Source organism: Pelophylax lessonae (genome assembly GCF_965119305.1).
Source record: "Pelophylax lessonae genome assembly, chromosome: 5".
Lineage (NCBI taxonomy): Eukaryota > Metazoa > Chordata > Amphibia > Anura > Ranidae > Pelophylax > Pelophylax lessonae.
The window spans coordinates 170,469,672-170,541,760 of record NC_138772.1 but is presented as its reverse complement, the minus strand read 5'-3'; the positions used below and the strand labels follow the sequence as shown (position 1 = coordinate 170,541,760).

At 44.7% G+C, this 72,089-nt stretch overlaps 2 protein-coding genes across 2 annotated transcripts; one reads left to right on the top strand and one right to left on the bottom strand.

Annotated features, from left to right (window-relative positions):
• Positions 1 to 16,544: 16,544 nt before the first annotated feature.
• On the bottom strand, positions 16,545 to 50,579 carry EAF1 (ELL associated factor 1). Its single transcript, XM_082259488.1, has 6 exons — positions 50,351 to 50,579; positions 44,865 to 44,959; positions 37,387 to 37,523; positions 33,162 to 33,328; positions 25,863 to 26,081; positions 16,545 to 17,070 (listed from the first exon to the last, which is right to left on the bottom strand). Exons 1-6 carry the CDS (start codon positions 50,454 to 50,456, stop codon positions 17,024 to 17,026), a joined length of 771 nt encoding a protein of 256 aa, XP_082115614.1. The 5' UTR covers positions 50,457 to 50,579; the 3' UTR covers positions 16,545 to 17,023.
• A 5,743-nt stretch (positions 50,580 to 56,322) lies between these two features.
• Positions 56,323 to 68,515, top strand: METTL6 (methyltransferase 6, tRNA N3-cytidine). Its single transcript, XM_082258826.1, has 5 exons — positions 56,323 to 56,638; positions 63,003 to 63,137; positions 65,677 to 65,847; positions 65,929 to 66,070; positions 68,364 to 68,515. The coding sequence occupies exons 1-5, from the start codon at positions 56,339 to 56,341 to the stop codon at positions 68,510 to 68,512; spliced, it is 897 nt and encodes a 298-aa protein (XP_082114952.1). The 5' UTR covers positions 56,323 to 56,338; the 3' UTR covers positions 68,513 to 68,515.
• Positions 68,516 to 72,089: the final 3,574 nt, after the last annotated feature.

Sequence of the window (72,089 nt, the reverse complement as noted above, 5' to 3'; positions counted from 1 at the left end):
TAAAGGAAACAGTGTTCTAGTTACTCTACTGCGATATGATCCAATGCCAGTGCCCTCTCTTAACAGGTTTGCTTACCTAACAAGGACAAGTACTGAATATTTCATTTCACTGTGCCCTTCCAGAAGTAAGCATACCTGCCGAGTAGCACTGCCGCTTCCAATAACATGGATGATTGGAAGCACACATATCCACTGGCAGCAACCCCCCTAAATTCAGGCACAGAGACGGTAACATACAGTATATTTATTGCCTGTAGCAGCCACAGATCTCTGCAGGTTATGCACAGTAATAATCCTCAGCAGACTTTACATAGAGCAGGCGGAACAGTCTTAACCCCAGCAGCTAACTCCAAGGCTGACCATCAAAAAAGCACAAAGAAAACAGGTAAGACCTATCCAGAAATAAGGGGGGAGAAGGGCACCATCATTTATGAGTACCAGCAGGTTACTAAGGCACTTATTTTGCCGCAGGACCTATTGCTTTATTGCTAAGGGCCTAGTTTTCACTGACCATGATGGGCCATGTAACTTAGGATCTTCAGGGACTCAATCCCCCTTTCTTAGAGTCCACTGTCCTGGACCTGTAAAGCATCCTACGGGAAACACCTTGATCAGTTATTTTTATTATGCCTACATTTTCCATAAAGAAACAATGTCCGCATTAGCAGCGCTCTTATAGAAGCAATACATCTCCTGTGCCTTTAAGAGTCCTTTACAACTCCTAATGGGTGTCAGTGATGATAAGCATTTAAAAACATGAATTCCAAACGAAATCCATTGGACCCGTCACCACACCAAGTGAGACCTCTCCCTTAGGTAATCAACACTCACCAGAGCTCAGATAAGCAAACCTTTAATTAATCATCCATAGGATCGTGAAATCTCCTCTCTGCCAACATACCTCTCCTCACCACGTTGGCTCCAGAGCTCAGATAAGGCAAGCCTTTGATCAGCCATAAGATCGTGAAGACTCCTCTCCAACACCACATCTCTCCTCACTACATTGGCTACCATATGAATATAAATGGAATCATAGCATAATCCAGTAACCATTTATTAGCAAAAAAACCAAAACCCCCCAGGTTAAATGCACTTACACAAAGGGACAAGTGGTTTTGACCCGAGCTGGTCACTTTCGAGTTAGTTTTTTACCTTGATCAGTTATAACTGCGCAGGGGTCCAGTGCTAAATAGTCACATTACAGGCAATCCCTGTGTTTTGTCCTTTTCCATTGCAGCAGGATCCAGGCATCAATCATCTGAGCCTCACAGCTATAGGAATGGATCTAGATAACACCAGTCTCTTAAAACTATTCATAAACATACAGTCCCACCCATGATTTGGTTGGTTCTTGAGCAGGGCCGGCGATACCTATAAGAAGGTAGGCGCCGGCCTAGTGCGCACATCATTTTGGGACGCCGAAGGTGCCTCCTCCTCCTCATTGGCCGTCTGTGTGGATTAGAGACAGCCTGAAAAGCTCCGTGTCTTCCCTGTCCAGGCGGACAGATGGTGGATGCCAGCATCCCAGCACTGTACGCAGCTGTCTCCTCCCTGCTCAAGCCGTGGGGAATGTACACAGCAGTCGCTGCATGGGAGACAGAGCAGCTGTCAGTGTTCCTTCCCCTGCCTCGGCCCCCCTCTTGCCCTGTCAGCAGCAGGGAACAAGAGAAGGCGGCCAACTCTGTGTAGCCCAGGCCGCAGATGCTTGTTCCTGATTGGGCAAGAAGAGGATCAATCACAAGAGGGGAGAAGAGCACCATGGGACATATAGTCCCAGCGATATATAGGAGAGAATTGCAGCCCCCTGCATGCTGGCTAAACTGAGAGGGAGAAGGGCAAGCCTGAAGCCAGGAAAGGAGAAAGGATCAGAGTTACTAATCTGGGGAGAGACCACAAAGCGGCCAGAGAGAAAAGAACACGAGACCAGAAGCAGGAGATGGAGCTCTTTCCTTTTGCCTGCTGGGTGAGACATCTCAGCCTGAGCAAGGAGGTAACCCTTCCTGCCAGCAAGCTCGGGACACCTCCAGGCACATCTATACAGGCATCGCTGGGTCATCAGATTGCCAGTCGGCCATCCTTCAAGAGCCTGTTCCAGGACATCCCATTCCTTTGAGCTTTGGTATCTTCAGGATTAGTGAGCGGGCGAAAGCCCACCCTGTGTACACCCTACAAAGACACTGCATGCAGACACCTTTACCCCATCTCTGTGCATGAGATCTTGCAAAGAAAACACTTTGCAAAGGTCATTCTTTATTGCTGGTCACTATTGCACAGCAATTCCCCAGAGCCCTTGTTAACTTCTTAGCACTGGCATCTCTTGGCCCTTTAAGAAGTTTATGACACCAGGAGGCGGAAGGCGGGACGCGGGGTGGAGTCAGGGGCAGAGCCAAGAGGGGCAGCAAAATTAGGTTTTTCCTAGGGTGTCAAAAATCCTTGCACCTGCCATGTTCTCGAGTAATAGTTAGCTTTGATGCCACTAAGGCATTAGACTCGGTGGAATAGAACTATTTATGGGAATGCCTTGGTAACTAATGTATGGGTTTGGCCCTACGTATATTAAATGGCTTCAGCTGTTATACAGAGCTCCCAAAGCTTGAATCCAGGTTTACGGTAGGGTCTTCAATCCCTTTTCCATACCAAGGGGTACAAGGCAGGGATGCCCATTACCCCCATTGTTATATGCACTGGCTGTGGAGCATTTGGCAATTGTCATTAGAAGACACCAGACATTAGAGGGCTGCGTTCAGGTCGGTTAGTGGAAACTAGTGATCGACCGATATCGGTTTTTCGTTACCGATATTTTGGCGAATGCATATCGGTATCGGCCGATATGTTTGTACATTTAAAAATTTTTATTTTATTTTTTTTTTTTATTGACAGTTAGTCTTGTGGAGGGATCTGGGGGTCTAAAAGACCCCAAACCCCTCCTCTGCACTTAAAAGCATTCAAAACGCCAAGTTTGGCTGTTTTGAATGCTGTCATTTTTTTTAATCTGGTGCCAGTACCCGGAAGTGATGTCACTCATGACATTACTACCGGGTTTTTGCATGGAGATCCAATCAGAGCCGAATGTGGCTTTTATCGGGTCTTCGATGGCCGTGCAGGCTGGTTGCCCGGGTTTCCCGGTGGGAAGGAGACTGGGGCGAGCCACGGAAGGCGGCGGGAGGGGGGGATGTTCCCTCCCACTCCTTGTAATGACAGCCGAGCGGCCTCTGCCTGCATCGACTCTGGCCTGTTCCTTGACCATTCTCCTCTCTCCCGTCTGTACCTGATCTGTTTGCTCTGTGTATGACCCGGCTTGTCTGACTCTGCTTATCTTCCAGTCCCCCGTGGAGCTACCAAGTTGCTGCATCGGTCCATCTAGACATCTGCCTACTTCTGGTGCTCTAATCAGCCAGCAGTTCTGCAGCCTGCACGTCCACTGAACTGGCACTCGTGCAACTCTGCACTCTTGCGCCACCTGTTTACTCTATCAGGAGCACTGAGTCAGAGGTGTAAGAGAGGCCTTCCTCTGCATAATCAGGCTCAACCCAACAGGTACCTGACAGTACAAGACAGCCATGTCTGAGCCGGAGCGAAGAACCTCTCCCCTGGATGAATGGTGCCAACACCTGACCGGCCTCCAACAGGCTGTCAAGAACCTGCAGGAAGGTTATGATCGGCTAGAGGAACGCGTCCAGACGTTATCAACACCATCCACAGCTCCTAGTGCTCCTTCCTAATCTCCTGCTGGGAACTTTGCTGCACCTACAGTTGTGATGATACCACCGGAACCCAGAGTGCCTACCCCTGAAATATTCTCTGGTGACCGCTGCAAGTTCAGGGCTCTCTGCATGGCTTGTGAACTTTTCTTTGCCTTACAGCCCAGCACCTTCTCCTTGGAAACCACTAAAGTTAGGTTTGTCATTCCTCTGCTGCAGAATGAGCCGCAATCATGGGCTCATCGTCTTCTGGAACAGAAGGCCTCCTCCCTAGACACTTTGTCCACCCTCTTCAGTGACATGGCCCAGATCTACGAAGATCCTCAGCGAACTGCCACTGCAGAAGCAGCACTCCAGCAAGGCCGCAGAGTGGTCGAGGATTATGTTTCCGATTTCAGACGCTGGAGTACGGACACCAATTGGAATGATGTGTCGCTTCACTACCAGTTCTGCATAGGTCTTTCAAAAGCCTTAAAGGACGAGCTAGCCCGAGTTGGGGTCCCACACTCGCTGAACGATCTCAGAAAATTATCCATCTAGATTGAACGGAGATTGAAAGAGCGCAGATCTGAAAGATCTGTCGGACCTTATCGCCCTGTATGGATGTTGCCACGAGTTGCCAATTCACCGGGCCCAGCCTCTTTTGAACCCTCAGCGCCTGCTCACGACTCTTCTGAACCCATGCAGCTTGGCCTACTCCATCCTTCGCTTACCAACGGGGAACGACAACGCAGACGACAGAATAATCTGTGCCTATACTGCGGGGAACCAGGCCACTATGTGAGAACTTGCCCAGCCAAACCCCGTAAGTGCCTGTCTATCTCTTCTTCCAAGTCTCCAGCTCTGCCAAGTGGTTCTTCTCATCTGGCTCTCTCAGTTCTGTTACAGCTTCCAGGAGGAACTATTCAAGTACCGGTTAAAATTGACTCTGGGGCCTGCAGCTGCTTTGTTGACCTATCCTTTGCCACTGTACACCGGATACCTTTACTGTCTAAGGCCCAGAGGCTTTCAGTTTATCTTGCTGATGGGTCTGCCATCAAGTCTGGATTAGTCTCTCAAGAGACCATTCCGTTACCCATCACCACCACTACCAATCACCAGGAACGTTTACGTTTAGATGTCATTGCCTCACCTTTGTACCCCATTATTCTAGGCATGTCTTTGCTGCAGGCACATAACCCACTCTTAGATTGGGTGGGTTATGTGCCTGCATGGGAGATTCAGTTCAAATCATCCTACTGCAAACAACATTGCATACTGAAACAACCATGTTCCCCATCATCCCTGTTATGTATGGATTCTGACCCTGAAGCTTGCAAATCTGTTCCTGCTACATATCAGGATTTTTTGGATGTCTTCAGTAAGAAAGGGGCAGAAACTCTCCCTTCTCATAGGTCCTACGATTGCCCAATTGAGCTTCTCCCGGGGGCGGAGGTGCCTTTTGGACGAATCTTCCCCATATCTGAACTTGAACTCATAGCTCTTAAGGATTACATTGATGACAGTCTGAAGAAAGGGTTAATTCGTTCATCAACCTCGCCGGGTGGAGCAGGCATCTTTTTTGTGGAAAAAAAAAGATGATTCTCTTTGACCCTGTGTCGACTACAGTGAGCTCAAACAGGTCACAGTCAAGAACAGGCACCCCCTGACCCTTGGTACCCAAACTTTTTCAAAGGCTTAGGTCAGCAATGATCTTTACAAAACTGGATCTCAGAGGGGCATACAATCTAGTCCGTATACAAGCTGGGGATGAATGGAAGACGGCATTCCGTACCCGATTTGGGCATTTTGAATACCTGGTGATGCCTTTTGGCTTGTGTAATGCCCCTGCCACATTCCAGCACTTTGTCTAAAACATTTTTAGAGACTTTTTGGATCTTTTCGTCATCGTCTATCTGGGCGATATTTTATTTTTTTCCTCTTCGTTAGAGGTTCACCAGGAACAAGTAAAGAAGGTGCTGGCTCGTCTTCGAAAACATTGTCTATCTGCCAAACGGGAAAAGTGTGAGTTTGAGCATCAAAGCATCCAGTTCCTGAGATTAATAATCTCTACAGAGGGCATACAGATGGATCCCCAAAAAGTTACGGCCATTCTGGATTGGCCGGCTCCCACAGATAAAAAAGGAATGCAATGTTTCGTAGGATTTGCAAACTTCTATCGGAAGTTCATTAAGGGATTTTCAGCCATCATTTCTCCTATCACACAGCTAACCAAGCATAGCAACCAGTTTTCCTGGACTCCCCAAGCACAGTTTGCTTTCGAAACCCTCAAACAACTGTTTACTTCTGCATCCATTCTAAGACATCCCGATCCAACCTTACTATATGTGTTGGAAGTTGACACATCAGAATAGGAAGTAGGAACAGTACTCTATCAACGCCAGGGGGCCAAAGCCCTTCTGCATCCAGTTGCATTCTTTTCTCGTAAACTTTCACCGGCAGAGAATTATGATGTAGGGGACCGTGAACTTCTTGCAATTAAAGCTGCACTAGAAAAGTGGAGATATCTCTAGGAAAGGGCAGCTCATTTTTACAGACCATAAGAACCTTGAATACTTGAGAACAGCAAGACGTATGAGGCCACGTCAAGCCCGGTGGGCATTGTTCTTTTCAAGGTTTTCCTTCCACATAACATCCAGGCCCGGGTCAAAGAATACCAAACCTGACGCTCTCTCTCTCTCCCATGTTTGGTGAGCCTGAGGAAACAGAGCTCCCTGACACCATTCTTTCCTCTGGAAACTTCCTCTTGAAGAAGACATTATCTCTCAAATTAAACAGGCCTCGGTAGAAGTTTACTCGCCCCCCAAAGACATCCTTGCAAATAAGGGATGGACTTTTATGGCACCAAGATAACATCTTTGTTCCAGAAGAAGTATGTGTCCCTGTTCTGAGTTTATGCCACGACCAGGCATTAGCAGGTCATTTTGGAGCCAGTAAGACAACTGAGCTGGTACTACGCACATTCTGGTGGCCCCATCTGGATAAGGTAAGGACTGCAGGAAATATGTGGAGGCATGCACCACAAGTACCTGAAACAAATGTAACAGGACCAAAGCATGGGGTCTGCTTAAACCACTGCCAATCCCGGACAGACCATGGAGAATGATCTTAATGGATTTCATTGTGGAACTTCCTCTGTCAGAAGGTTATACAGCTATCTATGTAGTGGTCGATCGGCTGTCCAAAATGGCACATTTCCTGCCCATGAAAGGCACACCATCTGCTCTGGAAACAGCACAGATTTTCATCAAGGAAATAGTGAGGCTCCATGGAGTTCCAAGTAACATTGTATTTGATTGGGGGGTGCAATTCACCTTTAAGATTTTGCAAAGCTCTCTCGGAAACTCTGGGGATTGAATTGTCCTTTTCCACAGCCTATCACCCCCAAACTAATGGTCATACGGAAAGGACCAACGAGACTCTAGAGCAGGGGTCTCCAAACTGTGGCCCGAGGGCCAGATGTGGCCCTTTGCTAGTCTTTATCTGGCCCTCGGGGCACTATTCCTCCCACTGATATGAGGCACTATTCTTATAATTCTTCCACCGATACCAATGATGGGATACTATTCCCCCTATTAATGGGGGCACTGCACCTTTCTTCTATTGACCTTCAAACCTGAGGCCATATTTATTCTCATTGATGCCAAGCCTGGGACATTTACTGCTCCTGCGGGCCACAATCCGGCCCTCCTAAAGTCTGAAGGATAATAAACTGGCCCTTTGTTTAAAATCTTTGGAGACCCCTGCTCTAGAGCAATATTTATATTGCTTTTCCTCCTTCTCCCAAGATGACTGAGTATCATTATTTCCACTAGTTGAATGTGCTTACAACTCCAACCACTCTGCTACCAAACAATCTCTATTCTTTGGAAACTATGGCTTTCATCCGTCATTTCTACCCAATACAATCCCTGAATACTCTGTTCCAGCTGTGATAGAAACAGTAACTTTCTTGGAATCCAACAACAAGCTGTTACAGGAAGCAATACCCAAAGAGCAGGAGTACAACAAAAGAGCGTTTGACAAGAAAAGACGTGGGGAATTAATTCTGGAACCTGACGATCAGGTATGGTTGTCCATGACCAACTTAAGATTAGCTTGTCCTTCAAGGAAACTGGGATCTAAATTTGTGGGGCCATTCCCGGTGGAAGGATCAATAGTGTAGCTTATGAATTGGAATTACCAGCCTCCTTTAAAATCCACCCAGTTTTTCATGTGACCCTACTAAAACCTGCCACTCCCGACCCCTTTCCTGAATGCAATACAGGCCCACCCGAGCCGATGATAGTGGGCGGGGAAGAAGAATATGAAGTTGAGGCGATTATTGACTGCAGAAAAAGGAGAAATCAAATCCAGGACCTAATCAAATGGAAAGGATATGGGGAACCCGAAGACAACATCCACGCCAGAAGACTCATCCAAACATTTTAACAGGCCCCCCCAGAAAAGATGGTCCAATTGGGCATCCGGAGGCTGCTTATTGGGGGGGAATGTCAGGAAGGTTCTGCCAAAAGACAAGCTAATAACTGCAGGCAAGTCCCTGTTCCTCAAACCTCCCAGATCGGTCCATCTGCTACTGGGACATCTGCCTACTTCTGGCGCTCTACTCAGCAAGAAGTTCTGCAGCCTGCATGTCCACTGGCACTCGTGTGACTCTGCACTCTTGCGCCAACTGTTTACTCTATTAGTGGCTCTGAGTCAGAGGTGGAGGAGAGGCCTTCCTCTGCATAATAAGGCTCTACCCACTAGGTACGTGACAAGGACAATCGTAGGTGAAATTTAAATTCCCCCTACAAGCTAGCAGCACTCACTGATACAAGATTGCTCTAACTGCTATATATAGCTGATGAAAAAAGGTATTTATCAGTTTATATTTACTAAACTAAATGCATTTCCATGTTCTGTGTACTGTAGGAGACCAGATAAAGTGATCTGCAGGATGCAGGATCTGGGTTTAGTAACACTTTAACCTGAAACCCCTCTACACGACACTCAAATCTAAAGCCTAGACATGACCCTGCCTTCTTCTTAGGGTCTTGGGGTGCATTAACATAGAAAAATTATACTGTTGCCCAAGCTTCTTTATATTCTCTGGCATGCCCACTTTTATCTACCGCTCCGCACGTTTAGGTCCATGAAATCTATACTTAACTCTTTGATTTGGAATAACTCCCAGCACAAACGATCTTGGCAGGACCTAAAAAATCCCATGAACTTAGGAAGTACAGATCTTCTGGACCTTAATTTGTATTATCTAGCTGCTCAACTATCCCATTTTTTCTAAATCAACAAGGGAGATAAGGAGCGTTACATTCCCTAATGTTTTCAACCACTTACTAACTAGTTATGCACTCCTTTCAAATACATCTTAAATATGGGAGTGACCCCAATCATGTGGTCGGTTCGAGGGGAAATCTTGTACTATGACTGTAAATTTGGGAATTAGCTCCACGTAAAACGAATGCCCCACCTATGCACACCTTCGGGGCAATCCTCGCCTGCCCGAACTGCTAACGGTGCCTGACTCCAGGGTCATGGGTTGCTAGAGGGGTCATTTATCTTTCTCATGTTTTATCCAGTAGAGGTATTAAATCATTTCAAGACCTCAAGACTCAAGAATTTGAGTCCTTATACATGTTCGATGTCTGCACAGGTTCAGACTCCAAAAAGCTAACGTCAACCTTTTACAACTACCTTCTTCGTCTGGAGGCTACTAACCTAGCTTACAATTTAAAAACCCGATGGGTGGCAGATGTGGGGGAGCTGGAGGATGATGAATGGGATGATGTGTTTGAATCATTTAAGTTAGTCTCCCCAAAACCCTCTGACCGCCTTACCCACTTTCTCATTCTCTTGATCAAATGGGCTCCCCATTAACACTCTGCCCCAATCAGTGCCTCTTGGTACTACTCCCTGATGAGGACAGTGATAAATACTTACATATTTTATTGCATGTCATATTTTGTATACATGCCAATATTTATGTTCACATGTGGCAATCATCCTTGTTTTTGTTGATCTTTGTAATTATGTTTACTGTGATGTTTCAGCTCTTGCCTCGCTTTTAAATAAATAGTTGATTTGGCTAAAAACACCAATCTCTTAGGCCCCTTTCACACGGGCGATCCGACCAAGTCAGCCTCTCAGTTTTTTAGGCAGACCTGATCGGACCCTCCAGTCTCTTCTATGGAGCGGCGGATGTCAGCGGGCACATGTAAACTTACACCCGCCGCCATCCAAACCAATCCTGTCTGCCAAAAAACAGACGGATGGGGGACCTATTAGACATAGACAGTCTGTTTCCATCTGATTGCCCCATAGATTAGAGTGGGCTGTCTTCAGAGCTGACACGGACCTGTCATCCGCAGAGAGTTCCCCTGATGAGCAAGTAGATCCCGCTTCAGGGAGACGCCCGTGGGAAACGGGCCTTAAACTCCACTGGAACCATTTGATACAGGGAGACGCCCGTGGGAAACGGGCCTTAAACTCCACTGGAACCATTTGATAATCTGGCAATATTGTTCAGACACATGCACATCAGTGACCATTACATTCAGATGATTGCAAAAAATTGGATTTTTACTTACCCTAAAATCTATTTCTCTGATGTTCATTGACGGACACAGCTCCTGATCTTCTTAACCACTGGGTTATACTGCCACCTACAGGAGTAGGACACTAAGCAGAAAAAAAGTCTGGCTATGCCTATGGGCAGTCCCAAGGGGGTACACTCCCTCTTTCTGCTCAGTTTTGTTACAAGCAGGGTCAGAAGAATTACCACTACACAGAGGGGTGGGTGCTGTGTCCATCAATGAACATCAGAGAAATGGATTTTACGGTAAGTCGAAAATCCCATTTTCTCTTTCGTTCATTGACGGACACAGTTCCTAATCTTAACCATTGGGAAGTCCCAAAGCAGTGTTAAACATGAGGGGTGGGAACAGCGAAAAATAAATTACCAAGGCTAAACTATAGCCAACCAGGTAAACAGGAGCTTAACCAAAACAACTGGAGCCCACCTGAAAAAACAATACACCCTCAAAGAGGACCAGGTCCTCTAAACAGCAGCCCGCAAAATCTTGAGACCAAAAGAAGCATCCACAGATGCCAACATATCCACTTTATACTGTAGAACTTAGTGAAAATGTGCACCGATGACCAGGTGGCCGCCTTGCCACATCACTACATCACTGACTCCTGATGACTGAAGGCCCAGGAGGCACTGAGCGCCCGAGTGGAGTGTGCCTTGACAAGAAAAGGAGGAACCTGACCCTTAATAGAATAGGCTTGAATCACTGTCTGATCCATCTGGAAATGGTCGCAGAGGAAGCAGACCCTTTCCGAGGCCCAACTGTGAGCACAAACAGTGAGTCTGACTTCCTAAAAGACTCCGTAGCTGCCAGGTACACCATAATTGCCCGGACCACATCCAAGGCATGCAAAACAATTTCCTTCGGATGTTTTGGCCTGGGACACAGGGAAGGCAACGCAATGTCTTCATTCAAATGGTTCAACACCTGCTGACTAAGGTAAACCACCTGCCAGTTTTCCACCCCAGGAATGTGTACGACGGAGAGGACTGGAACAAAACGTTCTTCCAACCTTAGAATGCCGGCTACCTCCAGAGTCGCCAGGACACTTCTTGTGCCCCCCTGGTGATTGACATAAGCCACGGCCATGGCATTGTCTGATTAAATGCGCACTAGACATCGTTGAAGAAGTTTCTGGAGTTTGTCCAGAGGAAGGAGCACTCTGGCTAAGGTTGAGTCCAGAGTCAGACTCAGATAGTCCAGCTTTTGTAGACAGAACCAGAGCAAACTTCTGAAAATTCAGAATCCCTCAGAGTTCGTATGGTGATCTCCAGGTTTTCCACCAGAGCAGTAGGAGATTCCGCTCGCAGCAGGAGGTCATCCAAGTAGCCCAGTACCATGATCCCCCATTGGCGTAACAATGCTAGCACCGGGGCCTAACACTTTTGTGAAGACCTGAGGAGCCAAGGGTAACGCCACGAACTGATAATGCTCCTCTCCCACGGCAAAGCGGAGGGAGCACTGGTGACCGACACATAATGGAATGTGAAGGTACGCATCCTTGATGTAAATAGAGACAAGAAAATCCCCCCTGATGCAGGGATGCCACCACTGTGCAAATGGACTCCATTCTGAACTTCTGGACCTGTAGAAAGCAGTTCAGCGCCTTGAGGTCCAGAATTGGTGCACCTTGACTTCCTTCCTGGGAACTGTAAACAGGTCTGAGTAAAACCCCTAAAAACGTTCCAATGTCGGAACCAGGACAATCACCCCTTGAAGTAACAGGTCTTGTATTGCCCCAAAAAGACCCTGTAAGAGGTCTGAGGACAGGTACAAGTTGGAAGGAAAGAACCTTTCTGGAGGGCAAGAACGAAACTTGATCTTGTAGCCAGACCGTATGACTTTGTGGACCCACTTGTCTTGTACCAGGGAAGTCCACAGGTCCAGGAACCAGCGAAGACATCCCCCAACTCCCGATATGGGGGTGAGGGCACACCTTCATGCCTTTGTCGCAGCTTCAGCTGCGTCCTCCATTTTTAAGCTCTCATGCAGATACAATCAGTGCATCTACCAACGCCTTTTTTTTTGTGCGCGGCTACAGCAGTGGAGGAATCATCCTCACTCATGTCCGGGGCGGTGGAATCAGATTCAGGATCTGAGGAGACAGATGAGATTAAAACAAAAAGCGGAGCGCCTCTAAGCATAATCAGTTTAATAAGCCAAAGTAAAACAGGTGCAAAAAAACTACTGCAATTAGAACAAATAGGAATAAGCTCATCTGAATGGTGGTCTGCTGAAACAGGGAAGTCTGCATCCAGGTAATGTGACTCCACAATGGTAGTGCAGGAGAGGAAGCGTGGTAAGCCGTTGCTCCATCTGGCTGGATGGCCGGCGGCTACCGAGTACTACTCCGCTCTTCAGACGCTTGCATGCAGACACCCCTGTGTGACCTCACACATCAGGCAGCCAATCGCACAACGCGTTTCAGAGCATGCACAAGAGCCTTACCGGGTGTGCGCGCTCTTTTTTCAAATGCAGTAACAAGGTTTTTTGCACCTGTTTTACTTTGGCTTAATAAACTGATTACACTTAGAGGCGCTCCGCTTTTTGTTTTTATCTTTGAATTACAGAGTTGACTACTCTCTGCAGCAGAGCTAGCCCTGGGTGTCATCCTCTCCCTCCATCTCCTCCATCTTATCTATACCAACCAGTGACTATGCATGAACTGTAACCCCTGTGACGCTATCTAGGTATGTGTTATGCGCCAACGTTTACTTTGTTTGAGGAGACAGATGAGGCAGAAGAAGGCGGGAGACGCTTTTTCCCACAAAAGAGGTGCAAAAAAATACTAAGGGATACCCCCACCGCTCCGGCAGCACCACCCAGTCGTCAGTATTAGAGCACCTAATCGATCCTCAGCAGAGAGGGAGGAGGACTCCACCAGACTCACCACCCAGCAGAAACAGGCACATGCAGCCACCAGGATAATCTGCACTCCCCGTGCGGTGATCAGGAAGTTAAAAAGATCCAGGAGTCAGCACCAGGGGATGAAGAGGGACTCCCACCGCCGAAATCGCCTCCTAGAGGGCTCCACTGTGATGGCCGCCGCTATTTTCAATAGCAAACCTCTGCAAAATGGCCACCGTTCATTGAGCACACAGGCTACAGGAAAATGGTGGCCCCGCATGGCACCAAGATGCTCCCAGGTACCCAGGAGGGATCCCTAGGTCTCAGAAAATGGCACAGGCAGTTAGAGGGGACCCTGAGCCCCCCCACAGCTAATTGCCCAGTCGCCGGCGGAGCACCTCCCGCCCCCATCGCCAGCACAGCACCCTGCCCCCACCCCAGGAGGTGGACAAGGCCACCCCACAGCCCCAGCGTAAGTAAAAGAGGGGGGGGGCGGCAGATGAGGGGCGAGATAGCCCACAGGGACCACCAGACCGATAAGAGGGTGCCTAATGGGAAGGAGGGGAACCTGAGGAGGGGAGAAGAGAGACAGTTACCTACCATACCAGGAACCAGGCGGGTACCGCTCCAGACAGAACCTCCTCTTCATCTAAATGGGGGGGGGACTGTCGGCCAGGAGGTGACCTCGCGAGGAATTCAACAAGCGTGTCGCGCTCACTGGCCAGACTGGGGTGACCTCTGGATCTATATTATCCAGCCCCTCGTCCAGTCTGGCATTTGATTGTAGGTCTCACAGGAAAAAAAACAGGAATATAGGAAAAAAAAAAAAATCTATCGATGCTATTCAATGCTGGCAAGCAAGTCAAGCAGTGGTGACCAATGTTTATTGAGCATTTCTGATTGATTGAATGAATATCTGCTTGTGTGTCAGATAATGCATCATAAAACCTATTGATTAAATAATGGTTTTCAATAGATCATATTTTCATTAAAATTTTTACACCTTCAACATATATTTAAACTTTTCACATTGAAAAAAAGCGTAAAATAAAAAAAAAAAGAAAAAGATGTATTTCATTTGTAAAATAACTATAAGGCTCGGTCCACATCTGTGCGATGCGGGAACGCTGCGAATATGCAGCGTGATCCCGCATCGCATCCGCACATCTGCCAGTTCACACTGCCATATGCGATACGCAGGGGGTGTCAATTAAATGTTAACGACACCCCCAGTTTGATCGCATATCGCAGTGCGATCTGCAAGTTCGCACAGAATGGGATCGCACAAGTGTGAACCACTGTGCGATCCGATTCTGAGGCGGCTCAAAAAATGCCTCATGTGCGAGTTTGCTGCGGATGCGCTGCGAATTCAGCCATACAAAGTGTATGGCTGAACTCGCATCCGCACAGGAGATCGCAGGTAATGAAGGATGCACTCCGAATTACATGCGATCAGCGCATCCGCACAAATGTGAACCGGCACTTATGCTTTGTACCATTGCTGACAGCAGAAGTGTAAACAGAAAATTTGCGGTAGGTGTAGGTAATTGGTATTGACGAGTACAAAAAAATAACAACCCTAATATAACTTTTTTATTTCTTTACACATTACATTATTTTTCATTACATTTCTTTAAATTTGATTGAAGCAAAAAGTATTATGTCTTAGTTTATTGCCATCTTGTTTTATAGCCTAATGTTCAGGGGTTGTATCTTTAAAATAAAAAAGTTATTCAGAATATAGAGAATCGTGATCTTTATTCTAAGCAAAAAAATTGTGATTCTCATTTTATCCTTAATCGTGCAGCTCTAATGGGATACAGTCATGTGTCCATATTGAAATGATTCGAATGAAGGTCCTGTTGCTGCCACGGATCCAAAATATGTGTGATGTCAAAGCTGTCTGTGGAAATCATAATGTTCTGTAACACCACATAAGGGTTAAAGGCATCTCCAAAGCAAGTAATTTAACGGTTGGTGTTTTTCCTATGTTGTCCACCCTTTTTTGACAATAATTTGCCTATTAGCCTTACAATTTGAAGGAATTTAGTATCAAGATTGCCCCCGATGGACTTCAATAGGGTTCGCTGCTGAACTTTACTTATTTCAGGCAGGATTCAATGAACCCCCAGCTAATTAATCCCTGACAGATTCGCTCATCCCTAAAAGGATTACAGTACTTTTAGCACAGTTATCCTTATAATGTAGTGCTCACCTACCCCAGCAACTCCTACAAGTCACTTACCTGTCAACTTCACTATGGGATTATGGTGTGGGGTTGTTTTTCAGGGGTTGGGCTTGGCTCCTTAGTTCCAGTGAAGGGAACTCTTAAGACATCAGCATACCAAGACATTTTGGACAATTCCATGCTCCCAACTTTGTAGGAACAGTTTGGGGATGGCCCCTTTCTGTTCCAACATGACTGCGCATCAGTGCAAAAAGCAAGGTCCATAAAGACATGGATGAGCGAGTTTGGGGTGGAGGAACTTGACTGGCCTGCGCAGAGTCCTGACCTCAAGCCGACAGAATACCTTTGAGATGAATTACAGCGGAGACTGTGAACCAGGTCTTCTTGTCCACATCAGTGCCTGACCTCACAAATGGTCAGAATGGAAGAATGGTCAAACATTCTCATAGACGCACTCCTATACCTTGAACAGCCTTCCTAGAAGAGCAAAAAATGGAGATGTGGGGCATAGGTTGGGACTTTACAGGGTACCGTAATAGAACTTACCCAACAATGAGCTAACAAAAGTCTTTCTAGCCTTCCTAGAAGAGTTGAAACTGTTATAGATGCAAAGGGTGGGCCAACTCAATAATGAACCCTACGGACTAACTTTGGGATGCCGAGAAAGTTCATGTGCATGTAAAGGCAGGCGTCTCAATACTTTTGGCAATATAGTGTATCTTTGCTGAGGGGCCTTTGGAAACTGCAAAGTGTCTTCCTCGATACTTCCCTTGCTGGACTGCAAATGTACAGTAGATTCCAAATTTATTCCTATGGAAAGGGCATTGACTACAGGCCATTGTGGATGGTGAACAGTTTGGTTAAAGATTTAGAGGGTTTTTTCTGGGGGAAACTACATCTTAACAAGAACTGTAGTTAAAGTACAGTTATCCTTTCAGGACTGAAAGAACCCAGGGTGATAGATTCAGATTACTTTATTAATCCCGAAGGGAAATTATTCAACAACCCTAGTACAGCAATGAGGACCGGTGCTCCTTCAGGGCCACTAGATGTTTACCACCTACCCAATGTCCATCTCTGCGATAGAATATAACTATACATGAATCCACATTCCAGCTCCAGTGTAGTTCTCAGAATATTTGCAATGGCTAACCATTTTGTATATGTTGTTTTGAATAGACATTAGGTATCAAAAACACACAGGAAGAGACTATAGAGTACTTGAAAACGCTTTATCCCTTTCCAATACATAAATACAGAGTTAAAATAATATATGTATATATAATATATACACAGGAACAATTTTTAAACCATTAATATACACCTACAAGCTAGTGCAGAGAAAACAGACTTACATTTTCCCAAATATTATGAAGACCGCGGTGGCTATTAAAATGAAATAGCAGTTCAGACTAACAGTTAACAATGTCTGCTACATGACTACAGTACAAGAGCTCTCCAACATGGTGGAAAGAGGTTCTCGACTGCTAAAACTCCACACACATACACACAATAGCTTTTTGAACAGGTCTAATTCATAAAGAAAAGTGTCCATTCTTGTACTAGCAGAATTGAAATATTGTTTTTCTCAAGAGCCAGCATCTAAAAATCTGATGTAGTACTTCAGCGAGTGTGAATGAGGACATTTCTCTGCAGATGATGAGATGAAATATATACACATGATTAAAGGGTCTTCTTTAGTCATCGCTGTCACTTCCCGATTCACTTAGCTGAAGGTCATTTCCTAATGCAGTTGAAGAAAAGAGAGACATCAAATGACAAATGCTTTTATCATGGCCTGAATGCATACAGAGTACCTTCTGTGTCATTTGAGCAGAGAGCTTCTGGGTTCGAGAAACAGATGCTTCTTGAGTTTCCCCCATTCGCCATTCTGTCATCTTTTAATGTAGGCTCTCTGGTCAGGGGAGCCCATATCCTACTGGAGGGGACATGTAGATCACATCATTGGTAGTCAAAGAGTTAAAGTGGAGTTCCTGCCTATTTTGCGACTTTAGTGATACCTGGAGTGCTCGCTATGCTGATCAACAATTGGGCATTTTCAATTTTTTCAGGGGGTCCCTTACCTTATTTTCAGTGCATTTTTGATTGTACTTCCCCCTTCTCTCCCCTCTGTGGCCTGTTGTTGTGACATATAAGTTTGGGTAGAAATCTTATCGCAATTTTTCCACCGCTGCACAAAAAACACGCTGTCCTTTTGCAGAAGCGCCTGGGTACTATCACATCTTAAAGTTCTTTATTATAACAAGCATGTCATACTTACCTGTTCTGTGCAGTGGTTTTTCACAAAGCAGCCCAAATCCTCCTCTTCTCAGGGATGCCCTGGGCTCCCCCCACCCTGCTGAGTGCCCCCATAGCAAGCCACTTTTTATGGGGGCACTCGTGCATGCTTGATCCGAGCCCGGCTCTGTGTGTCCATAAGAAACACAGAACAGGGCTCGGCTCCACCCCCGCTCCCTTATCACTGGCTGTGATTGAAAGCAGCGAGAGTCAATGGCTCCTGCTGCTGTCTGAGCCAATGAGGAGGCAGAGAGCTAGGACAGCAGCCACTCTCGTGCACATCGATGGATCGAGATCGGGCTCAGGTAAGTATTCGGGGGGGGGGGGGCTGCAGGGGAAGCAGCATAATGAAGGTAATTTTACCTTACTGCACCCCCCACCCCAAAGCTCCTTGCCCCCATGTTGATGAGGACAAGGGCCTCTTCCTGACAACCCTAGGCGGTGGTTGTGGGGGTCTGCAGGCAGGGGGCTTATCGGAATCTGGAAGCCCCCTTTAACAGGGGGGCCCCCAGATCCCGGACCCCCTCCCTATGTGAATGGGTATGGGGTACATTATACATTGTACCCCATACAAGGCAGTGTATGTAAATAATGACAGGAGACGTTTTGAAAAGTTTATTAAAAATCTTCATCCAGTCTTCTTCCCTCCGCTCTTCTTCCTCCGACGATGTCTCCGGTGATTATGCCGTCTCCGGTCTATGCAGCTTGTTATATAGCCATTAGGGGCGTGGCCTCCCGTTGATGTCATCCGGAGACCCCGTCCCTTATGATGACATAAGGGGGTGTGGTCTCCAGGTGACGTCACCGGGAGGCCATGCCCCCAATCGCTATATAAAAAGCTGCATAGATCGGAGACGGCATAATCACCGGAGACATCGTCAGAGGAGGACCGGAGGAAGAAGAGCGGAGGGGAGAAGACCGGATGAAGATTTTTAATAAACTTCTCAAAACGTCTCCTGTCATTATTTACATACACTGCCTTTTATGGGGTGAATGGGTATAGGGTACAATGTACCCCATACCCATTCACATAGGGAGGGGGTCCAGGATCTGGGGGGCTCCCCTTGTTAAAGAGGGCTTACAGATTCCGATAAGCCCCCTGCCCGCAGACCCCCACAACCACCGCCCAGGGTTGTTGGGAAGAGGACCTTGTCCTCATCAACATGGGGGCAAGGTGCTTTGGGGTGGGGGGGTGCAGAGCTCCCCCTGCCCCAAAGCACCCACCCCACCCATGTTAAAGGGGGTGTGGCCTGGTATGGTCCGGGGGGGTTGGGGCCGCTCGCTCGTCCCCTCCCTTTTCCTGGCCTGCCGGGTTGTATGCTGTAAGTTTTTTCGGCGTGGTGCTCCCCTCAAAATCCATACCAGACCCGATGGGCCTGGTTTGGAACCTGGGGGGGACCCCCGCCCCGTTTTTTTTCCCCATTTTGGCGTGGAGTTCCCCCTCAAGATTCTCAGAGCGCAAGTCGCACCACAAGTCGGATCATCCTGATCCGACTTGTGATGCGACTTCCATTCAAATCAAGGGGTTCCCATAAGGAACCATTGATTTTTCACATTAAAAAAAAAAAAAAAAAATGTATAGCGTGGCTTAACGCGGTATAAGCAACGTTATTCAGCCTTTAGCAGCGTCAGACGTTTTTACAGCTGGTCCTCAGAAAGCGCAGGCCACTTGGAGCTCCTAAGAGAACAACATGGAGGGGCGTTTTTAAGCTGCAAAACAAAAGTCTGGTGCTCCTAACAGCAGCTGAAAAAACGCCCTGTGCATGGGGCCCAATTGTGCCAAATAGACACATTCTCCTGAGCCCTGCAGATCATTGCTGTAACACTAAGGCTCCGTTCACATCTAGGCGTTTTGGGGCGTTTTTGGGGCGTTTTTCTGCTCTAGGATCAGCTCTCAAAACGCCCAACAAGACAAATCCTATTCATTTCAATGGCCCCTGTTCACATCTGAGCGTTTTGACGCTGTTTACAAAACGCCCAACGCTCAAAAAAGTACATGAGCTTCTTTTTGGGCAGATTACAGGCGTTTTCCATTGATCTCTATTCAATCTAAAAACGCCTGTACAAAAATCGCGGTAAAAATCGCGGTAAAAAACGCCGCAAAAATCGCGGTAAAAAACGCGCGAAAAACGCTACGCTCAGGTGTGAATGTAGCCAAAGGCTACCTGATTTTCAGGAAAAGTACTCTTATTGCTGAAAAGTGGTTTGCTCCTCAAGTAGCTATAATTATTACAGCTGCACTGTACAACATTAAACTATGTGATACTATATATTATATATATATATATATATATATATATATATATATATATATTGTAAAGTTTGGGGGTTCTAGCTCCACCGGATTGAGTGCACAACCGTTTAAAACATAAACAAAAAGGCTTTATTTCAGCAAACTTAAACAGGCTTCCAGCAGTGCATAAATCAAACACAAAATAAAGTCCGCTTTTCTTCAGCACAAAGGAATAAAGCAAGAAAAAAGGCACATACGGTTTTGTGGATGGGTCTTCACCCCAAGGTTTGAAACAGTCCTTAATAGACCTCTCAGCAGCTTCCAGCAAACTTGCAGCTCCTTCAGACAGGTGCAACCACCAAACTACTCCTCCCCCACACTCACCTATTGCTGCTTCCTGTCTCTTAAGGACTGCTTCTCATGGGTCTTAACCCTGTATGTGCTGGAATCCCTTATGGTCAGGGGTGGGGGCTCTTTCCCACCCGAATATCACTACAGAGCCCCCCAAATTCCGGGTCCCAAATATCGCTCTATTCAACACAGAGAGCACTGCGATTCAGTCCTCCTGATTTTAGCTATTTCCAGGAATTTCTCACCCGTCTTGGGTGACCCCCTGAACATTTCCCAACTTCCCTTAAAGAGACCACAACCCAAACACAGGAGATATATAGCGATTGTCCAGGACCCAACCTTGGCGTCCTGTACATATCCCCCCCCTCTGCCTCAACGCGGAGGTGTTGGAGGCACCACACGACAGCATACAGTGGACTCGGGAGAGGGCATCGGCATTCTGATGCTGTCTCCCGGGTCTGTGTTCTACCACAAAATTGAACTCCTGGAGAGAAAGGAACCACCTTGTCACCCTGGCATTGGTGTACTTGTTCTGTCTCATCCAGGTCAATGGGGCATGGTCTGACACCAGGCGAAACCTCCTACCTAGGAGAAAATACCGTAGGGAGTCCAAAGCCCACTTGATGGCAAGACACTCCCGCTCCACCACAGCGTAGTTTCTCTCTGCTGTCGTTAGCTTCCTACTCAGAAAAACCACGGGGTGTTCTTCCCCATTGACCACTTGAGAGAGGACCGCTCCTAATCCTTCACTTGAAGCATCTGTCTGCACTACAAAATCCTTGGAGAAATCGGGAGCTACGAGCACCGGATGTTGGCATAATGCCGCCTTAAGCTTCTGAAAAGCTTCTTCGGCATTCGCGCTCCACTTTATCATCACTGACTTTCTACCTTTGGTCAAGTCAGTCAATGGTGCAGCAATGGTGGCAAAGTTGGGGACAAACCTCCGGTAGTAGCCAACTATGCCCAAAAATGCTCTGACCTGCTTTTTGGTTAGGGGACGGGGCCAGCCCTGTATGGCTTCTACCTTATTCATTTGGGGTTTAACCAGCCCTCTACCCACAATGTACCCTAGGTACTTGGCTTCCTCCATCCCGATTGCACATTTCTCTGGATTGATGGTGAACCCTGCTCTTCTCAAGGAGTCTACGACTGCCTGAACCCGGGGAAGATGGGACTCCCAATCAGTGCTGAAGACGACTATGTCATCCAGGTAGACGGAAGCATATCTTTGATGTGGACGTAAAGTTTTATCCATGGCCCGTTGGAATGTGGCAGGGGCAGAGTGCAGACCAAATGGCATCCTTTTGTACTGGAAGTGGCCTTCCGGGGTGGAGAAGGCTGTTTTCTCCCTGGCCTCCTTGGTTAGGGGAATCTGCCAGTACCCTTTTGTGAGGTCAAGCGTGGTGATATACCTGGCTGGACCCAACCTCTCAATTAACTCGTCTATCCGGGGCATAGGATATGCATCGAACTTGGAGATTTCATTAAGCTTTCTGAAGTCATTGCAGAAGCGAAGAGTGCCGTTGGGTTTAGGCACCAACACAATTGGACTCGACCACTCGCTCTGCGACTCTTCAATGACATCAAGCTCAAGCATTCTTTTTACCTCCTCAGACACTGCCACCCTATGAGCTTCTGGGATACGATACGGCTTTAACCGGATTTTTTCATTGGGCTCGGTTACAATGTCATGCTCGATGACATTGGTGAGACCAGGTAACCCTGAAAACATGTCCCTATTTCTTTGCAGAAATTCTTTTGCCTGTTGGGTCTGGGGCCTAGACAGGGTAGCAGCAACCTGCACTAGGTCAATCCCTGCAGGGTCCCCTGACTGGACACCTATCACTGCAGACACCTGTTCTCTATCTCTCCAGGGTTTCAACAAATTTATGTGGTAGATCTGGTATGGCTTTCTTCTCCCAGGCTGGTGTACCTTGTAGTTCACTTCCCCCATTTTTTCCACTATCTCAAACGGACCTTGCCACTTGGCCAAGAACTTGCTCTCCACCGTTGGTATTAGGACGGCCACCCGGTCTCCTATTTGAAATTGTCTGATTTTAGCCGACCGGTTGTACACCCTTCTTTGGGCATCTTGAGCCTTCTGCAGATGCTCCCTCACCAACGGCATTACCTTAGCCACTCTCTCTCGCATTTGGGAGATATGCTCTACCACAGTTTTGTGTGGGGAAGACTCACTTTCCCATGTCTCCTTTACTAGATCTAGCAACCCCCGGGGCCTTCGCCCATACACTAACTCAAACGGTGAGAAACCCGTTGATGCTTGTGGAACCTCCCGGATGGCAAACAACAGGGCAGGGAGTAACATATCCCAATCCTTCCCATCTTTCTGGACCACTCTTTTTAACATGCATTTTAAAGTTTTATTGAACCTCTCGACTAGGCCATCAGTCTGCGGGTGATAGACGGACGTCCGCAACTGCTTAATCTGGAACAGTTTGCACAAGTCCGCCATCACTTTGGACATAAAAGGGGTGCCCTGGTCCGTCAATATTTCTTTGGGGAACCCCGTTCGGGAAAACATTTGAAACAGTTCCCTGGCAATAGCCTTAGAGGAAGTTTTCCTTAAAGGGACTGCTTCTGGATATCTAGTGGCATAGTCTAGGATGACTAGTATATATTGGTACCCCCTTGCTGACTTCACCAGGGGTCCTACGAGATCCATTGCAATTCGTTCAAATGGTACCTCGATAATTGGCAAGGGTACCAGGGGGTTTCTGTAATGGGACACCGGGGCAGTTAACTGGCAAGTCGGACAGGACGCACAATACTTTTTAACCTCGGCCTTTACCCCTGGCCAGTAAAACCGGTCAGTTACCCTGGCCTCTGTTTTTTCTGCCCCCAGGTGTCCTCCCAGTGCATCATTGTGGGCTAGATCGAGAAGCATCCGCCTATAAGGCTGGGGAACCAGCAACTGCTCGACAGTTTCCCCTCGGCTTTCAGCCACTCGATAAACCAAGTTATCTTTCAATGCAAAATGAGGAAACCTCTGGTCTGCACCTGGTATTTGTGGGATCCCATCAATAACAGAAACCTGCTCTCTAGCATTGACCAAGGTAAGATCCTGCAATTGAGCGGTGCCAAACGCACCCCTGGATACGTCCAGGTCTGGATGCACTGGCCTTGAGGAGGTTTCCCCTTCACTCTCCTCAACCTGGGACTGTGGTGGGGAGAGTTCCTCATCATCCTCTCCCAGCATAACCTGTAACGGGGAGACTCCCCCCCCCCTCAGAGGTCAGCTCGGTCTTGCGACCTGAAACAGAAACAATATCGTCCACTTTAACATTTTCTGCAATGTCATTGTTAGTGACAGGTACCTCCCCATCAGGGGGTTGTGTTGTGGGGATTTCAGGCCCGGACCCCTCAGACTCTGTTCCTTCGAGGCCGAGGGTCCCCAGTCCCCTTGGTTGTCCAGGCTGTTCACACTGTACCTGGTTCCATAGTTCAAAAAACAGTGGGCAGTCCCGCCCCACTATGACATCATGTATCAAATTTCTTACCACCCCGACTTCTTGTGTCACAGAGGTACCACCATAGGCAACAGTCACTGGCACCAGGGGGTACTCTCTGGTGTCCCCATGGATACATACTACCCGTAGAGTCTTACTTACTGGGCCGAGTCTTCCGATCACCCTGGTATGTACCAGCGTTACCATGCTACCAGAGTCCAGCAGAGCCTTGGCAGGAAGGTGGTTCACCCATAGTTCACATTCAAACTGTCCGGTCGCTATATCAAGATGGGTGGCACATGCTCTTTGCACATAAAAAGAGCTTCTCCGAACAGTCCCACACTCCATAGGCTCCTCCTGAAGTGGGCATTGTGCCCGGGTATGCCCCCAGGACCGACATCGCCAGCACTGTATGTCTCCCAGCCTTGGGACAGGAACCAACCTCCGTGGTTCTGCTGAAGAAGATACCGGTTTGTGGGTGACAACGTCTGGCGGAGCTTCTCTCCTAGGTGCTGTGGCTGGCCTGGTTGCCCTATGTGTGGGTTCCCGATGCTTGGCAGGCCCGAGCAGGTCTTCCACCACAGTGTATCTTTCGACCAACTCTACCAGCTGGTCAGCGGTTGCAGGGTCACCATGGCTTACCCAGCGCTGTAGGTCATCTGGTAGGGACCGCAGGTACCAGTCCATCACTACCCGTTCCACCATTTGCGGGCCTGTCAGCTTCTCTGGTTGCAGCCATTTTTTCACCAGCTGTACCAGTTCGTGCATCTGGGACCTGGGTGGCCGATTAGGTTTGTACCTCCAGCGGTGCACCCTCTGAGCCCGGACAGCTGTGGTCACCCCCAGGCGGGCCAAGATCTCTGCCTTCAGACGCTCATAGTCGCTGATGTGCTCAGTTGGAAGGTCAAAGTAGGCTTTTTGCGGGTCACCAGTAAGGAAAGGGGAGATAATGCCAGCCCATTGGTCACGGGGCCACCCCTCTCTCTCCGCTATCCTCTCAAAAGTTGTGAGAAAAGCCTCCACATCATCACTGGGAGTCAGTTTTTGCAAGTAATGACTGGCTCTCACAGATACTGGGTTGCCATCGGCAATGACTGCTTGCTCTCGTCCCTGAGCCAAACGCTGTACTGCCTCCTGCAAGGCAGCCACCTGTGCTTGAGTGGACTCCTGCTGGGCAGTAAACTGAGCAGCTAGCAACCGTGTGCTTTCCTGTTGTGCCTTTACAGCCTGTGCCAGGGCTTGCTGCTGCTGAGCCATTGCTTCCTCATGGCGACGGTTTGCCTCTACTGAGGCTTGCTGCTGGGTCACAGTGGCTTGCACCAGTGCTTTAATAACTTCCTCCATGCCTGCTGTTTGCAGTGTCTGAGCTGTTTTCACCCAAGACATGCCATAGGTATACTGTCTCTTTAAATGTCAGTTTTTGGTTTTAAACGGCTTTTGCGGCTGCAAAATGCACTCTGCCCGCATCCGAGACACCAGTTGTAAAGTTTGGGGGTTCTAGCTCCACCGGATTGAGTGCACAACCGTTTAAAACATAAACAAAAAGGCTTTATTTCAGCAAACTTAAACAAGCTTCCAGCAGTGCATAAATCAAACACAAAATAAAGTCCGCTTTTCTTCAGCACAAAGGAATAAAGCAAGAAAAAAGGCACATACGGTTTTGTGGATGGGTCTTCACCCCAAGGTTTGAAACAGTCCTTAATAGACCTCTCAGCAGCTTCCAGCAAACTTGCAGCTCCTTCAGACAGGTGCAACCACCAAACTACTCCTCCCCCACACTCACCTATTGCTGCTTCCTGTCTCTTAAGGACTGCTTCTCATGGGTCTTAACCCTGTATGTGCTGGAATCCCTTATGGTCAGGGGTGGGGGCTCTTTCCCACCCGAATATCACTACAGAGCCCCCCAAATTCCGGGTCCCAAATATCGCTCTATTCAACACAGAGAGCACTGCGATTCAGTCCTCCTGATTTTAGCTATTTCCAGGAATTTCTCACCCGTCTTGGGTGACCCCCTGAACATTTCCCAACTTCCCTTAAAGAGACCACAAACCAAACACAGGAGATATATAGCGATTGTCCAGGACCCAACCTTGGCGTCCTGTACAATATATATATATATATATATATATATATATATATATATATATATATATATATAAGGCCTGAAAAGCAGAAGGCTTTACTTACGGAGAGTGTTCATAAGCTGGTTAGATCCCTGGGCTCTGTTTGTACCATTGGAGGCAGATGTTCGATTGCCATACTGCTGAGAAGGGGATGTGTGTGTGTCATCTTCTGCTCCACTGCTGGAACTATCATCATCACTCCCTGAGGAGCTTCCTGTATCAGAGGAACTGGATCCACTGCTGCTGCTCATCTGTTCAATCATATCGACCTCGGCTCTCAGTTCTATGACAAGCAAACAAACATTTCATATAAGCTATTACTCTGGAGATAACAGTTTCCTAGTCTTTCTATATTATAACTATTAATTACTTATTAGGAAGAATGAACATAGATGACTTTCATATGAGACAGGAAGTGTTGATCGCATGCTCTAATGCTGTAAAAACATTGTCCAGAACAGAGAAGAATTATACAGAGAGAGGGCTGGAGCTCAAAGATAGCACAGTGCTGTATTCACACACAATATAATACTGGAAGTGGCTATATCTCATACTAATAAATCCTCGGGGGCGCACTATCGGACACACTAAGATAGCAGTTGTGCCCAGAGCTTATGAAGTCAGTGAAGGTTTTATCAGACACTCCCTGGAAAGACAAGTAATCAGTTTCTTCTTTTGTAGTAAGCAACTGGCTACATTTTTTTGAGACGCACCAGGATCACTTTAACCACCTCCTTCCCAGGCCTATTCTGACACTTCGCTCCTTACATGTAAAAATCGACTTTTTTTTTGCTAGAAAATTACTTAGAATTAGAACCCCTAAACATTGTATATTTTTGTTTAGCAGAGACCCTATAGAATAAAATGGTGTGTGTTGCAATTTTTTTTTTTTTTTTTGGAAAAAAAAAAACAAACATTCATGAATAAAAAAACAAAAAAAAAAAAACAGAAAATTAGCCCAATTTTTTTGTATAATGTGAAAGATGATGTTACATAGAGTAAATAGATACCTAACATGTCACGCTTTAAAATTGCATCTGCCCATGGAATGGCAGCAACTTCTTAAAATTCTCCATAGGCAATGCTTTAAACACATTTACAGGTTAGCAGTTTAGCGTGGCACAGGAGGTCTTGGTGCTAGAATTATTGCTTTTGCTCTGACGTTCGCGCCTCACATGTGTGGTGCGATCACTGTTTACATATGCGTGCGGGAGTAACGTATGTGTTCGCATTTGCGCGTAAGCACGGTGGGACAGTGGTGCTTTAAATTTTTATTTTATACAAAAATTCTTTATTTTTTTTTGTACAATTTTTATTGCTATCACAAGGGAAGAACAACATCCCTTGTGATAGCATGGGCAATGACAGGTCCTCTTTATGGAGAGATTTAGGGTCTATTAGACCCCAAATCTCTCCTCTGGCCCCCCATGCATCCAATTGGACCAAGATCAGTCCGATCGGCTGCTTCTCTGGCCGCTGGTTGTCACGCAAACAAAGGGGTGGAACCGGAGTGGCAAATACTCGTCGCAGAGAGAGGGGAACGACGTCAGTTCCTTTCTCTATGTCCCAGACAGTACGGGTACGTCCTTGGGTGGGAAGTGGTTAAAGAGGAACTTTAGCCCAGAGTGAATCTGGTCCCAACATCTTTGGTTATTCCACGCATATGCCGCAGGTCCTAAAACTTGGCAGAGACCTACGGCACATCTGTCCACACGCTGGGATTTCCATTTGTACCCAAACTGGCGATATATGGTACCTTGATATCTGCTGCGTCTATGCATATGTGTAGGTATCAGACACATGTGTAGATGTGCTACAGGTCTCTGGCAAGTCCGAAGATCCTGCAGCGCATGTGCATGCATGGAATCCCACAGCATGCACGTGACCATTAGTAAAGCTGCCCCCTAGGCTGTGCGATGTAAACATTCTAAGAAGCAGAAGGGGGGGGTCCAATGTCATTCTCGCCTAGGAGAGAAACCAGGGAGTATCACTAAAAAAGCTGCATACACACGGGCGCGGTAAAATACTCCCATCTATGCTAGATATTTTCTGCAGAAAACATCCACTGTAAAAAAAAAAATGCTCACTTTGTGCAATTACACGTGCTTATATGTATGGAGTTTCGAAGTGTATGCATGCAACTTTATTCTACTGAATATTCATTTATTCTGGCCACTAAAATGAATTTATGCATGTAGGTTCCTCTCTGACATCAGGTTTGGGGCCTTTTCGCCCAGAATGCTGCTCTAAAATCAGAATCTAAAAACACTACAATTTGCATGGACGCATTACCTGAAATAGAGCTGCATTCAGAGGCATAAAAAAAAAAAAAAAACCCAAATAAACAATACGATGAAAAATTTCTCTAACGGTTGCATTTTTTCTGCCCAATGTGCATGTGGCCAAAGGTTACAGACCTTTTTCTAAAAGTAATGAAAGAGTATGCAATTGTGGAAGAGGGAGGGACAAGGAGCCAGGAAGAATAATTGGATTTTTGTCTTACAGTAAAATCCTTTTCTCTGAAGTTCATTGACAGACGCAGTCTTCTGATCTTAATATCAGTAGGGTTATACTGGAGTAGGACACTAGGCAGAAAAAAGTTCTGGCTACGCCTATGGACGGTCCCAGGGGGTATACCCTCTCTCTCTCTCTGCTATAGGATGTCAGTTTTGTATCAAAGCAGTGTCAGAGAAAATAATACCAACCCAACTCAAAATAGAGAGGTGGGTATTGCGACCTTCAATGAACTTCAGAGAAAAGGATTTTACGGTAAGACAAAAATCCATTTTCTCTATCGTCCATTGACGGACGCAGTCTTCTGATCTTCATATCAGTAGGGACGTCCCAAAGCAGTGCCATAAAATGAGGGGTGGGAACAGTAGAAAAAATTAGTCCACAAGACTAAACCATAGCCAACATAGGACTCATCAGAACAACAAGATCAGACCCACCTGAAAAAAACATAAACACCCTCAAGGGAGACTAAGAAACCACCCTAAACAGCAGCCTGCAAAACTTTGCGGCCAAAAAAAGGCATCTGAAGATGCCAGCACATCCACCTTATAACATTTTTTGAAGGTATGAACAGACGACCAGGTAGCCGCCTTGCAAACCTGAGGCACACATGCCTGATGGAGAAAAGCCCAGGAAGCAATAAGCGCCCGAGTAGAATGCACCTTAACAGGGAAAGGAGGAACCTGACCCTTAATTGAATAAGCCTGCACCACTGTCTGTCTGATCCATCTGCAAATAGTAGCAGCAGACGCAGGCAGCCCATTCTTTGGTCCATCCGAGAGTACAAAGAGCGAATCCAACTTCCGAAAAGACTCAGTAGTCGCCAAGTACTCCTTGATTGCCCGAACCACATCCATAGTATGCAGTGCAAATTCCATAGGATGTTTTAGTTTTAGGACACAAAGAGGGTAACACAATGTCCTCATTTAAGTGAAAACTGGAAACCACCTTCGGAAGGAAGGATGGATCGGGATGAAGTACCACTTTATACCTGTGAACCATCATATAGGGAGAGCAACAGGACAACGCCGCCAGTTCCGACACCCTGCACGCAGAAGTAATAGCCACCAAGAAGCTCACCTTCTGGGTTAAGGTAAGCAGGGGAATATCCAGAATACTTTCAAAAGGAAGTTTCTGGAATACCGACAGCACCAAATTAAGGTTCCAAGGTGGCAAGGGAGGTCGCACCGGAGGTACCAAGTGTCGCACCCCCTTGATGAAGTTTCGCACCAGGGAATGAGTGGCTAATGACGTCTGGAAGAAGATTGCCAAGGCCGAGACCTGACCCTTGATAGTACTCAAGGCCAACTTTTGATAAACTCCCCGTTGAAGGAAAGCCAAGATCCGATCCGAGTAAGAGGCTCACCACGCAATATACAACTTCCACATACGATGATAGATCTTCCCAGAAGTCGCTTTTCTCGCTTTAAGCAGAGTAGGAATTTTTTAAGCAGACAAACCCCTGTCCTTCAGCACCTGGCTTTCAACAGCCAAGCCGTCAAAGCCAGTGACCGTAAAGCAGGATGGCGTCTGCCAGAGGTTCCCATAAGCAGGCCACAAAACCTCTGCACTTTCCTGTTGATCCGAGACGCCAACAGATCTACATCTGGGAGTGCCCCAGCAAAGGCACAACTTGTGGAATACCTCCGGATGGGGAGACCATTCCCCTTCATCGAAGGCCTGTCGACTGACGTAATCCTCCTGCCAATTTTCCACTCCTGGAATGTGAACAGCGGAGAGAGCTGGAACAAAGCAAACAAACAAAGCATTCTGCCCATCGAAGGATGCCTTACACTTTCAAGGCCGCAAGAACAGTTTTGGTGCCCCCTTGGTGATTGACATAAGCCACGGCCGTGGCATTGTCCGATTGGATGCACACTGGACAACCCTGCAGTTGCTCGGTCCAGAGGATTAGGCAAAGCATGATCGCTCTCAGCTCCAGAACATTGATCGGTAACCTGGATTCTTCCAGGGACCCGACAACCTGCGAGAACCCCTCCCCACCCGGACAGACTGGCATCCGTGGTGACAATTGTCCAATATACAGGGAGGAAGGATTTCCCTTGCTTGAGCATCGGGGACTGAAGCCACCATATCAAGGACTCCCTGGTCACCTGGCTTTGCTGGATCTGATTGTCCAGGGAATTTGGATTCTTGTTCCATTTGAGAAGGATTTCCTTCTGGAGGATCCTCGTGTGGAATTGAGCGAAGGGGACGGCCTCGAAGGACAACACCATCAGTCCCAGAACTCTCATACAGGTCCGAAGGGACGACCACTTGCTGGACAGCAACAGCTGAATCGCAGTCTGGAGTTTTTGGAGTTTTCTCAAGTGAAGAAATACCCTGGCTGAGGACGAGTCCAAAGTCAGGCCCAAATAGTCCAGTCTCATGGAAAGGACCAAGGACAACTTCTGAAGATTCAGAATCCACCCGAACTGCTCCAGGAGTTCTCATGGTGTTTGCAAAATTTGTTTCCAGTACCGTGGAAGACTCCACATGTAGAAGCAGATCGTCCAGGTAACCCAGGACCGATATCCCACGCTGCCGCAACAGCGCCAGGAAACGGAGCCAACACATTTGTGAAGACCTGAGGAACAGAGGCGAGACCAAAGGGTAACGCCACAAACTGATAGTGATCCTCTCTAATGGCAAAATGGAGAAACTGTTTGTGTCCTGCACATATCGGGATGTGAAGGTAGGCATCTTTGATGTGTATGGAGGCCAGGAAATCCCCTTGCTGTAGGGAAGCCACCACGGTGCAAACTGATTCCATCTTGCATTTTTGAACTCGCACAAAGCAATTCAGTGACTTCAGGTCCAGGATTGGACCCACCTTGCCTTCCTTCCTGGGAACCATAAACCGGTTTGAATAAAAGACCTGAAAACGTTCCGCACACGGGACCGGAACTTTTACTCCCTTCCAGGTCCTGTACTGTCCCAAAGGGAGCCTGTAAGCGATCCGAGGACAGTCGCACATTGGAAGGGAAAAACCTTACCAGCGGGACAGATCGAAACTCAATCTTGTAACCGGACTGTATGACCTCTTGAACCCATATGTCTTGTATCCGGGATTGCCACAAGTCCGGGAACCAGCAAAGACATCCCCCCACCCCAGATACGGGTGAGGGCGCACCTTCAGGCCAAAGTGGCCTTGTCCTCAGGTCTGTAAAAAACTAGGATTTTTATTTGCCAGACCAGGGTCTCTTGGAACCACCCGAGGGAGTCTTGAAAGGCTTTGCTTTATCGACTGACCCTGAGGGACGAAAAAACTTTGTGTGCTGAAAAGGAGGGGCCCAGTCTACGACGAAGGTTCTTAGTCCTTACCCTTGTTAGCCTGTGGGAGAAAGGTAGTCTTACCCACTGTGAGACCTTTGATAATGTCATCCAGATACAACCAGTGCGTCCACCAGCACCTTTTCTTGCGCGGTTGCTGAAGGTAGGATTGTCATCCTCACTGTCAGAGGAGACGCGAGGTGGTAGACCCGGCAGGGAGACCCTCGTCTGCGGTGGCTGAGTCACACTCAGAATCTGAGACATCAGATGAGGCAGGGGTAGGCAAAGGGCGTTTTTTAGCACCTCGCCCTTTAAAGGCCACCTCCAACCGGGACAGAAACTATTCCAGGACCGCCGAAAGTGCATCTATTGACAGCTGGGCTCCGGCGGGCCCTGCGGCCTCCGTGAGGGGGTCAGGTGGGGACACATGTTCTGCAGGATCCATGTTGCACCAGAGTAACCCGTCAGCAAAAAGTTGAATTTTCTTTTTTTTTTTTTTAAAAGCGTCCCACAGAGCTACAGCGCCCCCAAGAGGTCCGGCAGAGTCCACTTGAGACCCCCAACAGAGAGAGAGAGAGACCCCACAGACTCACCACCCTACACAAAAGATGCACCAGGAGGCCCAGAACGTCTGCACAGTGTCAGCAGCGATCTCGATCCAGAAAGGGTATAGGAAGTCACCCAGAAAAATGCCTCCAGGAACTCACATTCGGTAATTCCTATCAGAAAACCACCGCAAATTGGCACTGGGTGTACCAGGATGGCCGTTGATTCATGCAGAGCACATGGGCTACAAGAAAATGGCAGCCCCGCGCGCCCTGCGGACCCTCATGGGGAACCCCCCAGCCTCCTGGAGGGGCCCGCATCCACCCCAAAACCCGCCAGGGGAAAGGGGGGGGGGAACATTTACTCACCATACCAGGAACATGCTGGCGCCATCTCCTGACAGAACTCCTCTCCGCCGAAGTGGGGGGGGGGGGGGCTGTCAGCCAAATAGGAACGCTGCAACTCGGGCCTAGACCCGGTCGTATGCGACCTGGCGAGACGTTTAACTCGCGGGGCCAGTCCCCGTCCAGTGGGACTTTGTCACGGCCGACCCAGCCCGAAGCTAAGGTATGCGCACGCTCGTTGGCCGGCTGGGGTGACCACTGGATCTATATCCAGCCCGTCGCCCAGATCCAGCATAGTTGCTTGTAGATTTCACAGGAAAAAAGTCCAGAGAAAAAGCTAACTAAAAAAAACTATCTAGAAAAAAAAAAAAAAAAAAAAAACTTTGCCAGGACCAGAAATCCCAGCAAGGAACTAGGTCCTTACTCGGCAGATTAAAACTGACATCCTACAGCAAAGAGAGAGGGTATACCCCCTGGGACTGCCCATAGGCATAGCCAGAACTTTTTTCTGCCTAGTGTTCTACTCCTGTAGGGGGCAGTATAACCCTTCTGATATGAAGATCAGAAGACTGCGTCCGTCAATGAAAGATAGAGAAAAGGTTAATAATGGGTGAAGTGTCTGCTTTAAGTCTCACCAGAAAATACGTTAAACTAAAAAAAAAAAAAAATTTGTTTTTTTTCTCTACCTCTTTTGATGTCATCAAGTTGAGGCTCTGGGGATGGGTGATCCTTCACTGGGGATGTTTTAGGTCCAGTAGATAGTTTGGATGGGGTCTTAAACTGAGAGCTTGGCTGTGAAGAACGAGCAGACTGTTGTTCCAATCGAGCCTGTATCTTGCTGCTCCCCTCAGCCCTGAAAAGGAAACACTTCTCATTATTTCAAGGTCATAGTTCATTATTTGGCTACTAAATGTTTTTACTTACGTTCATGCTGAAAACAAGACATCAGTTTTTCTAATTTACTCGATTACACTTGACAGTTCCACATCCATATCGGTGCTCAAGATTTTATGGAAGCCTAAAGTGATTCTAAAGTCTAAGCGTTTTTTTTTTTTTAACCTTAATGCATTCCCTTAAGGTAAAGAACTCCCCATTAACTGATCCCCCTACACCCCCCCCCCCCACCCCCAAACATTTACCTGAGCCTGTCAGTGATCCAATGCTATGCTAAGCTTCAAGTCTTCTCTCTTCACTTCCTGGCCTCACAGGAGACCCTGACAGCAGCGGGAGCCATTGGAGTAGGGGGGAGTGTTTGAGCAATGTTGTGTGTGTCTGTACACACACAGCCTGACTTGGGAACATGCCAGCACAGATGCCCCTATAGCACATGACTTGCTACAGAGGCACATGCAAGAAGGTAGGAGCAGAGAGTGTCAGTAGGGGACTCCAGAAGAGGAGGTAAGGGACAGCTGTGGGCAATACAATTGCGCACAGCAGGTAAGTATAGCATTGTTTTTATTTAAGAAAAAAAAGGTTTTACAACCACTTTTATGGCAGGACAGAAGTTCATTATACTTACCCTCCAGCAATGCAATGTCTGCAAGCCCCCCTGCTAACACTGACACCTTTTCTTGGTTTCCAGATTCGGCATCATCAGTCATCTTATTTGGCTGGCTCAGGATGATGTAACCCCCACACATGTGCAAGGAAGTTAATTTATCCCAGCATCAATGATTGTACACTAAGCTGTGCATGCAGCAAAGAAAAAAAGTCAAAGTCAGGTCACAAGCCTGTCTCTACTGTCTGGCAAAGCTGTGTAAACCAAAGCACTCCATGGACAGAGCTACAAAGGCTTTTGTCAGATGAAACATTTCCCATAGAGTAGAAAATGATTATGCAAACACAAAGAGTAAAGATATGTATGACAGAAAAACTGGTCTCATAAATTCACTCACCCCGCGCACAAATTGTATATATTTCCGGTGGCAACCGTAGTGAAAAATATTAGAGACCCAAAGTCTAAAGCAGCTGCTATAAAGTAACAAATGATGAAAAGGTGTTATAGAATATTTAAAATCTTGAAGAATAGATCTAAAACACTAGCAGCGCTAAAACCAGAACTTGTGTGTACAAACAAAAAGTCCTTCAAAACCTCATATGATGTATAGGTATTTAGTCCATAAAATACTTGATCAAACGGAGTCCATCAAACAGGGTAGGGGAGTGAGAGATCTTGACTATTCACCAAGCTTCCACCACCCTTTGGTGCTCCCCCCCTATTTGAAACACTCACCAGAGATAGGTGAAAAAAGATCCTTCAAATTTGTCCACCAATCGACGGGTGTAGGACTCACAGCTGGACAACACCTAGCTCCTTCCTCCTCAAATGGTCCTCCGTCCAAAACCACATGCAAGTAGTGAGCGACCGCGCACATCAGCTCTGACGTTTCGTCTTACCGACTTGAGGCTCTCAGAAGAAGTCGGTAAGACGAAACGTCAGAGCTGATGTGCCCGGTCGCTCACTACACTACACAGGACATCTTCCAAGGTTCCTCTGCCAAAGGAATTGGGATTGGTGGATATCCAGTGTGCATATTTTTAGCTCTATGCCTTCACTATTTTGCCTTCCTGTAAGTAGACATCTGGAGGGGAGAGGGGCTCAGTTTGGGTTTTTCTTTTAATAAATCAGTTTGCGGAATTACACTATTGTTGCCCCCACTTTGTTCAATTGCATGTGGTTTTGGACGGAGGACCATTTGAGGAGGAAGGAGCTAGGTATTGTCCAGCTGTGAGTCCTACACCCGTCGATTGGTGGACAAATTTGAAGGATCTTTTTTCACCTATCTCTGGTGAGTGTTTCAAATAGGGGGGGAGCACCGAAGGGTGGTGGAAGTTTGGTGAATAGTCAAGATCTCTCACTCCCCTACCCTGTTTGATGGACTCCGTTTGATCAAGTATTTTATGGACTAAATACCTATACATCATATGAGGTTTTGAAGGACTTTTTGTTTGTACACACAGAAAATGATTACGGTTAAGAACCTGACATTTGTTTTGTTTCTTTGCGGTCAGTGATTGGGTAGGTTGCCCTTCACAGACACAGTCCATTCGTCCATTTGTGCCAGTTTGTGTTGAACTGAAATGCTCTGGAGTGGTACGGAGCTAAGGGAACTTCCTCAAAAGGTGGCCAGCATGAGGCCCAGAACCCTCATGCAGAAGTGGTTCGAGGGATGCCTGGTTGACCTGACAGTTGGACCTCAGAAAAGCAATGTAGGAACATTTTGGCCTGGGCCTTACCTAAAATCAATATCATGTATTCTAGGCAAAGGAAAGGCTGCTGACCTCTTTAAGTTGAACACCAATTCCAAAGTTTGAAAGAGCCGAATCGTCAATTGAATGTTGGAAGACAAAACTGTGGTGGAGGCGTCTTTCAGTAGCAGCTCACCTAGGTATTTTGTGACGAGGATGCCCTGAGAACTTAGTAGTTCCAGAAGTGTAGCAAGCACCTTTGTGAAGACTTTTGCAGAAGAGGGCCCGAAAGGGAGGGGGACAAACTGAATTCATTGGTGTTTAGAAAAGATGGGAATGTGAAGCTAGGCATCTTAAATGTCCACTGATGCCAGAAATTACCCTGGGAGAAGCAATGACAGGGCTTGCGAACTTCATGCAAGATGAAACAGTGGGTTGAATTAACAAGGCTAAAACTGCAAGGGGCCATTATGTATATTGAGGGCCGCCCCCACTTAAAGCAGAACTATACTCACCTCACCATCAGTGAAGAGTCATCCATGAGCTCCCTCGTCGGCATCTCTGTCAGGTCTTCTTTCAGCTTTAAGATCTTAGGCTATCTTGATTGGCCATGATGGGATGGCCGAAGAGTTAATTTGCAGTTCATTCATCCTAGCACAGGCCAAAATTGTTAAATTGAGAAGAAGAAGCACAATGTACACTATGAACAGACAGGTAAGAATACTTTATTGCAAAAGAAACATAATAGGTCTCTTTTGCGATAAAAAGCCTGTCTGTTCAAAAAGTTTTCATTTTCTTGTAAAATTCCACTTTAATTCCAGAAAAAGGTCACAGAACATAACAATATACTAAACTGCAAATTATCATATGTAAGCAGAATGATGTAAGGAAGTGTAACTCATCAACTAGAGAACAGCTTTATACCTAAACCACTGAGGGCACAAGGAAGGACTGCCAGTGTCGCAGGTGGCCCATAAAACACTATTTTGACATATCTGCCCTAGCACTTCTCAATTCTACATAAAACTAGGAAAAAAAGGTTTTGGCTGGAGTTCCAGTTTAAAGCCCAACTATGAACAAATAAAAATTATCTCTTGCATTGGGGCTGTGAGAGGCAATAAAAGGAGATTTACTTACTTGATCCTCTGCTCCTCCCTGCAGTTAGACCAATCCCTTCAGCTTCTGCACCTCCATGCTTTAGGGTCCTGACATTATCAAGACCGGAGTAGGGTCCACAGACCTAGACTTGAGGACTCCGAGGGACAGTCCACCATTGGATCTTAGGGGGAGCACCGCCTGCTAGGAGAGCAGAGGGTCAGGTAAGTCAAATGGTTTCTCCTCTCCCCTAGACAAAATGAGCTATTAACCCTTGCAGTATGGGCAGAGTCCCACTGCAAGGGATATATTTTTTATTTGCCAGGAATTAGGCTTTAAAATAAATAAGCAGAACATGAACTACATAGTGTAGCAAAGAGAAAACAGGGGCAAAACAGACTTTTTTTTTTTAAATGAAGTAGAGTGCAGTGCATTCTCTCAGCAATTAAAACATCCCAGGTAAGGCACATGAATGAGGTCAGTAGACACAATAGAGCTTATTTAGGGAGGCAAAAGTGCAGTAACCCATAGCAACTAATCTGGATTCAGCTCTCATTGATGTGACTAAAGGGCACCTTGTCCTCTGCATTGCTCTATAAAATATACATGCTGATTCTTTTTTTTCACCTAGTTTTCTTGACTTGTATGCTGCTGCTTAGTTTTTCCAGGACATATTCTCCAGTGTCATGGTTTATTATAAGCACGCAGTCTTTCTGGTAGGACCTCTTATTCCCTTTGAAGACAGTCATAGGAGGCGTTGAGCCCTGAAACAAAGAAGAGGATTGAGTTTAGTTACAAAAGAAGATAATTTAATAAAACATTCATCCACCTTATTTTTTTTTTTTCCATGTACACCTAACTTTATGTATAAAGCGTTCTACAGCCAAAAAAGAATTAACAAGTGTCCATTCTACATACTCGTATTCTAAGTTATCTACTGTAGGCTCAATGAGTCTGACAGCGAATAAAATAGGAAAAACTGTGGTTCTAATCCAAATCATCTATGGCTTAGCAGTCATGTTCAATCCTTATGCTTACAGTTGTAACGTCAGAAGGTTTTTTTTTATCTTAATACATTCTATGCATTAACATAAAAAGCTTTCTGTGTACAGCAGCTCCCATCAGCCTCCCTAAAACTTATTTGAGGCCCATCTAGATCCAGCGATGTCCAGGGGTGCCTCAGCCGCCAGGACTCTCTCTCATGATTGGCTGAGACACAGCAGCTGTGCTATTGTCTCCCTCTGCTGTCAATCAAACTCAGTTAGCCAATCAGGAGAGAGAGGGGGCGGGGCGGAAAGGCAGCTCTGTGTCTGAATGAATACACAGAGCCGCAGCTCTGCTCAGGTGTCCCCATAGCAAGCTGCTTGCTGTGGGGGCACTCAACAGGAGAGAGGGGCCAGGAGCTCCAGCCAGAAGAGGAGAATTCAGGCTGTCTAATATATATTTGTTATTTTAATAGAAAAAAAAAACCACGAGACTACTTTTTAGGGGTTTAAGGTTTGGTATGGATCCTAGCATGTAATTTAGCTCCTTATACAATATTTATTTTTGCTCTGACTTGATGAAGAACTCCAGCTCAGGGACTTGGGTCCCCTTACTTCTTCCAAAAAGCCCCCAGAGATATTTTCTTAATTAAAAAAACATATACTTACCTTTTTCATCAGCAGTGTTTAACCCGGTCCAATTATGTCACAGGTTTCTCCTTTTCTTCCACAGCATTGTTGGCCTTTCCACTACACTAAGTGTAGCTCAGTCCAGGAGTACTGTGAGCCGGGGCTGCACGATGATGTCACCCCGGGGGGAATTCTACTGCGGTCTGGGCCAACAGGAAGTGGGTTTATTGATGTTGGCAGATTGATAACATCTTGTGGCCTAAAAAAATAGGTACCACAGGGTGTCGACAGATTTGGATTAAAGGCGAGTTTTGCACCAAAATCTGATTTTTTATCTTTACAAGTAGGAAACTATAAAACATGAAACTAAAAATAACCTATTATCTACACCTGAGGTGCTGTGTGCAATTCAGTAACCCAAACCTGACAAAGAGAGGGTTTCTTTTAAGAACTCAGAACAGTAAAGCCCTTGTAAAATAGAAGGTATTCACATGTCTCATTATATATATATATATATATATATATATATATATATATAATTACTGTATATACAGTGCCTTGCGAAAGTATTCGGCCCCCTTGAACTTTGCGACCTTTTGCCACATTTCAGGCTTCAAACATAAAGATATAAAACTGTAATTTTTTGTGAAGAATCAACAAGTGGGACACAATCATGAAGTGGAACGAAATTTATTGGATATTTCAAACTTTGTTAACAAATAAAAAACTGAAAAATTGGGCGTGCAAAATTATTCAGCCCCTTTACTTTCAGTGCAGCAAACTCTCTCCAGAAGTTCAGTGAGGATCTCTGAATGATCCAAAAGTTGACCTAAATGACTAATGATGATAAATAAAATCCACCTAAGTCTCCGTATAAATGCACCTGCACTGTGATAGTCTCAGAGGTCAGTTTAAAGCGCAGAGAGCCTCATGAAGAACAAGGAACACACCAGGCAGGTCCGAGATACTGTTGTGGAGAAGTTTAAAGCCGGATTTGGATACAAAAAGATTTCCCAAGCTTTAACCATCCCAAGGAGCACTGTGCACGCGATAATATTGAAATGGAAGGAGTATCAGACCACTGCAAATCTACGAAGACCTGGCCATCCCTCTAAACTTTCAGCTCATACAAGGAGAAGACTGATCAGAGATGCAGCCAAGAGGCCCATGATCACTCTGGATGAACTGCAGAGATCTACAGCTGAGGTGGGAGACTCTGTCCATAGGACAACAATCAGTCATATACTGCACAAATCTGGCCTTTATGGAAGAGTGGCAAGAAGAAAGCAATTTCTTAAAGATATCCATAAAAAGTGTCGTTTAAAGTTTGCCACAAGCCACCTGGGAGACACACCAAACATGTGGAAGAAGGTGCTCTGGTCAGATGAAACCAAAATCGAACTTTTTGGCAACAATGCAAAACGTTATGTTTGGCGTAAAAGCAACACAGCTCATCACCCTGAACACACCATCCCCACTGTCAAACATGGTGGTGGCACCATCATGGTTTGGGCCTGCTTTTCTTCAGCAGGGACAGGGAAGATGGTTAAAATTGATGGGAAGATGGATGGAGCCAAATACAGGACCATTCTGGAAGAAAACCTGAGGGAGTCTGCAAAGACCTGAGACTGGGATGGAGATTTGTCTTCCAACAAGACAATGATCCAAAACATAAAGCAAAATCTACAATGGAATGGTTCACAAATAAACATATCCAGGTGTTAGAATGGCCAAGTCAAAGTCCAGACCTGAATCCAATCGAGAATCTGTGGAAAGAACTGAAAACTGCTGTTCACAAATGCTCTCTATTCCACCTCATGGAGCTCGAGCTGTTTTGCAAGGAGGAATGGGCAAAAATTTCAGTCTCTTGATGTGCAAAACTGATAGAGACATATCCCAAGCGACTTACAGCTGTAATCGCAGCAAAAGGTGGCTCTACAAAGTATTAACTTAACGGGGGCTGAATAGTTTTGCACGCCCAATTTTTCAGTTTTTTATTTGTTAAAAAAGTTTGAAATATCCAATAAATTTCGTTCCACTTCATGATTGTGTCCTACTTGTTGTATCTTCACAAAAAATTACAGTTTTATATCTTTATGTTTGAAGCCTGAAATGTGGCAAAAGGTCGCAAAGTTCAAGGGGGCCGAATACTTTTGCAAGGCACTGTGTATATATATCTCATACAGCACTTATCTAAAAAAAAATAAGTGTATTATTCCTCATTTCAGGAAAGTGGGCGAAGCCATACAAATCATCCTTTTATGCTTGATTGGCTAGCTGCACATCCACAACTGCTGGAGTATAGTGCAAATATAACCTAATATTTTACAGCCACTTATTCTGGAAAAATTTAATGGCAGGTTGAAAAACCATGATCTGCGCTTGCTAACCCGCCATCCCAGAGCATGAGGTCACGTGCCACATCAGACCTTATGTAATATTTAGCATATGTATTATTAGGCAATATTGTTAAGCCATAGTGGTTATTCCTAGAAACTTGAACAGTTTTTTTTCCATGTCAGTTTTGCTTTGCTACAATGTAAAGTAGTGAGTGTACAGCTTGTATAACAGTGTAAATTTGCTGTCCCTTCAAAATAACTCACACAGCCATTCCTGTCTAAACCGCTGGCAACAAAAGTGAGTACACCCTTAAGTGAAAGTGTCCAAATTGGGCCCAATTAGCCATTTTCCCTCCCCTGTGTCACGTGACTAGTGTTACAAGAACTCAGGTGTGAATGGGGAGCAGGTGTGTTAAATTTGGTGTTATCGCTCCCACTCTCTCATACTGGTCACTGGAAGTTCAACATGGCACCTCATGGCAAAGAGCTCTCTGAGGATCTGATAAAAAAAATAAAGAAATTGTTGCACTACATAAAGATGGCTTAGGCTAAGACTGCCAAGACCCTGAAACTGAGCTGTAGCAAGGTGGCCAAGACCATACATCGGTTTAACAGGACAAGTTCCACTCAGTTGAATGCACGTGCTCAGCATCATATCCAGAGGTTGTCTTTGGGAAATAGACGTATGAGTGCTGCCAGCATTGCTGCAGAGGTTGAAGGGGTGGGGGGGGGGGGGTCAGCCTGTCAGTGCTGAGACCATACGCCGCACACTACATCAAATTGGTCTGCATAGCTGTTGTCCCAGAAGGAAGCCTCTTCTAAATATGATGCACAAGAAAGCCCGAAAACAGTTTGCTGAAGACAAGCAGACTAAGGACATGGATTACTGGAACCATGTCATGTGGTCTGACGAGACAAAGATAAACTTATTTGGTTCAGATGGTGTCAAGCGTGTGTGGCGGCATCCAAGTGAGGAGTACAAAGACAAGTGTGTCTTGCCTACAGTGAAGCATGGTGGTGGGAGTGTCATAGTCTGGTGTTGCATGAGTACTGCTGACACTGGGAAGCTACAGTTCATTGAGGGAACCATAAATGCCAACATGTACTATGACATACTGAAGCAGAGCATGATCCTCTCTCTTTGGAGACTTGGCCACATGGCAGTATTCCAACATGATAACACACACACATATAACTATATAAAAAAAAAAAAAAAAAGTACCTATATACCTATATAAATTGTTTTGGTCTGCACGTATTGCACTTTATTGAATATACATACATTATATATATATATATATATATATATATATATATATATATATATATATATATATATATATATATATATATATATAGGATTACACATTTAGAGATTGGCACTTTATGTTGCGTGGCACAGGTTATTATCCAATATCTTCTGCACGCAGGTATAAGTGTGAACGCTGTCTTGTGCCAGAAGCAACATTTTGGATATGCAATATTCATTTCATTGCACTAGATTAGATTTATTCGTGCTGGAGTATTTCACATAAATATTTCAGTTGCTGTCATTAACAATTTCAATACCGGGTACTTTCACCCCCTTCCTGCCCAGGCCAATTTTCAGCTTTCAGCGCTCTCGCACTTTGAATGACAATTGCGCGGTCATGCAACACTGCACCCATATGCAATTTTTATACCTTTATTTACACAAATAGAGCTTTCTTTTGTTGGTATTTTTTCACCACTGGGTTTTTTATTTTTTGGAAAATAAGAAAAAACGACCGAAACGTTTGAAAAAAAAAAAAACAAACAAACACACACACGTAAAAACAAGTTTTTTTTGTTTGTTATAAAATTAATAAATAATCTTTCTTCATAAATTTAGGCCAGTCTGTATTCATCTACATTTCCTTGGTGAAAATAAGCCAAATCAGCGTATATTATTTAGTCAGTAGGAAAGTTATAGCTTCCACAAACTATGGTATTATATTTGAAAAGTGATCAATCCTGATATACTGATGCCCTATCTCATTTCTTGAGGCCCAAAAATGTCAGGACAGTATAAATATCCCTCAAATTACCACTTTTTGGAAAGTAGACAGTCCAAGGTATTTAGTATGAGACATGGTGAGTTTTTTGAGGTTGTAATTTTTGGTCACAATTTCAAAATTAAGAACATTTTAAAAAATATTTTTTTTTTCCCACAATTTATTTTTTTGGCATACTGTCACCAGTGCATACAGCCACATCATAGAACTGGTATGGCGGTGATCAGGAACACAGACTGGTGACAGCATGTAAAAAAATAAAATAAATAATAATAAAAAAAATTATTAAATATTTCTCTTTTTTAAATTTTTTTCTTTTTTTTATTACATTTTTTTTTTTTTTTTAAACGATTTTTTTTAAACACACTTTGACCAGAGCAATACAGTGTTACCATAGTAACACTGCACTACTCTGGGGAAGGGATCCGTATTTTTCTTTCTTTCTTTTACACATTATGATTGCCTACACCAGTGAATTTTGTTTCTGAATGAAACGGATTCAGTGTGTATTGTTGTGATTAGCCACAGCTAATCACATGGTACAGATGGCCCTGTCTGTACCATGTGATCAGATCACTACGACCAATCAGAGCTAGCAACACAATTGTACACAATTAATGGCATGAATGAAAGGCATCCACGGTTTACAATTGTCATGTGTTCGACTGTAATTGGTCACAGCGATCACATTAGGGATCGACCGATTATCGGCAAAGCTGATATATCGAGGGCCGATCTGCACTCTCCCCGATATATCAGAATCGGCCCCTGAGGTTGCCGATATTGTCGATATTTTGGGAAAGTGCTGTACCGAAATGATGCCTGCAGCTAGAGGCATCACCCCGGTACCAGCGTCCATAGCCAATGGTCGGCTGTCTCATAATGACAACTGATGCGGCTGAAAAGCTGCTCGGCTGTCATTACTAGGAGCGGGAGGGTAGACGCCCCTCCCACGGCTCGCCCGGGTCTCCTGGACATCCTACCAGCACGGCCGTCAAAGACCAGATCAAAGCCGTCATGACAACACTTCCGGGTATTCGGCACCAGATTCAAAAAAAGGACAGCATTCAAAACCAAGGCTGTTTTAAATGCTTTTAAGTGCAGAAGAGGGGTTTGTGGTCTTTTAGAACCCCAGATCCCTCCACAACAGTCCCTGTCAAGAGTAAAAATGAATTTTTTTTTAAATGTACAAAAATATCAGGCAATACCGATATTTAATGGCCAGAATATCGGTATCGGCAACGAAAATCCGATATCGGTCGATCACTAGATCACATGGTACCGACAGTGGCCCCGGGAAAGTGATCTGCACCGCAGCCCATGGGGCATGCGCGAGTCGTGTTCTGGGAGGATGTCATATGATGTCCACCCGGAATGACGAATGTCGCACCTGCCCGTCATTTGTCTATAGGCTGGGCGGAACTGGTTAAAACGTTTTTATTTTTTAAATTCTTGCCAGGTTCGATCTCTATTTATGTACAACTTCAATTGCAAACTGCATACAGCTGTTTTATGCTATTTGGTTATCAGTGCACTGTATGGAAATCAAGTCTTATATGGAGTAGGACTTGGGACTCAAGAAGACAAAACTGGAAAGTATTTACATGTCCCATTCCATCACATACCCTATAAGGTTATATTGATGTGCTGTCTGTATGCAGTTTTGAATTATTGGCTCTAAAATATTAGGCTATATTTATGCTACACACCAGCAGGTTCTGGATGCCCATCCGGCCAAAAAGGTGTTGAGCCGTTATTTGCATGGCTCCACCCACTTAACTTAAATGACGAAAAATCCTCAAATTTTTGGGAAATGTGATGGAATGAGACACGTGAATAACTTACATTCAAAGAAGGCTTTACTGTACAAGACACCGATTTAGTTGGAGGCCTTTTTGATTGATGTAGTTCCTTCTCATCATAACCTGTTTACCATGTTTTTTAAAATCACAATTAAATGTGGCCACAGAATGAGTGACGCCAAATCATGGTCACTCCAATACCTACCTGCCTCACCAACTCCCAGGTAATTCAACTTTGAAGTTAGGTTCTCTCTAATACCCCTGATTAAGAAAAAAAAAATGCAAAAACATTCAAATTAGACAAAAACTATGACTTACTGGGACATGTGGTAAAGTTATGGTGACTTCATCGCCTTTGCCGACTTGAAGTTCTCCCTCACAGGAGGTATCAATAGACGCTGGCTTAAAATCATCTAGAAGAAAAAGGATAATTCAGTTTAGGGATTTCTCATTCAGCAAAATTCTGCATTATAAAGTCCAAACTGTATAATATGCAGTGGATATAAAAAAAGTCTACACATCCGTTAAAATGTCAGATTTCTGTGATGTAAAAAAAAAAAAAATGAGACAAAGATAAATAATTTCAGAACTTTTTCCACCTTTAATATAAACTATACAACTCAGTTGAACAACAAACTGAAATATTTTAGGTGGAGGGAAGTAAAAATAAAAAACTAAAATAATATGGTTGCATAAGTGCATACCCTTAACCTCCCTGGCGGTCGGATTATGTCCAGATTTCTGTGCTAACAGCGGTACATTCTTTTGCATGGAAATCTGTTTTACATTTTAAAACTCACCTTCCCCTGCGATCCCCCGCTGTCCTCCCGCTGTGTGTTCGGCTGATGCCAGCACCTGTCTTCCGCTTCCCTGCGAGTGTTGCGATGCAGGGGGGTGGAACCGGCGGCAATTTAAAAAATGTAAATACACTAAATGACATGATACAAAGTTGTGATCCTAACGGGTTACACTGTATCATGCCATTTCACCACAGGATTTCACCTGGTGACTTTTCCAGTGCCCTGCCTGTGCTTTTCCAGTTCTTTGTGCCTGGAAAATTAAGAACGACCATGGCTTCCAAAAAGCGATTTTTGCGCAAAAGTGCTTTTAGACGAACTGGAAAACAGCGACAGCAAAACTGAGTTACTTGAAGAACTGAGCGATTGCGATTCGTGGGAAAATTCCTCATCAGGTACGGAAAGTGACGACAGCGACGATTCTGATGTCTCTTTCTGGCACATCGCTCCGTTGGAAATTCTGGAGAATCATTTGATATACTTCCCGAATTCCACAAGCTATGTCCCAGAAAGAGACATCAGAATTGTCACTGTCCTCACTTTCCGTACCTGAAGATGAATTTTCCCATGAATCGCTATCGCTCAGTTCAAGTAACTCAGTTTTGCTGTCGCTGTTTTCCAGTTCGTCGAAAAAAGCGCTTTTGCGCAAAAAGAACGCTTTTTGGATGCCATGGTCGTTCTCAATTTTCCAGGCACAAAGCACTGGAAAAGTCACCAGTTGCAATCCTGTGGTGAAATGGCATGATACAGTGTGATCTGTTAGGATCACAGTTTTGTATCATGTCATTTGTGTTTTTTCACTTTTGAATTTGCCGCCGGTTCCTCCCCCCTGCGTCACAACACTTGCAGGAGGGAACCGGAAGGCAAGTGTCGGCAATCGGCTGTGCACAGAGCGGGGAGAGAGTGTGAGGATGCCGGGGAGGACTGCGGGGGAGCGCAGGGAAGGTGAGTAACATTGCGAGGTAATCCCGAGTGTGGCTAGGGGTTACCGCTTTTGGTACTGAAAGTTAACCCCGAGCAACACTCGGGATTACTGCTAGGGGGGTTAAACTAATACTTTGTTGAAGCACCTTTTGATTTTATTACAGCACTCTGTCTTAATGGGTATGAGTTTATCAGCATGGCACATCTTGACTTGGCAATATTTGCCCACTCTTCTTTGCAAAAACACTCAAAATCTGTCGGATTGCGAGGGCATCTCCTGTGCACAGCCCTCTTCAGACCCCCCCACAGATTTTCAATCGGATTCAGGTCTGGGCTCTGGCTGGGCTATTTCAAAACTTTAATCTTCTTCTGGTAAAGCCATTCTTTTGTTGATTTGGATGTATGCTTTGGGTCATTGTCATGCTGAAAGATGAAATTTCTCTTCATGTTCAGCTTTCTAGCAGAAGCCTGACGGTTTTGTGCCAATATTGACTGGTATGTGTAACTGTTCATAATTCCCTCTACCTTGACTAAGGCCCCTGATTAAGCTGAAGAAAAAACAGCCCCAAAGCATGATGCTGCCACCACCATGCTTCACTGGGGGTATGGTATTCTTTTGGTGATGTGCACTTTTTTGCGCCATACATATCTTTTGGAAACATGGCCAAAAAGTTCAACCTTGGTTTCATCATACCAAAACACATTTTCCCACATGCTTTTGGGAGACTTCAGATTTGTTTTTGCAAAATGTATCCAGGCTTGGATGTTTTTCTTTGTAAGAAAAGGCTTCCGTCTTGCCCCTCTACACCAAGGCCCAGACATATGAAGAATACAGGAGATTGTTGTCACATGTACCACACAGCCAGTACTTGCCAAATATTCCTGTAGCTCCTTTAATGTTCTGTAGGTCTCTTGGCAGCCTCTTGACCAGTTTTCTTCTCCTCTTTGCATCAATTTTGGAGGAACGTACAGTTCTTGGTAAGGTCACTGTTTACCATATTTTCTCCACTTGATCATGACGGTCTTCACTGTGTTCCATGGTATATCTAATGCCTTGGAAATTCTTTTGTACACTTTTCCTGACTGAAACCTTTAACAATGAAATCCCTCCGATGCTTTGGAAGCTCTCTGTGGACCATGACTTTTGCTATAGAATGAGACTAAGAAAATGTCAGGAAAGACCTACTAGAACAGCTGAACTTTATTTGGGGTTAATCAGAGGCACTTTAAATGATGGCAGATGTATACTGACTCCTATTTAACATGAGTTTGAATGTGATTGCTTAATTCTGAACACTGCTACATCCCCAGTTATGAGGGTGTGCACACTTATGAGGCGTTTTTGCACTAAAAAAAGCACCTGAAAAGCTCAAGAAAACCAATTTCCATTAAAATCAATTAATGCTTTCACACTGGGGCAGTGAAAAAACTGCAGCAAGCAGAATCTTTGGAGCATGGTTGGAGCGCTAAAAAAAGCGCCTCAAAAGGACCCCTCTCCATTAAAATGAATGGGAAGCGCACGAAAACCACTTCAAAAAGCGCCTCAAAATGGTTCTTTTGAGTCACAAGGGCCTTTAAAAAAACTGCCTTGCTAATGCCTTTAAGGTGCTTAAAAAGCGCCTGTAATTTTATGGGCGCCTCAGTGTGAAAGCAGACTAAAAGATTTCAGTTTGTTTTTCAATTGAGTTGTACAGTTTATAGGTCACATTAAAAGTGGAAAAGATGGTTCTGAAATGATTTATCTTTGTCTCGTTTATTTTAAAATCAGGCTGCGTTCCCACTGAGGTGCTTGAAAACTTCCCATAAAATGATGGGCGCTTTTCAAGTGCTTTTGAGGCGTTAACAGTGTGCTTTTTTGAAAGCCACGTGACTCAAAAAAAACATTTTGAGGCGGTTTTAGTGCGCTTTTTAGGTGCTTACCATTCATTTCAATGGAGAGGAGCGCTTTTGAGGTGCTTTATTTAGCGCTCCAAAGATGCTGCTTGCAGGTGTTTTTCACCGCCCCCCCCCAGCGCACTGCCTAATTGTGAAAGCATTAATTGGTTTTCGTGAGCTTTTCAGGCGCTTTTTTTTGGGCATTTTAAAAGGGGTGTGTAGACTTTTTAGATTCACTGTACATGTAACGGTTTCATTTACAATGCAATTAACCACTTGCCGACCGTCGCATGACTATTTACTGCGGCAGTCAGGCCCCTACAGGCAGAGTGACGTAGGGGTACGTCATTAGTCATTGCTGGTAGGGGAACTCGGCAATGAAGCCTTGTGGCTTCACAGCCGTTTCCCTACTGCGCATGCGTGAAGCACGCTGCACTCTCTTACTGGCCCGGCAGCAGGGAAGGGAGGAGGAGCCGAACTGGTGACGTACGTTGCGGAGGTGAGGGCTGATGGAAGTGGGGAAAGGGTACTTGTGGAAAACAGGTACCTGCCCCCCCCCCCCCCCAAAAGGTGGAAATGGAGGGGGAGGGGAATCAGATAAACTTTTGGGTGGAACTCCTCTTTAACAGATGCTCAGTGCAGGAATGAATATTGTGTAATATAGTAAATATTGTATTGTGATGCAGAACTGATATACAGTATAATAAAATTATGTATCAGCGCTGCTCCGTGTGTTGTTTATTAAATTTACCAATAGATATCTCAACCACACTAATTCTGATCTGTGCGAATACAGTGGGTACGGAAAGTATTCAGACCCCCTTAAATTTTTCACTCTTTGTTATATTGCAGCCATTTGCTAAAATCGTTTAAGTTCATTCTTCAACCTCATGAATGTACACATAGCACCCCATACTGACAGAAAAACACAGAATTGTTGACATTGTTGCAGATTTATAAAAAAAAAAGAAAATGCGGGACGCCATACAATGGCGGTGCGTTCCACCCGCATAAACCGGAAAATTGCGTAGTACGTAAGTCAGACGGCTTAAGCATGGGGAAATGTGAAGGCTGATTACTGACTGCAACATTGTAAGTGTATTCTTTTTAGCGTGTGAATAAAGAGTTTGAATATATTGCACGATGAAGGCTATTCTTTTTTCATGTTAAATCGTGCGTGGATAATCGATCCTGGATGGTGCTAGTTGGCGAGTGCTCCGGTGTATATATCCATGTTTGGTGGCTTCCCTTGATCCCAACCAGTGAGGATTATCTTATAAGGCTCTTATATTAATATTGTCTGGTGAGTAGGGGACCGAGAGGGGAGCACCTGATTGCACTTTGGATGTCTTTTCTTGGCAAAGCAAGCACTGAGCACTTTTTCTGAGGATTTGTTTTTTGCACTCAGCACCTTGGAATATCATATGAATTTTTATATTCTTCTTATAATTTTTATATTCTTCTAATAATTTATTTAACCACTTGAGCACTGGACACTTTATTATTGAATATTGCACTTAATTTGTGTAGCACATTTATATATTTTTTTTTATATGGATTTATGAGAGTTGTTATTTATGGAAATAATTTAGCACTATATCACTTTATTTATTAGCACAGATCAGAATTTGTGTGGTTGAGATATCTATTGGTAAATTTAATAAACAACACACGGAGCAGCGCTGATACATAATTTTATTATTAATTTTTAAAGGAACCCCCCTTTTATCAGCAGCAGCCGCCATTTAGTTGATATTTATTGATTATACATTTTTATCCTAAGCGCTGGCACTTTAGATTTATTAGAACTGATATATGACTTGCCAGTTCCAATGACCGGTGTAATGTGGATTTTTACAATCAATAAAAAGTGTCCTCTTCGGAGTATAACATATCTTTTTAAAACAAATTTATCATTAATTTTCCTTTTCATTAGTCATATAATTGAATTTCTATATTGAGAGACCCCAGAACATGAAGTGCCCCCAGCTTCGATCCTTCGCTGCTCACTGTCCTCTATAGAGAGACCAGGACACAATAGGATGGCGAACACCAGCCCATTGTTATCTATAGACACAACACGAAGGCTAAGCTCGGCTCCCTGTCATGTATGGACATTACAGCGGTCATTAGAAGAAGACATGACGTCAATCAGTAAACAAGGCCTGGGATTGGTCTAAGCCGCGCACGTCACTCCCCGGTACTCACATCGTACTGTGTGGAAGGAGGAGCGCGGCCTCTTCTCGAAGCTCTCTCCTAGCCTCAGAGTGTGCTCCTCCCGGTCCAAAGGCGGTGGTGGGGGCGTCCCGTTCATTCCTACGGATCCCGTATATACCGAGCGATATGCAAATAATCACGTCGGCAAGCTACGCGCTATACTCCCAGCGAGCATGCGCAGCTTTGGCTTTCCCATTGGTCCTCGGTTACCCCGGTGACGTACGGCCTTGTACAGCATGAATAATATTCCGGGGGGAACAGGCCATATGGTTAATGGTTCCCCCCGCTGTATTCGCTTTTCTGTGGTGACAGGCAGAGTTTTTCTGTAAGCTGTCTCTGACTTCCAGAAGCAGGCCCGGGCCTCTGAAGAGCTGTGCTTGGTGAACGAGGATCAGTGCAATGCTTCTTCATGACAGTGTGGGAATCTAGGTATGTCTGCTTGTTGGGGTAGCATGGAGGAAATGGTTAGCAGTCTTGGCTCAGGTTTTTACCCCCCTGAGACACATCTGCATGGAGTTTGCATGTTTTCCTGTGTTAGCGTGGGCTTGTTCCTATAATCCCCAACATATTAACCACTTGTCCTCCGGAAGATTTACGCCCCCCCTTAAAGCGATAGTATTCCGCTTTTTGACACTTTTACCTAGAGGTAAGCCTATAATAAGGCTTACCTGTAGGTACAAATAATTTAGGAGATATTTGCAGTGCATGCAGCCGCTCACGCGAGCAGCACATGCGCTCTGAAGGTCCAGGGGGACCTCCAGTTTTCCTTGCCGGAAAATCACTCCCGCGTGCATGCGCGGGAGTGATGTCATCGCGGCTCCGGCCAATCACAGTACCGTAGCCTCCGAACCCGGAAGAGACGCCGAGGGATCATGGCAGCACCCGCAGCGATGTCCGGGGGTCCGTGTCTGGGCTTCGTTCTGAAGGTAAGTAATACATAATGAGCTAGTATGCGATGCATACTAGCTCATTATGCCTTTGTCTTGCAGGTTTTTTTTTTTTTTCGTTTTCAGGTTTACAACCGCTTTCATGACCAGGCTGTTTTTTTACAATACGGCGCTGCGTTACTTCAAATGACAATTGCGCGGTCATGCAATGCTGTACACCTGACATTTATATCATGTTTTCCTCATAAATAGAGCTTTTTTTTGGTGGTATTTGATCACCACTGGGCTATTTTTTTGAACAATAAACAAAAACAACCGAAAAGTTTGAAAACATTTTTTTTACTTTCTGCTATAAAAAAAATATTCAATAAAAAGGTAAAAAAAAATCAAATTTCTTGATATATTTAGGCCAATATGTATTCTGCTACATATTTTTGGTTAAAAGAAAAAAACATATATTGATTGGTTTATGCCATGTTGTTATAGCATCTACAACCTATGGGATATATCTGTTTTTCAACTCCGGTCCTCAGGACCCACTAACAGGCCAGATTTTAAGTGTTACCTTGGGGAGATGCAGACTAGAGTACTGCAATCACTGAGCAGCAAATGATATCACCTGGGACGTATTTCTGTTTTCTTGCAGACCTGGCCTTTTAGTGTGCCCTGAGGACCAGAGTTGAGAAACACTGGGATATATACTGGAATATTTTTTTTCCCTTTTTTCTAGTAATGGCAGCGATCAGTGACTTAAGGCCCGTACACCCGATACGAAAATCGGAAGGGAAACTTCGTCCGACGAACGATCTGCTGATTTTCGGATTGTTAGTATAATGCTTTCGACAGCCGATTACGGATTTTCGGATGACAAAAACTGGATGTGCAGGCTATAACATTTTTATCGTACGTCAACACCCGTCCGATTTTCGTCTCATTAGTACAGTTTTCGTCTGAAAAAAATCTTAAGAGCAAGACTAGGTATGCTCAGAAACGAAAGAACACATACAAAACAATCCAACACATGACATCACTTCTGATGTAGAATTCTGTCGTACGGGAAAATTTGTATGAAAATAACCTTCACTTTCCACATCAGACAAGCATGCCACAAAAAAAGGACGACAGATCGTTCGATAATCTGATAATAACGGACGACAGATCGTTCGATAATCTGGGGCTTTAGTGGGACTGTGATATGGCAGACAATCAGACACCAACTGACAATTTGTGAGAACCAGTGACACTAATGCAGTGATCAGTGCTAAAAATATGCACTGTCACTGTACTAATGACACTGGCTGGGAAGGGGTTATTATCCAGCGCAATCAAAGGGTTAAATCAGGGTTGCCCCCTCATCCCTTTAATCCAGGACACACATCCAGGATCCGCCGCTGAGCAGGAGAATGACAGCTGTTCTCCGCACTGTGTGCGGAGAGACAGCTGTCAGAGCCCCATACATCTCTATGGGGGAATCGGATGGGAACGGACCGTCGGTCCGTTCTCATCCGATCCAATCCGCTGGATGGATGGAAAATAGGGTTTCCATCCGTCCAGATTTGACGGATCGGATGTCAGCAGACATGTCTCTGCTGACATCCGATGCCCCATAGGGATGCATGGGGGGGACCGTTCAGATCCGCCAAAAAAACTGACAGGTGGATCTGAACAGTCCGCCTGTGTGAAAGGGGTCTAAAGTATATGTATACGCCAAAACTTTTTTTTTTTAGTTTTGAGTAGAGTAAGGAGGGTTAAAACGCCTGTCATTTTATTTTATTGCTCTCTGTCCCGAGGGGGAGATTTCCCTTCACCTCCACTTGTGCAGACAAAACAGAAAAAAAAAAAAACCCTCTCAACCAGAAGCGTAAACCTGGTCTAATTGATGCATTCACGCCCCTATCACATGACTGATCTGATCAGGTCTTCCTGTCAGGTTTTCAGGTGGACCTGATCAGACGGTCCATTCACCCCTATAGACCAGCGGGTATAAACGGATTTCTGTCTGTTTACACCTGCCTAAATCCGATCCATTCCACTAAAGAGAAAATGAAGGCGATCCGTCCTCATCCACGCCCAGAAGCTGTGCAGGGATGACGCTCCTGCACCGGAAGTGATGAGCGGGGCCGGTGCAGGGCATTCTGGGACTCCGTTCGTCGCTGAAGAGGACGCATAAGAGGACGCGCTGGCTTCAGCTGCCCACACCTGAGATGGCAGCGCTGGACAAGACATTTTGAAGGTAAGTATTTCTTCTAAAAGCTAAGTGCGACCCGGGACAGTTTAGAGGCTATCCATTGTGGAATGTACTAGCCCTGACTGTCCCGGGGGTATTTTTATCTAAAAATCTTTTCCAAGGCCAGAACTCCGCTTTTAATAACAACTTTTGCCCTGTTACAGTTACCATAAGCTAGGTTTCTGAACCTCCCATACTCCATGAAATGTTTATCCTGCTTGCATTCCTGTTTTTATTTAGAGGTTTTGGCCTCTTGCACACTGCAGCTTGAAAAAGCTCAGTACCGCTTTTTTTTTATTTTTTACTGAGCTAAAATACAGCCCATACATTGTAATGTGCCTATGCACACAGGAGCATAAATGAGCACCGTGCATTCTTCAGTAAAAAAAAACCTAGAAAAATCTGCATTTTTGGTCAGTAATTTACGCCGCATGCGTGTAAATCTGCGCAAATGTCCATTTACATAAAGTACAGAACAAGAACGCAAAAAATACGCGAAAGCATTTGCGCAAAAATACACGCAAATACATTAAAAAAAGAGACTGAAAAAGTAGATGCTCAAACAGGAGTATCGTTTGCAAGAGGCCTTATAGGCTACAATCTCTACCGCTGTGCCTTTTCCTGTTTATACTATTTGTTAACCCAATCTGCTTATATTTAAAAAAAAATGTTCTGTTGCATTTTGGGTATACAGTTTTTTTTTTCTAATTCTGCTAAGAGCCCATTCACACAGGGGCGACACGACTTGCCGGACGACCTGCACGGACTTCATATCATTGAAGTCAATGCAAGTCGCCTCCAGGTCACCCCAAAGTAGTACAGGACCCTTTTTCTAAGTCGGAGCGACTTGTGTCGCTCCTATTAGAACGGATCCTGTGCTAATCAATGGCAGGCGACCCATCGCGACTTGTCAGGCGACCAAGTCACCTGACAAGTCGCACTAGTGTGAATGGGGACTAATACGTTCTTCTGTAAAAGAAAATACTAATTGCCTGCCTGTCCTGCCAAATTGCCGTATTACTTAACCCAGGAGCCTGCATTCACTATATCTGGTCTCTCACGCTACACAGAATATGGAAATGCAATTATTTAATAAATATAAACTGCTAAATACCTTTTCTCATCAGCAGTATACATTGGTGTCCTGCCAAGCACTGGTTAAAGTTAGGAGAAGTTTTCATTCCCCTCTGACTGTCCTATGAGGTTGCAGGACCCCTGACTCTCTGTCTGGACAGTGCTGATTATCCCAGTTCTGATCACATGCCCCCCCTAAAAAAAAAAAAACCTCTCACAAACTGAGCATGTGCAGAGTGCCTCCAAGGCTCTGTTTTATCAACAGATGGATTGGGGACATTGGAAGATTGGGAGGATCAGAAAAGAGAGGATAAAACAGGCTTTTTACACAATGCAGAGGATCAACCCCTTAGGTTCCACAGTGAGTAGAGCAAGAATGCTTTACTGCATATACACGCTGCTTTTACTGTCCTGCAGGTACAGAAAGTAAGGTCACCGATATGACTATGCTGTCAGGTAGGTAGGGGTGTGTAATTCTTAGGCTAGGGCACTGTCATAAATCTTCAACTTTAGGATCTACAAAATCTCTGTATTTACAGGGCTGTGAAAATCTCAGGACTGAATAGACAGAAATACAAATCCACTTGCAAGCAAATGACTCCCATATAAATATTTCAACTATGTATTTCGTTTTTTTTTTTTATTTGTTATCTGGAGTAGGGCTGTCAATGGGTTTTAAAGCGTTTGTTACCCCAAAACTTCATATTCCTAAAATGTGCCTGCTGTGCCATGTACTTGCATGAGAAAGTCTCCTGTTTTCTTTGTATTGCTTCCTTTATGTAAAAAATCCCTGGTGTTCCTGCCAGTCCTGATTTCCTATTAAAAACTGACCACACTAAACAAGAGAACACAGCGTGGTCAGTTCTCTAGCTATGCTGGGAACTCCGTTTTCTCTCCTCCAATAATTGGACTTGTCCTGACAAACCTTCGCTGCACAGCCATTTAATGGGAAGCTCAGTGTGCTGCTGGTGCTTCTCCTCCTCCTCCCCCCCCCCCCCCCCCAGCTCTTATGTAGCTGAGAACAAAGGGAATGTGTCATTTTTATATTAAAAAAGAGAAAAAGGGTATTTATAATGTTCTTTTTTATAGCTATACAAAATGTTTTGCCTTTTAATTTCTATTTTAAACAGAATGGTTGGTTTATTTTACAAGGTTATCATTTATAATCACTTTATAGTGATTGTAAAGTCTAGTTTTTTGGCTCTCCTGGCCCCTCCCTTCTGTACAGTGCCCCCACAGCAAGCAGCTTGCTATGGGGGCACCCGAGCTGAGTCATAGCTCCCTGTGTCCCTTCAGAGACAGAGCCCTGTTTCTGCACCACCCCCTCTCTCTCTCCTAAATGGCTAACTGACTTTGACAGCAGCGGGAGCCAGTGGCGCCACTGCTGTGTCTCAGCCAATCAGGAGGAGAGTCCCTGACGGCTGAGGAACTTGTTGACATCGGTGGAGGAAGATGGGGCTCAGGTAAGTACTAGGGGGTGCTAGAGGGCAGCTACACAGAAGTTTTTTTTCTTTATCTTAACGCATAGAATGCATTAGGATAAAAAAAAACCTTCTGCCTTTTACAACTCCTTTAAGTCTAACATGGCCTTCTATCGAAGTTGAAAACTCTATAACAACTTGTGTTAAATACTGACTAAAATAATAGCTTTTGTATTTATGATTATTCGAAAAATTTTATTTGTGATCTGTTGAAAAAAAAAAAAAACAATAAAAATAATTGAATTTAGAAAAATATTGTGATACTGATTTTAAGTTTTTCTTTAATCATTCCACACTGTAGTTGTAAAGCATGGATTCCTGTGCCTTGAAAGGGGAAAACTCCATAGGAAAGAATGGCTCTATCTGTGAAATAGCTTCTGCAGCAGAAGTAGAATTTCAGAAGAAAGCTGACCAAGTGATAAGCGTTAGCCCTGAAGTGGCACAAAAGCTGCAAAATGATAGCGTTCTGGTATCGGAGTTTAAGCGACTGAAACTAGAAACAGATGCACAGAAGAACTGGGACTTGTTCTATAAAAGAAATAGCACAAACTTTTTTAAGGACAGACATTGGACAACAAGAGAGTTTGAGGAACTCAAAGCCTGTAGAGAGGTAAGTACAACTCTTTCAGTATTGTGAACACCTAAAGATATGAAAGTCTGAATAAATACTTGTTTTAGTTTTACTACTAAGTAATGAGAAATCTTTCAACCCCTTGTTCATTCACAAATGGATGTGCCTCTACTAGCACAGTGGTTGTTGAAGCTAAACTTGAGGAAGACCGTATATACTGTTTTACCGGTCAAAGTATTTGTAATTCTATACAGCCAGTTATGTGATTTACACACATTTTTTGCATGGCCTGACAGGTGACGGGTAGTTACTGATTTAGTACTTTATCTTTCTGAGTCAACGCACACGGTGAAGCCAGAGCCATAAAACTAGATGTAGTAATGAGCGTCATTGGATAGGTACTTTCACATGAACCTGCAAACACATCACTGGCATTACAATTGACAATAACAGAACATACATTCAAATGCTCATTATATAACACATCAGAACCAGAAAAATTAACCCCCCCCCCTTCTCTCGGCCAACATATAACCAAAAGTTGAAACGCACATTACCTTATCCAGCCCGTCAGGCCACTGTAGGGGATGACCCCCACGCTGAAGAGTGTTATGGGTTCAAGGACACAAAGTGGTCACACCTCCCAGTGATCTACAATGTGAAAGAGGGGGAAGGGGAGGTGCTGTGGATGTCTGGGAAATCCCAGACAGTAATTTTATGAAAAACAACTCAAAGTGGTGATGGAGAAAATAATGTATAAGTTGTAAGGCACCTATAGGGGACGGGCACAGTCAGCAGTAGAGACATTATGTAGGATGGGTGTAGAAGTATAAATATTAGGACGGTCATTTGTGGACCAGATCCAGAATCCAAGAAGGTAGTTTGGTGGAAATAAAGGTATTTTCAGAGTTATAATAGTTCTGCGCAGAGATCGTGTTAGCATATGAAGAATGAGGTATCTGCTTACGGGACAAGGCACAGTGGGGTGTTGGTTTACCAATGGAACATAATGGGGAGCAAATAAAGAGTACGGAGGAGTGCGGGTAAGCATCAGGCTGGAGCAGTGTGGTCCGCTGACCATTGATCCAGGCAGTTGAATGCCAATTTCAGGATCTTCAATAAACTGGACTCGGCCCTCCACCTCTACTCTGAGCCTAAATGGAAGCTGGACCTCCGCTGAAAAAAATCGGGGAAGGCTGCCATGTGGGTGTTTTGGAACAGGATGTTGCCCTTCTCTCTTGCCTGGCGCAGAACGGTGTCTCGTCATTCTAGTTGAGCATCTTGGCAATGAAAGTGTGCTCCTTGAGATGGTCGGCAGTCGGGCATTCGGTGGGCTCTTTCCACCACGAAAGTGGTAGAGAATGCCACCCTACCATACGTTGTAATTAGTAGGTTTTCAAGAAACATGGCAGGGTTGGCGCCCTTCGCACCCTCTGGGAGGCACACAAAGCGAAGGTTGCAGCGACGAAGGCGATTCTCTGTTGCTGGAGTTGGTGCTGTAGTGGTTCTAGTTGGTCTTCTGTCCTCCCAATACAGGTTTCAGCCTCAGTCACTCTGTGCAGGAGCTTGTGTAAGGTCCTAGCAAATGAGGGAGATATCCACTTTATCAATCTTAGCAGTGAGGGCTTTTTAGCACATGGAGATTGCCTCCAGCACTCTCACTGTCTCTATGGCCAGGGGCTTGAAGTCAGATGTCGAAGCACCTCCATCTGCCCCCGAGGCCTCCTTCTTCTCCTTGTGCCTGAATTTATAGAGCTTAGAGCTGGCTTCAGACGCCTTAGGTGAAAGCGGCATATGTGATAGGTGTAGGAATCTTCTGGGGTGAAAGTCGATGAGTAGATTGCAGGATAATTTCCAGGATATTGAGGGAAAGGATAGTTATGCCTCGTACACACGCAACGATTATCGGGCCGACTGATCGTCCGACTTTTGTCCAAAGTGGTGTTTTGTTGGTTGGAATGTGCCTAAACTGCACACGAATTTTCTCGGCCAACAAAAATCTACTTCAGAAGTGATGTCATGTGCTGGTTTACTTTCCGTGTGTATTTTTTCTTCTCTGAGCATGCCCAGTCTTGCTCATCAGATTTTTGTCTGCTGAAATCTGTACTGACTGACGGAAAATCGGCCGTTGTGTTGTTGGCCAACAAAAATTTTATAGCCTGCACACCAGATTTTTTTTGGCCGAAAAGTCGGAGTCGGTTGTCGGAAGCATCATACTAACAAGCCGAAAAACGGCCTATCGGACGTTGGCCCGAAAATTCCCGGCCAATAATCGATGCGTGTGTACAGGGCATTAGCAGATGGAGCTCTCCTCACAAGCTTCCTACTCCATCATGCTCCAGGCCATCCCCCCCCTCCCCAAGAGGTTGCCTAGTCCCGCAATGTATTTAATTATGTACCTCTCTAAAACCTCGAAGCATATTGGTAAAGTCCTCTGATTCATTTTTCAGGACATCTCTCTAAAATTATACTGTTTTTTGAACACTGTGACTGTCTTGGAAATTGATAAACGCTTGATGCACAAATAACTCCGTTGCGCTACATAACACCCAGCTGCCCCCGCAATCTGGTTAGGCGACTTTAACATGGTGTTAAATCCCAGTCTTGACCTTCTGACCCCCCTAACTCAACTCCCACAAATCATCTCACTAGACTAGGCAACCTCTTGTTGCATAATAATAGTGAATGGTCTTTCTCCCCTAAAGCCTCCACTTACTGTTCTTGCTTATCTGTTCTGGTTGGTGTTTATTCTCTCCTTTTAGTGTAATCAGTGGCTTTCGTATTGGTCAGTGACACTCTGTTAATAGGCAGGACAGAAGAGCAGACATTTTGGGCAAACATTTTACAAAAATGAACTGTCCAGGCAACAGTGGGTGGTTTCCACTGTCATGCAGCTTATGACCGGAATGGCCTGAGGTGTGCTTTTTAAGTGGTTGTAAACCCCTACATACAGTGCCTTAAAGTATTTATACCCCTTGAAATGTTCCACATTTTGTCATATTACAACCAAAAATGTAAATGTATTTTATTGGGATTTTATACGATAGACCAACACAAAGTGGCACATAATTGTGAAGTAAAAGGAAAATGATAAATGGTTTTCAAAGTTTTTTACAAATAAATATCTGAAAAGTGTGGCGTGCATTTATGTTCAGTCCCCTTTACTCTGATTCCCCTTACTAAAATCTAGTGGAACCAGTTGCCTTCAGAAGTCACCTAATTAGTAAATTGAGTCCACCTGTGTGTAATTTTAATCTCAGTATAAATACTGTGAAGCCCTCAGAGGTTTGTTTGAGAACCTTGGAGAACAAACAGCATCATGAAGACCAAGGAACACACCAGACAGGTCAGGGATAAAGTTGTGGAGAAGGTTAAAGCAGGGTTAGGTTATATTAAAAAAAAAAATATCCTAAGCTTTAAACATCTTACATAGCACTGCTCAATCCATCATCTGAAAATGAAAAGAGTTATGGCACAACTGCAAACCTACCAAGACATGGCCATACTCCTAAACTGACAGGCTGGGCAAGGAGAGCAATAATTGGAGAATCAGCCAAGAGGCCCATGGTAACTCTGGAGGAGCTGCAGAGATCCACAGCTCAGGTGGGAGAATCTCTCCACAGAACAACTATTAGTTGTGCACTCCACAAATCTGGCATTTGGGGAAAAGTGACAAGAAGAAAGCCATTGTTGAAAGAAAGCTAGAAGAAGTCCTGTTTGCAGTTAGCGAGAAGCCATGTGGGGAACACAGCAAACATGTGGAAGAAGGTGCTCTGGTCAAATGAGACCAAAATTAAAATGTTTGGCCTAAAAGCAAAACGCTATTTGTGGTGAAAAACTAACACCGCACATCACCCTGAACACACCATGCCCACCTTGAAACATGGTGGTGGCAGCATCATGTTATGGGGATGCTCTTTTCTTCAGCAGGGACAGGGAAGCTGATCAGGGTTGATAGGAAGATGGATGGAGCCAAATACAGGGCAATCTTAGAAGAAAACCTGTTTGAGTCTGCAAAAGATTTGAGACTTGGGCAGAGGTTCACCTTCCAGCAGGATAACGATCCTAAACATACAGTCAGAGCTACAATGGAATGGTTTAGATCAAAGCATATTCATGTTAGAATGGCCCAGTCAAAGTCCAGACCTAAATCCAATGGAGAATCTGTGGCAAGACTTTAACATTTCTGTTCACAGATGCTCTCTGTCCAATCTGACAGAGCTTGAGCTATTGTAAAAAGAATGGGCAAAAATATCACTATCTAGATGTGAAAAGCTGGTAGAGACGTACCCAAAAAGAATTGCAGCGAAAGGTGGTTCTACATAGTATTGATTCAGGGGGCTGAATACAAAGGCATGCCACACTTTCCAGATATTTATTTGTAAAAAATGCTGAAAAACATTTATCATTTTTCTTTCACTTCACAATTATGTGCTACTTTGTGTTGGTCTATCACATAAAATCCCAATAAAATACATTTATGTTTTTGGTTGTAACCTGAGAAAATGTGGAAAACTTCAAGGGGTATAAATACTTTTTCAAGGCACTGTATACTCAGTGATGTGATTTGCCTCAGGTGATACACAGAGATTAAACAAATATCATCCTGCATATGTTGTACCTGTTTATCTGCAGTCTTCTCTACAGTCCAGAATTTTTATAAAGCGTGTCTGATCTGTCAGGAAAAAGTGGGTGAAGAACTGAAATTACACACTACAGAACTCTGACAGTTGATTGGATCGAATAGACACACACTCCACAAAGGAACAGTGCTGAGGTTGCAATCACAGGCTGTGTGCTGGAGCTCCCTCTCCTGTCATTTTTTTTTTCTCTTGATGTCAGGAAAGCTTGTCGAAAGAGATTCATGCTAATAGCAGAGGAGGGCAACAGCAGACAGAAATTACACTTGGTGCTCTTAATTGAGACACAGACACACCATAGAAGGTTATGCTTTGCTCAAATTTCATGTCTGAGGTTTACAACCACTTTACATAGATGATTCTGTGGAACAGAATTGCTGGGAATTCTAATTGAATGTTTTCCTTTTCAAAGGAAATACTGCATTGTGTATTAAAAGCATATATAAAAGTGCAATGTGTGTGAGTTTCCAGTAGGGCTGAACGATAGTCGATATGATATCGACTATCGTTCTGTGGCCGTAGGCGATATTCATATCGCCGAGGTCACGATATTTGCATAGGCAGGGGGAGGGACTCGGAGGAGGACAGGAGGACTCGCAGACTTCCGTGTTAGGTCGGAGGAGAACTCACACATCCAATCCACTGCAGGCTGCAGCCCGCCCCACATGTTCAGTGAGTCTCACTCTCCGCCCTAGTTTTTTCAATGGCACATTTAGGCAACCAATCACGCCGTGAGCAGCTGCACAGCTAACCAATCACGCGTGCCTGCACACCTGATTGGTTCGCTGTGCCGCTACTCACGGCGTGATTGGCTCCCTGAATGTGCCATTGAGAAAACTAGGGCGGAGAGTGAGACTCACTGAACGTGTGGGGCGGGCTGCAGCCTGCACGAGACGAGTGAGTAATGTAATGTATGGCATGCGGCTGTGCTCCTTTCTAATCCACCGCTCCAGCCTCTTACCACCACTGCCAGTAGCAGTATATATGTGAAATACAATAAATAATCTATATTGACATGGTGTGTATACAAAAAGGGAAAAGTAGATGTATGTATATGTAGAGGAAAAAAAATTATTAATAATTCAGAGGTGATTTATATATTTATATATTAATAATTTATTTTCCTCTACATATACATACATACATACATACATACATACATCTACTTTTCCCTTTTTGTATACACACCATGTCAATATAGATTATTTATTGTATTTCACATATATACTGGCAGCACCAATCACTTCCTCTTCCTTTTTATAATCTATTATATAACCCCTTCCAGGGTTATATTCTGAAGTGGGCTGCAGCCAACCCCTTTTTATATTTCTCCATATAAAGGACGGGTCCCACAATATCGCAATATATTTTTTTTCCAATATCGTGCAGGCCTAGTTTCCAGTACATGTCTCTAACATGTACTAGCATGTGCTGTACATGTAACCACCTGACAAGCTATACCATCCTCCTAGGTGGTATGAGATTATGATCTCCTTCACTTTATAATTTCCAAGCCTACAAAAAGATGTTTAAAATCTGATTGACTTTTATAGAGTAACCCAGACTTTTTTCTGTTTTTTGAAATTTTGGAAAATAATGGCCTATTTTCTGAAACAGAAGTGGGATCTGACAATATCACAAACTTTCTTTGTTCTTCTAATTTGCCAATGATTGTAATGCCTCATCCCATATAAATTTGCGGTCTTCCATTATATTTCAGCAGTGTATGGTGAATTACTATGTGGCTTGATTTTTCATTCCAGTTTGAGAACCAAAGGCTAACTATCCTAGAAGCGGGCTGTGGTGTGGGTAACTGTTTGTTTCCACTTCTAGAAGAGGATCTACGTCTGTTTGTGTATGCCTGCGACTTTTCTCCTAGAGCTGTGGAGTTTGTGAAGGTTTGTATTCATTGACATTTCCCAGTATTTTATGTTTTCATAGTCATGTTGCTATTGTATTTTTATGAGAAACTCTGTGGCATTTTGGAATAATATATTAAAGCGGAGTTCCGGCCACAAAAAAAAAATTTCAATGAACATACCCCCGTACAGTCAAGGCTAGTACATTCCACAATGGCTAGCCTCTGATCTGTCCCGGGTCGCACTTACCTGCAAGAAGAAATACTCACTTTTAAAATTTCTTCTCCAGCGTTGCCATCTTTGTTGTGGGCAGCTGAAGCCAGCGTGATCCTCTTCTGCATCCTATTCCTTGTCTTCTTCTCCCAGAATGCGCCTGCAACGGCCCCTCTCGTCACTTCCGGTGCGGCGCCGCATTCCTCCACAGCTTCTGGGCATGCCCAGAAGCTGTTTAGCAGGGAATGCGGCGTCGCACCGGAAGTGACGAGCGGGGCCGGTGCCGTCGCATTAATTCCTGGGAGCGATGACGTTCAGCTCCCAGGAATCATTGCAAACCGGAAGTGACGGCGCGGGCCGCGGCCGCTGAGTGAGGAAGTGGAAGAAAGGTGAGTATTTCTTTCTACAATAACAAGGTAAGTAAAAAAAAAAAAAAAAATCCTAACTATCCATTTCCTTTTCAGGTGAAGAAAAGCAAGCGGATGGCCACAAAATCGATTGTCGATTTTGTGGCCGGAACTCCGCTTTAAGTGATTCTGTAAATTTTATCTATGGATATTGAGAAGTATTTTTTGTTCGTTTCTTGTATGTATGGAGATGCATTATTTAAATATGCAGTCTTGTTTTCAATACTTGCCAAATGGTAAAATTTTAAAAAGTGGGCCTGACGCTTGCTATATAGGAGAACAACATACTACTGCAACGGAAGACAAAAACAAAATAATTTTACATAAACTAATTGCCAATAAGGTTAGTAACAGAACCAGTGCATAGCTTGTGTTTGCAGCTTCTCCGCATTTGATGCCTCCAGCTTGAATATGTTCTCAGTTTGAGTCAGCATCTTCTTCCTAGTGTTAGATCGTGGCCTACTAATGATGTAAAAAAACTGGTGTATGTACGCTCACACATCTCAGAAGGTGTTGGCAAAAGCCACTTGGCTTTTTACAAGCTTCACAAGCAGTTCTTAATTGATTGCACTGCATGTTGATCTTATAAATACCAAGGTAGCTTACAATGATTCTAGCTGTAAACTTGCTAAAAAATGTCAGCTTCACCCCAAAAGAGGAAGTTCAACTATAATCTTCTTCTTTTTTTTTTTTTTAGGAAATGGCACTTTTTTTCCAGGAGGGGAGCCTAGGCAATCTGAGCGGAGGTTCTCCTTTCCCACGCTAACCCCAGCCCCCCCCCCTTTCCCTCCCCGATGTCTTCTGGAACATGTCACAGGTTCCAGAAGACTGCAGGACCATTCAGAATATGCAGCACTGCTCACGCAGCCATCTAGGGCACCCGACTGTGGAGCCGCAAGCTGTCACAACTGAGTGCCTGCAGTTGAGATACCAGAGCTAGGGACAGAAGACGAAACAAACGGCTGGGGTGAGCACATCGCAGGATCCTGGGACAGTTGAGTGTCTTTATTAAAAGTCAGCAGCTACAGTTTTTTTTTATTTAGCTGCTGACTTTTAATAAACAGAAAAGTGACTGGAGCTCCTATTAAAGTGAAAATAAGAGACTTGCATTCACTTTAAGAGGAGCTCCAGTCATTTTTCTGTTTATTAAAAGTCAGCAACTAAAAAAAAAAAAAAAAATGTTCTACTAACCTACTCTGTGCTGTTGGTTTTGCACAGAGCAGCCCGGATCCTCCACTTCGCGGGTCCCTCTTCAGCTCTCCTGCTCCCTGAAGAGTGCCCCCACAGCAAGCAGCTTGCTATGGGGGCACCCAAGAAGGGTCAGAGCTCCCTGTGTCCATTCAGACACGGAACTGTGACATGGTGGTCCCGCCCCCTTTCTCCTGTTGGCTGAATGATTTTGATTGACGGCAGCGGGAGCCAATCGTGCCGCGCTGCTGTCCCAGCCAATGAGGAGGGGAGTCCCAGGCAGCTTAGACAGTCCTGCAACATCCTGGATAAAGACATGCTCAGGTAAGTATTAGGAGGGCTGAAGGGGGCTTCTGCACACAGGAAAACCTTCTGCCTTTAAAGTAACTGTGCATTTTGGCCTTTGGGTTTGGTACTCTAGGGTGAGAATAATTAGTAAATAAGACTTGTCACCCTTTTCATTCAATTTAAGGAGCTTGTGAGACCACTTTGTTCTGGGTTTTAAACTGCATAAACTTTATTGCTGGCATGACACCTAATAGAGAGGAACTTTGGAGGGAACAGAGCGCCTCAGGGCCAAAGGCAGATGTAACAGCAGTGAAGGTCGATACAGTTTAGAAACTACATTCTTTCTTTCTTGCTTGCTTTGCCCTTTTAGTTCATTATCTGCTGCAACCATTTCCAGAAAGTATAAAAATCAGTATTAAAATCAAACTGTTTACTCAGATTTTGCACAGTTATGAATTTGGTCTCTTTTTTTGCATTCTTAGCAAAACCCATCTTACAATACAAATACCTGCAAAGCCTTCCAGTGTGATCTGACCAAGGACAATCTAACAGAGAATGTACCAGCAGAAAGCGTGGATGTCGCCACCTTAATATTTGTCCTATCTGCTATCCATCCAGATAAAATGCATCTTGCTATTAGTAATATTTACAAGGTACATTGCATTTTACAAAAAAATCCTAAAATGTTATGTACACTTTGTATAAACCCAAATGAAGGAACATTTTTCTTGCAGGTGCTGAAACCCGGTGGCTGTGTTTTGTTCAGAGACTATGGGTTGCATGATCATGCCATGATACGCTTCAAACCAGGAAGTAAGCTTGGGGAAAACTTCTACGTAAGACAAGATGGGACGCGATCTTACTTTTTCACAACAGGTGAACCATCTGTTTTAGTTGGATTTTTAATGCTATCCTATGAGCTAAAATGCAGTCATGGAAAACTTCTATTCGTGGAAAGACGGCTGTCTCTTCTGATGCATGGAAGTTTCTTTTAAGAGAACAGTATGCTTCAACTCTCGTGATCCAGACAGATACTTTAAGGATAGGTTCGCCAAAGCAGTGCCTTCCAGCCATTACCGCATAGTCCACTGGTGATCTGCAGACTGTCTCTGTCAGTTACCATTCACCCAGACACAGATCTGAATCCCTGCTGTGTCCCTGATTTAGCCATAAAGTAGAGAACCACTATATATTGAGATATATTATATGTGTAATATGCCAAGGCTGTGTTATCAGTTCAGAGATGCTTGTAAAGTTGAATGAACTGAACTTCAAGTAAGCATACTGATTAGATAGGCAAAATATAAGCAAGTTCCCACTTCTGTAATATAAGCATTTAAAGGAAAAAGGTGTAATAAAGAACAAACATTAGAACATAGAAACAGTTTTGCTATAAGCTGAATTTTGTGCAGTGCCTGTGACACCAGTAATATTCTTAATCAGCTTAAAGCTGGTCTCCAGGCAAATGGCTAATTTTATATGAGAGCTGCTTTACATGCTAACAGCCCTGAAGGGACCTGATCTTCCCCTGCTCTAGTTTTTTACTTTCACTTAGGCTGGGTTCACATAAATGCGAATTGGATGCGTTTTAAAATGCATCGAATTTGCATAACACGTGAATGTGACCGGCTCTCAATAGAGCCGGTTCGCACATGTTTGGGACGGCCGCGGTGTGGTTTTTAACCACTTCAATACAGGGCACTTTCACCCCCTTTCTGCCCAGGCCAATTTACAGCTTTTAGCGCTGTTGCATTTTGAATGACAATTGCGCGGTCATGCAACACTGCACCTACGCCAAATTTATGTAAACAAATAAAAAAAAAAAAAGACCGAAAAGTTTGAAAAAAAAATAGTTTTTTACTTGTTATACAATTAAGTAAATAAGTTTTTTTTTTTTTTTCCCTGCACTGATGAGGCTGCACTGACAGGCACTGATGAGGAGGCACTGATGAGGAGGCACTGATGAGGAGGCACTGATGAGGAGGCACTGACAGGCACTGATGAGGAGGCACTGATGGGGTGGCACTGATAGGCGGCATTGGTGGGCACTGTTAGGCGGCATTGGTGGGCACTGTTAGGCGGCATTGGTGGGCACTGATAGGCGCCACTGGTGGGCAATAATGGGCACTGGTGTGCGGCACTGATAGATGGCAATGATGGGCACTGTCGGGCAGCACTGATGGGGAGGGCACTGGCGGGTTCCCTGAGCCCTGATTGCCATCCCTGGTGGCCATAGTGGGCATCCCTGGGGTCATGGGTGGGCATACCTGGGGTCATGGGTGGGCATCCCGGGTGGTTCTAGTGGCACCCCCCCCCTCGAGGGTCTGCACTGGTAATCAAAGATCTGATTACCAGTGCAGACCCCTACCCTGTCAGGAGAGCCGCAGATCGGCTCTCCTTTACTCGTGCCTATCAGGCACATACTGCGGAAAGCTGATCAACGGCTCTTCCGGTGTACTATGTGACCAGCCGTGATTGGACACGGCTGGTCACACGGTAAAGAGCCTACGTCAGTAGAGATCGGAGATGCGGTGTGTCAGTGTGACACTACGTATCACCGGTCGCCGCTCTGCACGCACCCCGGGCGCATTATCCTGCCGCCGTCATATGACGTCCGGTCAGGATAATGCAACCACTTTCCCGCCGTCAATCGCCTATAGGGCGGGCGGGAAGTGGTTAAAAGGGAACTGTGCATTTTTGGGTTCAGTTCAGGTGCGAATTCAAGGAAAAATTTGCATCTTAACCGGTAAACGGACCGGACTGCAAACTGCAGCCGCATATATTTTAACCCAGCCTTACAGGTTTCTTTCCCACTCCAACCCTGTAACTGGACAGTGAAAGGAGAAGCAGTGGACTTCTGAACAAATCTCTGTACTCTGCTCTCTCCTCTTGTCAACATGCTGTTTGCACTGCAGAACACCCAACTGGTTACTTGAGCTGCTTTTCCCTTCATCTGCCTAAGCTGTGATGCACAATAGGCTGATAGAGGTTAATTCAAGAAAAAAAAAAAAACTGTTGCTTACACTGCTCAAACTAAAAAAGAAAAATAAATAATGACGCCCCTGCTAAAGATCTGATACTGTACTGTGTGTGTTTGGTTTGGTTTTTTTTTTTTGTTTTTTTTATCTGCCTGGATTTTAGCCCTAATTATTTATTTTCTTTCTTACAGAGTTTTTGCAATGTCTCTTTACAACAGCGGGGTATACAGAAATTTCCAATGAGTATGTTCTACGAGAGACTGTGAACAAGAAAGAGGGCCTATGTGTACCAAGAGTCTTTGTTCAGAGCAAATTTTATAAACCTCTGCAGATGCTTTAAGTTCCTTTTGCATGTGGCTTTTAAAACCTTTTTTACAAAATGTATTTTTTTTGTATAAATTTTTTTTTTATTTTCAAAAACTATTTAATTTGTTCATTCTTTTCTGAATCATGTCCTTAAGTATACTACTGTGTATGTTTTTATAATAAAATAAATATATTTTTTTTTTTTTTACCAGCGATTTAAAAAAAAAAAAAAGTTCATCAGTCCATACCTTGACTGGTTGTTGGATCTGGTTAAATTCCTATCTAATTTAGCCATTGACTTTTGCTAACACCGCAGGATGTTTGGTAGCAAATTGATGAAACGCCTCTTTATATGCAAATTTAAATCTAGCCATGTTTATCTCAATTAACCTCTTCCGCTTATAATTGTTTATCTGTGAGATAAATTAGATTGAATACCTACGTAGGATGTTTTCAAACAAGATTCACAAAACTCTTACCCATTTTTTTTTTTTTTCTACAGAATCTGATAAAGTGTGAATCTTGAGTGAAAACCTTTATATATAGACCCCCTTAATGTATACAAGCCATCATTTTAAATCTTGTCATACAATTAAAGATTAATTTTACTTTAAAAAAAAAAAAATCCTACAGCTCAAGTCACTTCATTACAGAGATTTATGTCCCATGTTGTGCAGGCAGCTGGATCCTGGAGAAATCTTCACTGCAGGGATGCCTAATCTCTTTCAGTCTCCTAAGTTCTGGTGTTACAGTGGTAATAGCTTTGGGTATTCAGACAGCGCAGCAGCACAGATGGCCAGACAGGGACATATCCCTTCTGTCCCTCTCCTTCAACAAGAAAAAGTATTTTACTGATTATATGCTGTTACTTAAGTTTATAAGGTTGAAAAAAGACACCGGTCCATCAAGTCCAACCTATGCGTGTGATATATATTTTTTTATTATTCCTTAACAATACCCATAGCCCTAAAGTAATGTATCCTAAAGAAAGACAGCTAAAATAGAAGTTTTTTTTTTTTTTTTTTGAACTTTCAGCTAGTACTACTTTCTGGGGGAGGGAGTTCCTAGTTTTTACTGCTCTACCAGTAAATAACCCTTTCCACGATCTGAGATTAAGCCTCCATCCTTCTAACCTCAAATCAAGGCTGTGTGTTCTCCTGAGGGACCTTAGAGGAAACAGTTACTGAAGTCCCCTTTAATGTACAGCATTTGTGAATTGTAATCATATCCCCTCTTCTTCAGAGTTATTGCACTGAATTCAGCAGTTCCTCCCTATTGCTTTCCCTGCACAGTCTGTGCATTTTAGTTAGTAGCCTTCGCAATATATAACTTTTAATCCTGACATTGTGCCATTTGCAATATATACAGGAATTTTATATATATTATATACAGTTCTATTCAAAATTATTCAACCCCCCAATGCTGTAAAGGGTTTTAGGGAATTTAGTGTACATTTGTAATTGTATTCAGAATGAAATCCTACAAGGACTTCTTAAAGAACCATATGCAACTAAAATTACATCAATTGGTTTTGTAATACAGTAGTAAATGTTTCTTTTGTGAATTCTTCATTGACACAATTATTCAACCCCTTAAAGACTACCACTCTGAAGAACAGAGGTTCATTGAAGTGTTTTCAATCAGGTATTGAAAACACCTGTGGATGTCAGGGAGCAGCAATAAAGCCTAATAAGCACCAATTAGGCAGCTTTAAAATGACTGTGATACTCAGCTCCTTCTAGCCATTTACTGGTGTGGTTACAAACTTGGTGAAGTCAAGATAATGGTCCAGGAAGACAAGAGAAGAGGTGATTACTCTTCACAGGAAGGGCAATGGCTATAAGAAGATTGCAAAGATGTTAAACATACCAAGAGACACCATAGGAAGCATCATTCGCAAATTCAAGGCAAAGGGCACTGTTGAAACACTAGAAGAGAGAAGACCGGGCGCCGATCTAAGTGTAGCAATAAAACATTTATTAACAATAAAAGGAGTACTACTTACAGGAGTACGGTAAAAACAGGCATCTCAATAGAGTGGTGGGTATGCAGAGTTCGTCCAGGGGGTCCTCCCGAGGTCCTGTCGGAGCTGGTGCTGCGGGGGATAAGCTGCGGTCTCCTGGTGCAGGCCTGAAGAAGGAGCGCATGCTCCGCAACGCGTCGCCGTTCGAGCACACAGAGTCGACCAGGAAGTGACATCACGGCCCTCCATCCTACGGACTCACGCTGCTGGACCACCATAGAGCAATCAGCGCGTCCCGCACCAGGAGACCGCAGCTTATCCCCCGCAGCACCAGCTCCGACAGGACCTCGGGAGGACCCCCTGGACGAACTCTGCATACCCACCACTCTATTGAGATGCCTGTTTTTACCGTACTCCTGTGAGTAGTACTCCTTTTATTGTTAATAAATGTTTTATTGCTACACTTAGATCGGCGCCCGGTCTTCTCTCTTCTTGTCTTGGATCATACAGGGTTACTTCACCCTTCACTGGAGGCAGCCATCGAAGTGTATAGCAAGCCACACCGGACTTTGTGTACCGAAGCCCACCTTGCCATATTTTGCTCTATGCATAGATACTGCACGCAGTTCTGACCATCTAATTGCGCCAATCTCTCCTCTCCTCACTGTTGAAACACTACCTGGTCGTGGCAGAAAGAAGATTCTGACTTCGACTGCTGTGCGCTACCTGAAGCGTAGAGTGGAGAAAAGTCCCTGTGTGACTGCTGAGGAACTGAGAAAAGATTTGTCAGATGTGGGTACTGAAATTTCTGCTCAGACAATACGGCGCACACTGCGTAATGAAGGCCTCCATGCCAGAACTCCCAGGCGCACCCCCTTGCTGTCTCCAAAGAATAAGAAGAGTCGACTGCAGTATGCGAAAAGTCATGTGGACAAACCACAGAAGTTTTGGGATAGTGTTCTGTGGACTGATGAAACAAAATTAGAACTGTTTGGGCCCATGGATCAACGCTATGTTTGGAGGAGGAAGAACAAGGCCTATGAAGAAAAGAACACCTTGCCTACTGTGAAGCATGGCGGGGGGTCAATCATGCTTTGGGGCTGTTTTGCTTCTGCAGGTACAGGGAAGCTTCAGCTTGTGCAAGGTACCATGAATTCTCTTCAGTACCAGGAGATATTGGATGACAATGTGATGCAATCCGTCACAAACCTTAGGCTTGGGAGACGTTGGACCTTTCAAAAGGACAATGATCCCAAGCATACCTCCAAGTCCACTAGAGCATGGTTGCAGATTAAAGGCTGGAACATTTTGAAGTGGCCATCACAGTCACCAGACTTAAATCCGATTGAGAACCTCTGGTGGGACTTAAAGAAAGCAGTTGCAGTGCACAAGCCTAAGAATGTGACTGAACTGGAGGCTTTCGCCCATGACGAATGGGCAAAGATACCCGTAGATCGCTGCAAGACACTTGTGTCAAGCTATGCTTCACATTTAAAAGCTGTCATAACTGTAAAAGGATGTTGTACTAAGTACTAAGATTGAATGTCACTTGGGGGTTGAATAAAACTGATAATGATGTGAGCACAGAAAAGACATTTGTGGTTATTTCATTATAAATGTTATGTTATATTTGTCTGACCTACACGTG

Bases quoted from the DNA above. Each gene is read 5' to 3' on its own strand.
- METTL6 (XM_082258826.1), top strand. From the start codon at position 56,339: ATGGATTCCTGTGCCTTGAAAGGGGAAAACTCCATAGGAAAGAATGGC. The intron at 56,639-63,002 runs GTAAGTACAACT...TTTTCATTCCAG, and splicing joins AACTCAAAGCCTGTAGAGAG to TTTGAGAACCAAAGGCTAAC. The intron at 65,848-65,928 runs GTACATTGCATT...TTTTTCTTGCAG, and splicing joins CTATTAGTAATATTTACAAG to GTGCTGAAACCCGGTGGCTG.
- EAF1 (XM_082259488.1), bottom strand. From the start codon at position 50,456: ATGAACGGGACGCCCCCACCACCGCCTTTGGACCGGGAGGAGCACACT. The intron at 44,960-50,350 runs GTGAGTACCGGG...TTTTTCTTCTAG, and splicing joins CTCCTTCCACACAGTACGAT to ATGATTTTAAGCCAGCGTCT. The intron at 33,329-37,386 runs GTGAAAAAAAAG...TTTCCTTTTCAG, and splicing joins ATACAAGTCAAGAAAACTAG to GGCTGAGGGGAGCAGCAAGA.